The 72,089-nt window shown below is 42.5% G+C and overlaps 1 protein-coding gene across 1 annotated transcript; it reads right to left on the bottom strand.

Moving 5' to 3' along the window:
• Positions 1 to 32,004: 32,004 nt before the first annotated feature.
• On the bottom strand, positions 32,005 to 44,284 carry TYRP1 (tyrosinase related protein 1). Its single transcript, XM_077816431.1, has 7 exons — positions 43,903 to 44,284; positions 41,542 to 41,864; positions 39,039 to 39,243; positions 37,816 to 37,983; positions 34,521 to 34,700; positions 32,789 to 32,935; positions 32,005 to 32,210 (listed from the first exon to the last, which is right to left on the bottom strand). Exons 1-7 carry the CDS (start codon positions 44,282 to 44,284, stop codon positions 32,005 to 32,007), a joined length of 1,611 nt encoding a protein of 536 aa, XP_077672557.1.
• Between the last annotated feature and the right edge of the window lie 27,805 nt (positions 44,285 to 72,089).

Raw genomic sequence — 72,089 nt, 5'->3', positions numbered from 1 at the left:
CTGAATTCACGAAAGAGCTGAACTGACTAAGAGCTGAAATCACTGAGTGTTGTGTTAAGTAGTGGGGGAGCCTGAAGATATACTGTGGAGCAGTTTGCGGGACAGCTGGAGTGCCTTGTGGACAGGCTGGTGGAGCAGTTCATAGGACGGCGGGAGCTACTTGTGGGACGCGGAGCGGAGCAGTTCGTGGGACGGCGGGAGCTGCTTATGGGCTGCGGAGTGGAGCCGAGCAAAGCAGTTCGTGGGGTGGCTGGTGGAGCGGAGTGGAGCGAAGGCCTATGGAGCTGTGGGGCGGCCAGTTTCAGATCATGTAAGGTGCCCCTTACCTCTCTTCCCCCCCTCCACACCCATCTCCACCCAGGTTGGGAGGTAAAGCTCTGCAGATAAACTTTCGAACTCTGGGGCTGCCCTGACCAGGGACAGAGACTTTTGGGTCATTGGACTTTTGGGACTTTGGGTGATTTGGGGTTGCTGGACTCAAGAACCAAAGGGAAAGGGCATGCCCCAAATTTGCTTGGGGTGGGTTTTTGCTCATGGGTTGTGTTATGAATCCTGTTGGTGGTGTTTCCCCAACATAATGCCACATTGTTTCTCTCTGTTATTAAAAGGCTTTTTACTACACTCAGACTATGTGCTTGCGAGAGGGGAAGTATTGCCTCTTGGAGGCGCCCAGCGGGGGTGGTATATATTTGTCCCAGGTCACTGGGTGGGGGCTTGAGCCAGTTTGTATTGTGTTATTGGAAAGGATCCCCTAGATATTGAACTCGGCCTTGTTGCTGCCAACTCTGATGGGCAGAAGGGTTACAAATGAATGAAGATACTCTAGGAATAAGAGACTACTGAACCTGAGTAAGGTGAGTTGGGTAGAATCAAGCCATTAGTAATTACGTGATCAAGACAATCATATTACTCTCTCGAGCTCTTTCATATGACAAAAATCCTGCTTGCCCAAGGGGTTTTTGTTGTTCTGTTCTCCTCTATATTGGGTCAGAGACACTCGTATTAGGGACAGGAAGAGATAATTCACCAGACAGTAGGCTCTCTTTCATCCACACAGTAAAGAGAACTGCAAAGTTTTGCACAACCCAGTCATGAAATGCACCTAGCGCTCAAGCATAACTGCTGTCATCATAGCAGTTGAAATACTGGTCCACTGTATTTTTCCATGCCCACAGCTCTATACACTGTGAAGCATGTGTAGGCAGAGAGAGTATCGTATTTCTGTCAATTGTGACACATGGCATCAGAAGTGCTTTCTGAAAGTGCTTGATGGCATCATTTCCCTAGCTCACTGCCACAGGCTAGATGAAGAGGAACGTATTCAAACAGAGTTTTATTTTGTTAAGTTAGTTTGTTAGGGGAGAAGGTGAGAATGGCAGACAATAGATGCTGGCAATATTTTACAACAATCAGAATCTACACTTATGTAGAAGAGGCCCAGTGGTGCAGAGTATTCCCAGTGAGTAATACTAGCTCACATCAGTAGTCCCCCTGACTTCAGGGAGACTACACATATGAATAAATATTACTCACTGTAAGTAAGGACTGCAGTACTCTCCCTAACATGTTAGTCTTTTTTTCCAGATACCCAGCCACTGCTGGTGTGCAGCTGCCCCTGTTGCTGCTGCCTGCTCTTCTGGTTTATTCAGTACTTATAGCCCAACCCAAAAATCAGGGACACTGCTTATGTAAACTGGGCTTTGGCCCTACCTCTGTAATACAAGGACACAACAAGTATTTGCAATGGAAATACACTGAACAAAAGAACCTGCAGATGAACTTTAATATAAACAGCTGGAAGGCTATGAACAAGTGTGTATGAGTCTCCCAGGACACCCTGCGTCAGTCAGTGATGGTGTACAGACTGAGGCCTGGCCTATACTCACAAGGGGTGGGGCAGCAAACCTTCTGAGTGGAGGCACATTTATACTGACAAGAGTTCTTTTGCTGGTATCACTCATACCAGTTTCCCCAAAACAAGATAGATTATATTGGCAAAAGGACTCTTTACTGTACACACATTTATACTGTTGAAGTGTTTGCAGCCACAGCTATGTCAGTCAGGCAATGATTTTTTTCACACTGCTCACTGACATAGCTGTGCCAGCCACATTTTTTAAGCGTAGAGCAGGCCGGAGGCTGGGATCTAGCACTTTCAGTATAAAAATAGAGGAAGTCCTGGTGGAGGTTAGGTGGTAAGGGAGCAGCAGCTGCTAATGGGATAACTATTAATTATCCATTGCTGGTCAAATGGGTTCTCACAGGAAGGGTGAGATTTACCTGGGGAAGTTCAACTCCTTCAGTCCTCCTCCTCTGCCACAACAAGGAGGTTTTCTTCTTGATTCCCCCTCCCTATGAGGCCACTGCTTCTCTCACGTTCCTCCCGCGCCTTCCTTTTTAAAATAAATATTTTTTGTCATGCCACTCATGCTTTGGCTCCTAAAGAGACCTCATGTTATTCACTCCTCATGAGGACTGGCTGTGGAATTAAGAGTCAAGCATCATCACTTTTTTTAGTGTCCATAAGCACCCCACCGATCTGAATTTTACTCAGCATTGTACTCCCAATGGCACCACAGGATGCAACATTTCTAGTGTGCTAGTTTTTCTACATCAATAGAAGAAAATCCATACAAAGGCAATTTTCACTGGGTGCCACACAAATGTCAGGCTGAAATCGGAGAGATGCCAGTAGACATTCTCCTGAAGTGGAACAGGAAGTGAAGAAATAAGATGAACTAGTCGAAAAAGTATAATGGGAAAGTAAGGGAGCAATGATGGTCTTGTGGTTAAAGTACTGAACTGGGCTTCAGAAAACCCAGGTTCAATTTATGGCTCTGCCATAGACTCTTTGTATGGCCTCTGGCAAATTACTTTACCCCCTGTGCCTCAGTTCCCCATCTGTGAAATGGGAAGAATAGCACTTCTTTTGTCTATTTAGATTGCAAGAGCTTGAGACTGGGGACTGTCTTTCACTGCTTCTATAGCGTCTAACACACTGGTGCCCCAATCTTGGTTGTGGCCTCTAGGCATGACCGTAACAATAAAAATAATGGTGAGGCATAGTAGTGCCCCAAAATCTGAGCCTGACAATAAGGAGTAGGAGTACAGGATGAAGCCAAAATGCCTTTTTTTATTAAGGCGTGGGAGGAAGGGAGGGGGAGCTACACAATTTGGGATCCTATGGGTCACTCCCATGTAAACTCATTCACTTTTTAAACTGTTGTCATCATGAATAGGTCGGAATATGAACAAGAGGCTGCTCGGCAGCTCTCCAACACGAGTTTCTACAAGCCATTACCCTATGATCCCACTGAGAGTTACCAAAAACAACTACAGCATTTGCTCAAGAAACTTCCTGAAAAAGCACAAGATCAAATCCGCACAGACACACCCCTGGAACCGCGACCTGGGATATTCTATCTACTACCCAAGATCCATAAACCTGGAAATCCTGGGCGCCCCATCATTTCAGGCATTGGCACCCTGACAGCAGGATTGTCTGGCTATGTAGACTCCCTCCTCAGGCCCTACGCTACCAGCACTCCCAGCTACCTTCGAGACACCACTGACTTCCTGAGGAAACTTCAATCCATCGGTGATCTTCCTGATAACACCATCCTGGCCACTATGGATGTAGAAGCCCTCTACACCAACATTCCACACAAAGATGGACTACAAGCCGTCAGGAACACTATCCCCGATAATGTCACGGCTAACCTGGTGGCTGAACTTTGTGACTTTGTCCTTACCCATAACTATTTCACATTTGGGGACAATGTATACCTTCAGATCAGCGGCACTGCTATGAGTACCCGCACGGCCCCACAGTATGCCAACATTTTTATGGCTGATTTAGAACAACGCTTCCTCAGCTCTCGTCCCCTAAAGCCCCTACTCTACTTGCACTATATTGATGACATCTTCATCATCTGGACCCATGGAAAAGAAGCCCTTGAGGAATTCCACCATGTTTTCAACAATTTCCATCCCACCACCAACCTCAGCCTGGTCCAGTCCACACAAGAGATCCACTTCCTGGACACTACAGTGCTAATAAACAATGGTCACATAAACACCACCCTATACCGGAAACCTACTGACCGCTATTCCTACCTGCATGCCTCCAGCTTTCACCCTGACCACACCACACGATCCATCGTCTACAGCCAAGCTCTGCGATACAACCGCATTTGCTCCAACCCCTCAGACAGAGACAAACACCTACAAGATCTCTGTCAAGCTTTCTTACAACTACAATACCCACCTGCGGAAGTAAAGAAACAGATTGATAGAGCCAGAAGAGTTCCCAGAAGTTACCTACTACAGGACAGGCCTAACAAAGAAAATAACAGAACGCCACTAGCCGTCACCTTCAGCCCCCAACTAAAACCCCTCCAACGCATTATTAAGGATCTACAACCTATCCTAAAGGATGACCCAACACTCTCACAAATCTTGGGAGACAGGCCAGTCCTTGCCTACAGACAGCCCCGCAACCTGAAGCAAATACTCACCAACAACCACATACCACACAACAGAACCACTAACCCAGGAACTTATCCTTGCAACAAAGCCCGTTGCCAATTGTGCCCACATATCTATTCAGGGGACACCATCACAGGGCCTAATAACATCAGCCACACTATCAGAGGCTCGTTCACCTGCACATCCACCAATGTGATTTATGCCATCATGTGCCAGCAATGCCCCTCTGCCATGTACATTGGTCAAACTGGACAGTCTCTACGTAAAAGAATAAATGGACACAAATCAGATGTCAAGAATTATAACATTCATAAACCAGTCAGAGAACACTTCAATCTCTCTGGTCACGCAATCACAGACATGAAGGTCGCTATCTTAAAACAAAAAAACTTCAAATCCAGACTCCAGCGAGAAACTGCTGAATTGGAATTCATTTGCAAATTGGATACTATTAATTTAGGCTTAAATAGAGACTGGGAGTGGCTAAGTCATTATGCAAGGTAGCCTATTTCCTCTTGTTTTTTCCTACCCCCCCCCCCAGATGTTCTGGTTTAACTTGGATTTAAACTTGGAGAGTGGTCAGTTTGGATGAGCTATTACCAGCAGGAGAGTGAGTTTGTGTGTGTATGGGGGTGGGTTTTTGGAGGGGGGTGAGGGAGTGAGAGAACCTGGATTTGTGCAGGAAATGGCCTAACTTGATTATCATGCACATTGTGTAAAGAGTTGTCACTTTGGATGGGCTATCACCAGCAGGAGAGTGAATTTGTGTGGGGGGGTGGAGGGTGAGAAAACCTGGATTTGTGCTGGAAATGGCCTAACCTGATGATTACTTTAGATAAGCTATTACCAGCAGGACAGTGGGGTGGGAGGAGATATTGTTTCATATTCTCTGTGTATATATAAAGTCTGCTGCAGTTTCCACGGTATGCATCTGATGAAGTGAGCTGTAGCTCACGAAAGCTCATGCTCAAATAAATTGGTTAGTCTCTAAGGTGCCACAAGTACTCCTTTTCTTTTTGCGAATACAGACTAACATGGCTGTTACTCTGAAACCTGTCACTTTTTAAACTGTTATTCAGCTACCAATCTAGCTGCACTTTATTGAGGACTTGTACCTTTACCTTCTGTGAATAAACTTGCTTTTGAAATAAAGCTATGGACATTTAAAAAGGCTGTTGTGAGCACATTTCAGAGAGGTCTGAGCACAGCCCTAGGAGCTAGGAAACCCTGTCTTGTAATCCCACTTTTTACACTGACTCCCTAATGGCAAAGTGAGTCACACTAGTACCTTCCTGCCAGCTTTCCTCTCTGCAGAAGAGGGGATAGTAGTACTCTGGGCCAGTGGATTCCTCAGTTCCATGGCTATGGAGCTTGTTAGAAAAAAAAAATATCCAGCCCTTGCTGTGGAATTAAGAACATAGGAATTGACATATCGGATTGGGACAGTGATCAACCTAGTCCCATATCCCATCTGACAGTGGCCAGTAGCACCTTCCCTTGAAGCAGCTGCAAGAAACCCTGCCGTAGGCAGTCATGGGATGATTTTCATCAAGGGTAAGTTTCTGCTTAACTTCCTTAGTTAGAATTTGCAATATACCCTGAAGCATGAAGGCTTCTCTCTCTTCAAAAACTCTTATTTATAATCTTTACTGTAACTCTGGATATTCTTGTCATCCATAAAAATGTGTAATCCTTTTTTGAATCCTGATTGATAAGCTTTTGGCATCGATTGAATACCTTATGTCAATGAGTTCCACAGGCTATTATGCATTACTTTAAGAAGGTATTTCTTTATATTAACTTTAGGTTCAAGTATTGATCAAAATGTAAGCTTTCATTTAATATTGCAGCTCTCATGATAGGCCATACTTGGAAAGTTATTGTCAAAGTGTAACCTAACAAAGTGTCATCATCTAGAAACAATAGCTCTAAGGAGGGTTAAATACATATTCCTCTTAATTGGATGTTTATTCAAACTTATGGATGACAACACACATTTTAACATTAACTATTTCTCTAGTTATCACATTAGTAAAGACATCCATCTAAAGTTCTTATCTATATGGGCAGCATAACATGGTGGATATGGGATGGAGGCAGGGAAGCAGCTGATTGCTGTCAAAATTTACTGTGGGAGAAGAGAAGAGCATACCCCTAAAAGATATTAAGTAACCTTACCTCTTTCCATAATGGAGATAGATGTAGGAGATATTTCCCCTTTACATTGCTAGAAGGCTCAACCACCTTCTGGGAGCCAAAAAACACAGTTTCCTTGGTATCAAAAGCCCCAAATGCACCCTACTCAGGTGCCAAGACCACTCCTTCTCCAGCATGTACAGTACAACTCTTGCTTTCAATATAAAATTGTATGGCAAGTCGGGAGTATGGTATGCAAAGCAGGAAATGGAAGTACCACTGCTTATTCTCTATAAGAAGTATTTTATTGCAGTGATTATCAATGAATATGCGGAGGCTTCTCTTAACATTGTAACAGGGCACACTCACCATCTCTCACAGGGCTGCAGACTCATTACTCCCACTCTGCAGTTTGGTTTCCTAGTGTGGATTCTTCTCAGGTGGCTACTGAGGAGCTTCCTCTCACTCAGTCCTCTCTGACAGCTGGGTTATGCTTCAGGCCGTTTCTTTAGCTCTCCATAAGGCAGGCATCCTTAGCCCCCTTTCCAGGAGCGGGGCTCTACTTCAGAAAGTTATTAGCTCTCTCCTTAGATCAGACGTCTCCTCAGCTCCCCTCTTAGAACTGGGTTCTAATTCAGGCCAACTACAGGCCCTCAGCCAGCCTCTCTTCCAGCTGGGCCTTTCCCCAAAATCAGCCCTCTCACTTTCAGGTGTGGAAAGTTCAGCAGGCAGATTTTCTCCTGATAGTATATCCCTTACAATGAGGTCAGAGGTAGTATATATGCTGGTCCCCTTCCCAAAGCTTATTCTAATTAGCTGGGAGAGCGGGGAGTATTGCCCCACCATTCTGAAAGGCTTCTGGTTCCAGATCCCCCTCAACCCTCCCAACACTACTTATTCCTAGGACCACTTCCTCTCTACCAAAAAGAAAAGGAGTCCTTGTGGCACCTTAGAGACTAACCAATTTATTTGAGCATGAGCTTTCGTGAGCTACAGCTCACTTCATCAGATGCATACCGTGGAAACTGCAGCAGACTTTATATATACACAGAGAATATGAAACAATACCTCCTCCCACCCCACTGTCCTGCTGGTAATAGCTTATCTAAAGTGAGCAACAGGTTAGGCCATTTCCAGCACAAATCCAGGTTTTCTCACCCTCCACCCCCCCACACAAATTCACTCTCCTGCTGGTGATAGCCCATCCAAAGTGACAACTCTTTACACAATGTGCATGATAATCAAGTTAGGCCATTTCCTGCACAAATCCAGGTTCTCTCACTCCCTCACCCCCCTCCAAAAACCCACCCCCATACACACACAGACTCACTCTCCTGCTGGTAATAGCTCATCCAAACTGACCACTCTCCAAGTTTAAAACCAAGTTAAACCAGAACATCTAGGGGGGGGTAGGAAAAAACAAGAGGAAATAGGCTACCTTGCATAATGACTTAGCCACTCCCAGTCTCTATTTAAGCCTAAATTAATAGTATCCAATTTGCAAATGAATTCCAATTCAGCAGTTTCTCGCTGGAGTCTGGATTTGAAGTTTCTTTGTTTTAAGATAGCGACCTTCATGTCTGTGATTGCGTGACCAGAGAGATTGAAGTGTTCTCCGACTGGTTTATGAATGTTATAATTCTTGACATCTGATTTGTGTCCATTTATTCTTTTACGTAGAGACTGTCCAGTTTGACCAATGTACATGGCAGAGGGGCATTGCTGGCACATGATGGCATAAATCACATTGGTGGATGTGCAGGTGAACGAGCCTCTGATAGTGTGGCTGATGTTATTAGGCCCTGTGATGGTGTCCCCTGAATAGATATGTGGGCACAATTGGCAACGGGCTTTGTTGCAAGGATAAGTTCCTGGGTTAGTGGTTCTGTTGTGTGGTATGTGGTTGTTGGTGAGTATTTGCTTCAGGTTGCGGGGCTGTCTGTAGGCAAGGACTGGCCTGTCTCCCAAGATTTGTGAGAGTGTTGGGTCATCCTTTAGGATAGGTTGTAGATCCTTAATAATGCGTTGGAGGGGTTTTAGTTGGGGGCTGAAGGTGACGGCTAGTGGCGTTCTGTTATTTTCTTTGTTAGGCCTGTCCTGTAGTAGGTAACTTCTGGGAACTCTTCTGGCTCTATCAATCTGTTTCTTTACTTCCGCAGGTGGGTATTGTAGTTGTAAGAAAGCTTGACAGAGATCTTGTAGGTGTTTGTCTCTGTCTGAGGGGTTGGAGCAAATGCGGTTGTATCGCAGAGCTTGGCTGTAGACGATGGATCGTGTGGTGTGGTCAGGGTGAAAGCTGGAGGCATGCAGGTAGGAATAGCGGTCAGTAGGTTTCCGGTATAGGGTGGTGTTTATGTGACCATTGTTTATTAGCACTGTAGTGTCCAGGAAGTGGATCTCTTGTGTGGACTGGACCAGGCTGAGGTTGGTGGTGGGATGGAAATTGTTGAAATCATGGTGGAATTCTTCAAGGGCTTCTTTTCCATGGGTCCAGATGATGAAGATGTCATCAATGTAGCGCAAGTAGAGTAAGCGCTTTAGGGGACGAGAGCTGAGGAAGCGTTGTTCTAAATCAGCCATAAAAATGTTGGCATACTGTGGGGCCATGCGGGTACCCATAGCAGTGCCGCTGATCTGAAGGTATACATTATCCCCAAATGTGAAATAGTTATGGGTAAGGACAAAGTCACAAAGTTCAGCCACCAGGTTAGCCGTGACATTATCGGGGATAGTGTTCCTGACGGCTTGTAGTCCATCTTTGTGTGGAATGTTGGTGTAGAGGGCTTCTACATCCATAGTGGCCAGGATGGTGTTATCAGGAAGATCACCGATGGATTGAAGTTTCCTCAGGAAGTCAGTGGTGTCTCGAAGGTAGCTGGGAGTGCTGGTAGCATAGGGCCTGAGGAGGGAGTCTACATAGCCAGACAATCCTGCTGTCAGGGTGCCAATGCCTGAGATGATGGGGCGCCCAGGATTTCCAGGTTTTCCTCTCTACCAGTATCTCCTAGGTACTTTTATACATCCAACCTATACACAAAATCTTAAAGGGCCACACTATCGGACGGGGTGGGCTGACCCCTAGGCTGTACTACCCATAAGGGGACTGACTAACCCGGTCACAGACATGCTGGGGGAAGTGGGGACTACTGAGAAAGAATCAGTTAGAAAGTAATTAAATGATGCCATTTAATTACTTTCCAACTGATTCTTTGTCTGGGCAAGTCCACACAATTTTTATGTTATTGTTGCTTTCTTTCTTCTCTTTCCCCCACATGGGCAGCATAGCAAAGATCTCTGTTCTGTATCTCCGTTGTCCAGTTTCCTCTGTGAACCACATCACACTTTTATGGGGTGGGGGAAAGAGAACAAAGAAAGCAACAATAAAGTAACAGTTGTGTGGACTTGCCCTGAATTCTTTATTGTTATTCCCTCTTGAGGTGGTGCATGCTTATTTCCTCTTTCTCTTGTCGTGAGACTGTAGTTTAGCCTGCAGTGCAGCAACATGGAACGTAGTGTAAGGCTTCTCTATGCATGAAGTTACTCAGGAATAGTTATTCCAGAATACCTCCATGGATGGATACTCAAACAGCATTAAGAGAGCTTTATTCTATGGAAGTGGATTACACTAAATCAGGAAAAAAGCATTTTTATTCCAGGATAAAAGGGTCCACACAAAGTTATTCTGCAGTAGCTATTACACTTTAAATTTACACCCTGCCTTATTAGAATCATAGCATATTAGGGTTGGAAGAGACCTCAGGAGGTCATCTAGTCCAACCCCCTGCTCAAAGCAGGACCAACACCAACTAAATCATCCCAGCCAAGGCTTTGTCAAGTGGGGCCTTAAAAACCTCTAAGGATGGAGATTCCACCACCTTCCTAGGTAACCCATTCCAGTGCTTCACCTCCTTCCTAGTGAAATAGTGTTTCCTAATATCCAACCTAGACCTCCCCCACTGCAACTTGAGACCATTTCTTCTTGTTCTGTCATCTACCACCACTGAGAACAGCTGAGCTCCATCCTCTTTGGAACCCCCCTTCAGGTAGTTGAAGGGTGCTATCAAATCCCCCCTCACTCTTCTCTTCTGCAGACTAAATAACCCCAGTTCCCTCAGCCTCTCCTCGTAAGTCATGTGCCCCAGCCCCCTAATCATTTTTGTTGCCCTCTGCTGGACTCTGTCCAATTTGTCCGCATCCTTTCTGTAGTGCGGGGACCAAAACTGGATGCAATACTCCAGTTGTGGCCTCACCAGTGCTGAATAGAGGGGAAAAATCACTTCCCTCAATCTGCTGGCAATGCTCCTACTAATACAGCCCCATATGCCGTTGGCCTTCTTGGCAACGAGGGCACACTGCTGACTTATATCCAGCTTCTCATCCACTGTAATCCCCACATCCTTTTCTGCAGAGTTATTCCTATTCTGGAATAATTTCCATATGTAAACAGGCCCTAAATCAGATTTGAAAAACATTCCACCGGTGGCTTGTGGCCTGCAAAACAATGCATTATCCCTAGCCAGCATCTTTGTTGTGTAGTGTTGTGTGGGAGTAGTGCTCTGTCATTCACATGGCAGAAATATTTACAGTATATGTATTTGGCTAAGAAGGATCTGGTATGACCATGTTTGTGATTGTCCAGAACACAGGCTGCAAGAGAATGAATTTTTCAAGCTGTACAGTTAACCAACAATTCATGATAAAACTTCAAAGGGTAACTGTGTATATCAGAACAATAAAAACCCTATACTGTATCATTGACTCTCAACCTCATTTCAAATCTTAACTCAAAACATATCTTTTCTCATTTTGCCTATTACTTTTTAATTGTAGTCCCTGGGATTCCATGAAGTGTAAGTGCAGAATTTAGTCCTATAAGTCTTACTGCATATGATTTATTTTTGTAGGAGATATATGTTCTGATCATATTACACACACAAAAACCTCTTATAAGTACATTATTAAGGTTGCAAAGTCAAGCACTCAAAAATTAGGACATTCCAAAATTAACATACTCTGTATAACTTTAATTTGACCCCCCTTTGCATATATGTAATGATCATGATCACATATTATTTGTTTCCACCCAAGTTTGATCCCATCTGCCTCATCTCTTCCAACCTAGCCACATCCCAGTCCTGTGTCTTCTCCAACCTTCGCTCCTTATCCCAATCCCTTTTTCCTTGTGTACCTCATTCCAGTCTCCATTCCTCAGGTTTCTCATCCCAGGTCTCCTCATCTGAACTGTCTATCTCTTCCACTGGCTCCCAATCCTAATCTTCCTCTCCAGGTTCCTCATCCAATTTCAGTCTCCACCAACCCTCTCCCTGGCTCCTTGTCCCAGTCTCTTTGCCCAGCCAGTTCACGTTCTCCTCCCTTTCCCCAGCTCCTGATCTGATCTCAGTGTTTTTTCTCCCTTAGCTGCCTGGTTACTAATCCTTCCTCCGTTTTGCTCACCAGCTCCCAGTCTTATTTTCCAACCAGTTAAATCCTTCCCTGCCCCATAGCTCCTTGTCTCAGTCTCCTTACTAAGCCAGTCCCAATTTCCTCTCTTCCTCCCCTTCCTAACCCCCAAATCCTCCATGCTATCTCAGTGCCAGTAGGAGATCATTAAGAGCACAGGAAATGCAGACTCCCTGTTCTCAGTTCCAGTACCCAGCCCTGGCACAGAGCAACTGGGAGGGGCCATTAAGGAAAAAGTCTGGCTTTGTCTCAATAGCTCTCGGCTGGAGCATGATCATTTGTTCTATAGGGATGGCACATGCACAGTCCAATCACTGGTTGGATCTGTGAGGGCATGGAGTATGCTCAGTTGCCCTATGGGATGGTGCATGCACTGTCTAGTCTCCAGGGGGAGAGGCTTGAGCATGCTCAGTGAAGATAGAATTTTTGGAGATTTTAGTTGCTAAAAATCAAAGAAGTTTTATTAAACATATGAGCTACACTTTTTACAGAGGCTTAGAACTTGGCCAAACTTGGGCAGGTTTTCATAGGGACAGCAAAAAGCACATCCCTAGAACAAAAAACCATCCCTTCCCAAATTTTGAGTGCCTCCTCCAAAGCATAAGAGCACTAAAGAATTTCAAAGAAAAGGTCTCCACTTTTTTTTTTTTTTTAAACATGGGCAAAATAATGTATTTTCTTCTAGCCTCTCCTGGAAATGACTTACCATTTTGGCTGAAATTTTCCAGAAAATTCAATCTGAGGCAGACACCCGATCTGGAAAATATCAGTCCAAAGGATTAAAGTATCACAAAGTTATAAGCAACTGAAAACAGCGTTTTGTAATGGGAAGTGTCAGTCAACTTTAATAATAGGCGTTGATTCCAGCTCCAACAATAATAAAGCCACAGAACAGAAAGAAGCTGAAAAGCCACAACCTGAGCTTAAGGCTAAATAACAAACATGCCAACAACAGAACACTACATTCAAACTCCTTGACAATGGGGATGTTCTGATCTGGATCCCAGACTCCACAGTTCAAGCCCATCTTTAGATAATGGATCTGAACCAGAACATTGGCTTCAAAGTCTTTGAAGTCTAACGTAGTCCAGATCTATATCTAAATTTCATGGCTTGGCCTTACTTCTGGTATAAATTAATGAGAACTAAGATCGACTGATGAGCTTAATTAAAAAATTCCAAAGTGCTGCACATTTGAGTTTCATAACTATTAGGCTATAGTCTTCTTGTAAAGTTGTTTTTGTAAGTGGGGAAGAACTTGTTGATATACTACAAACTATAGTGCACCATAACAAAAAGGGAACTGCCTTCTAGTCACCAGCATTTGAACAAAGAACCTGTTTACTTTCACCTGTGCAAAAATATATGTATTAAATAGAGAAGCAAAATCATAACTACACTAAAGATTAGGTGTCAATTAATTGTAGCTAGTAAAACGTGCATTACATATAGGTCCATAATGTTGATGTTAAGCAACAGAATTGCATGCTAAGTGTATGTATTGTACATGGCAGCAGATATACTATAACTCATAAGTCTAACATATCTCAGTCACCACCTCTGTTTGCTCCTTTCTCGTTTGGATGAGCACCCAAAACTTCACATGCATATTCAAGCTCTCCAAATCTACTGAGTCAAATTCACCTCTGGTCTCAATGCCATCAGCTGCAGTATAGTTATGCCAGGGATGAATTTATTCCATAGGTTCTGCAGAATTAGAGCAACGAGAACATGACAAAATGAGAATTAACTGCCATGTAAGACTTCCTACTTTTGATTGGGCTGCAAATACTGATGCTGTTTGTTATCTCTGCTTCCAAAAGTGGCTGAAATATAAAAGTGCAGCAGTGTGAAAAAACGAAAAACAACAAGGAACAGAAAAAGCTAACATACGTTTTCCAAACTCCAATAAAAGATTTTTCCCCCACAAGTTTGTGGTGAAGTCTTGGGTTGGTTCTTATTTCATCAGGCCCAGTTTACTCATCTCTAGGAATTTAATGCTCTATTCCCTTACTTAATTCAGTGGCTGCTCCATCATTCTATCTTGCCATGAAGCAGTTTCCATCTCTAACTGGATGATGAGCTGCACAGTTTTGGCTGAAGATGCTGTCATTGGAATGTGCTAAGTGGGCCAAAAGACTGTTTTAATGCTATGACTGATACTTCTCCTGGCTTCCTTGTGAGCCCAATTATATTATGCCTTTGGAGCATGGATTACTCTTGTATAGATCCCAATATTATTCCAGATCCCAGGCCTGCTTTTAGAAATTTCCAGGCCATCTGGTTGACTTATTGTTCCTCATGTTTGGAAGCAGTTTATATATGCAATATATATTTATGCAAATAAAAACCCCATGGCACTTTATCATTCACAGCTTAATAAGTTTATGTATTTCTGTGGCCAAATTGTGCCAGTTAGGCACCAGCTCACATTGTAGACAAAACTTCCAGAGCTTCTCAGCATTCAGAGGTCCTGGCACTATGCCCACTGCACTACACTTTTGGAGGCTAGAGAGTGTGCTCCCACCAATGTCTAGCCAGCTTCTTTGGCTAGAGTAGAAGAGACTGAGACCATAGGAACCTCATGTATTGGCCAGGCAGAATCTGCCTATTGGGTTACAGAAGTGTATGGATATGCACAGTGGGCTAGATTCACAAGAGAATTTATGTACCTAACTGCTACTGTAGGCACCTAAATCCCAAACTCAGACCCCACTGGGATTCACAAAATCCCCACTCAACCACTATCAAACTCTATAGTTGCCTAAGGTCATTCAGTGCCTTAAATTTTGCAGTAAAAATTCTTTAGGATCCTATTTTTCTTCCTCTGTGCATGTGCGCTCTAGCCATATGCCAGCCATCCAGACACCTACCCGATCAGGCCCCTATAGGCAAGTTTCCACAAAAGAGCTGGGGTGGGTGGTTGGGGGGAGGAGGACAGCCTCTCTCATAAATTATAACGTAAGTAGTTAGGGTATGCACCTGGGGTGTGGGAGACCCCTGGTTCAAGTCCCCTCACCATTTAACAGGGAGAAGGGATTTGAACAGTGATCTGCCACCTGGAGGGCGGCTCTGGAGGGTGCTCTAACTGAGCTATGGGGCTCCATCAATCTCTCCTGTTGAGTGTGTTTTACTGTGCATAAATAATGAAAAGAATCATTGGGCCAGAGAGAGAGAACAAGAATGACTGTAGCTTCTTGCTTAGGGCACACAGCTGGAAGTGGCAAATCCTAGTTTGAATCCCTTCTCCCCTATGATTTGGACTGGGGACCTGAACCATGATCTTTCACATTCCAGGCAAGTATTTTAACTACAAGGCTAAAATTTTGAGGACATCTCCCCCGCCCCCAGCTTCTTGCTAAAACAGCATAGGCACCTAATTCCAAGAGAGCGATTTCAGATGAGAATCCCACACACAGGGAGGGACCTCCATCCATCCCAGACTTAGACACTCATCCAGTTAGAAATGGAAACTGCTTTATGGCAAGGCAGAATGATGGTACAGCCTCCAAATTAAGTAAGGGAAGAGAGGATTAAATTCTTAGCAATGAGTGAACTGGGCCTGAGAAGCAAATTGATGGTCTCTATTTTTCACCTCGACAATAGAATTGCACAAAACATTGTCGAGTTTTGTGGTGAAACTATGCTTGATGACCCAAGGCCAACATACCTGTCATTCTTGACTTCACATTGACCTTTTGTGACCACCTCAAGAAAGTAGCCTCTAAAGTGAAGACTCATGTCAACATTGTTCAATAGTTAGTGGGAATAAGTTGGGGATCAACTGTCCCGGTGCTACGACCATCTGCCTTGGCCCTGGTGTACTCAGTTACAGAGTACTGTGCACAAGTGTGGACAAGAAGCTCCCATAGCCAGCACATGGGTAGGCAGCTGAATCAGACCATATGAATCATCATGGGAACTTTAAAATCAGTACCTCTATAGTGTCTTTCTGTATTAGTAAACATCGAACCTTCAGCAATCCATCAAGATATAGCCACAGCACGAGAACTTAAATGCACCAAGGACTAACCAGAACATCCCATTTGGAAGGTTATGGACAACATACCCCAACAATACCTGACATTGAGAAAACCACTATGGACCACACGTGACCACCCCATGTCCCTGGATCTGGCCAGGGAATGGCAAAGTGTCTGGATCTCATCTACCGTTCCAAACAAGCACATTCTTTCTGACCCAACAAGCCACTCTCCTGGTTTCGACCTCCCACACAGACCTTGGGCCACACTGGAAGATGTGGCTACTTGACGCACAAGTGGAAAATCAAAGAATCCCCTTTGTGCAACTGTGGTGAGAACAGCCAAACCATCAAACATCATAACTCAGTGCCCCAAGTATGGATTCAAAAATGAATTGGATGATATCCACAACATCACAGAGGAGGCCTGGAAATGGCTTATAGACCTACAACTGCATCTCTAGAATGTTGACATACACACAAGACAGGGAGACCTATCTCCATGGGAAGAGTGAGGCGTAGCACACATCCCTTAGCTTGGCACCTGCCATTGGCCAGTTTAGGTGAGGAGCAACCTAATGTGCTGTCCTTTGTGAATCCATCTCATAGGTGCCTATCTCTCCTCCTTCAATGGGTAGGGAGCCCAGGTACTGAACTCAGGTTTTGTGAATCCTGGTGATTTTCTAGGCACCTAAAATATTGTCGTGGTGATACTGAGTATTGCCACTCCTAAGTTCCTTTGTGAATCTAGTGCTATATGCCTTTAGCCTCTGTTTAAGGGCTGGATGGAAATGCCTTGCTAGGACTGTCTCTGGGAATGCAATATGTGTATTTAGGAGTGGGTAGCAAACTAGTTAAATTCACTCTGGAGTAAGAGATGAAAGAGATGGCATGGGAAGTGAGATCATTAATGCACAGAATGATCACAATAATAGCACATACAGCTGTGCCAGTCTAGAGTAGTGTATGATTCCATTTATTGCACTGATTCATAATGAACACATGATTTACTAGTAAAGTCATTCAAGTTTCTTCTGGTCAAGCTTGGCTGGACAGAGGACACAATTGGCTTACAAAGCCAGAAAGTCTTGATTCACTACTCACTGGCACCATAAAAGGCAGTCAGCGTGCCTGAAAATGTTGCATCACGTGAAAGTGAGGAACGCGAAAGGGTATATTTTTAGTTACAGTTACAGCACAGGAATCAAACTGCACATTCTCATTTTTTTGCTATCCCAGCCGTGTGGGTGTGATGTTTATTTCACGCTAGTATCACATTCAGAAAAATGCTAAGGAAGAGGATACATTCTGCTGAAAGATAGCCCTAGCTCCACAATACATCAAAGTGCTTGTAGTCATCAACACTGAAGAATATTAGGATCAATGTGCTTTAGATTTCAAAATAAAACCCAGTTTGGCTACATTGCTATTTGTAGTTATCTTCAAGGCATGTCATTTGCCGTTCTCAAAAAGATAGCCCAGAGTTAGTTGATGGTTCCCTTTACATGTAGTAGTTATTGAGGGCCAAGTCCTCTGGTTTATGCAAAGACCATGGAAAGTTCTGAGTATAGCAGAACAGTCATGACTCCTCTTTGCATGGAAGGTCAGGGTTCAAAGAAGTTGTACATGGGGGCTCTGGACTAGGTGCCACAGGCCAAGCTTTGGCAGTAGTATGGGAGGTATGAGCTAGCAGAGGGGAATGGCATGGCAAATGGGATCAATAATTTCATGGAACTACCTGGTGGCGATAGAGAGATGTGGGGATGGTGATGAGCGGGACACAGAGACCACAAAAGACACAAACTACAGTGTCTCCTCTGCCATGCTGCAGCCTGCGGCCGGGGCAGGCTTTGGCCCCTACCATCCATGACAAAGCACCCATGTTGCAAAATGCAGTTTTACTTGGTCTTGGCTTTGGGGACAGTATTTGTCCCTTAACAATGCAGAGCTGTTTAGACTTATCAAAATCCGTATGTTTGTGCGTTGAGCCAATCGTGTCTTGTTATAGGTATTAATGGGGAAATAATTTATACAGTTATCTTTGTTCCTTTTAGATTTAATTTCAGGAACCTGAACACAGCTACACAGGCAAGAAACAGCTTTGAAGATCTGACCTGAAAAAGAGTAGCATTTATCTCCTTATACATCTATGTTACACCATAATTCCACAGGGCAAAGCTTAAAGAATGCTTTCATATTAACTAACAGTAGAGCTTAAAACACTTCAGAAGGTAGTTGTATATCCTTTTTCAAATGTCTTCCTAAATCTAAAAATAACCCCCATATTTTATTCACTTGCATTATAAATGCAAATGAATGAAGGGAGCTGCTGTTTTTTCTTTATGAGAGTGGGTCAGGTTCATCCTTGGTTAACTCCAGTGAATTCAGCCACCAGAGAGCAACATAGCTACATACACTAGAGCAGTTGTGGTGCTCGGTCCAGTCAAGGGCAGAAATACACATATGAGCAATGACCACTACATTGCAATAGTCTTTTGAGAAGCAGGATTTCATTCAAAGATTTGTGTTACAGGTTTTCCCTACATTAACAGCAGCATGTTATGTGGACAGTACAGCCAAGAATTTTCAATTTGCTAGCAGGAAAAGAGTTTTGTTTTCAAAGATGGGAAAGCAATGCTCGCACCTAACATAGGCTACTAGCTCTTAAACCAGCCCTGAAGAGTGTGCTGATAATAAACTTGTATGAAAGTCAAAGACACAGGTGGGCATCATTGGCACTGGCCTTTACTGAGTGTAGGACAGACTAACACCACCAGCAGGCTCTCCAAAATTCAAGGCACAAAACTTCTGGGATCCCCTGACAGGGAGAATACATTCACGGCTACAACTCTTGAGAGGATATAGTGCTTCTCTCCATGGACCTCCATTTCTGCTGCCTGGGGGAGGAAAGGGAAGTGTCTGTATGTGTGGAGGTCATGATGTTGCTCTGCTTTTTGTCCTGCTGTTGAAAGGTTTGACTAGCTCTTACAGAAAGTGGTGCCTTGCAACCCTCTCACCTCTTTCCCCTTGCCCACCAGCTAAATCTTCAATAGCTTTTGTTCATTCAGCAAAGGGTACAAAGTAGAATGTTTACTCACTACAGTAGCAGAATTGCACAGGCAGGCCTAACCATGTCACAGTTGAGGTATACACACATCCCACCTCTTTACTGATGTAAAGTGTTGACATCTATCTTGTGGTACTGTGAGAGTGGTGTTGAAGGCTGTTCCTATTCATTATGGAAGCTGAACTGTGTTATCAGAGCTGCCAGGTGTGGAAGGCTCATTTATTAAGGACAGCTTTGATATTTTTGAAAGGAATACAAAAAGAAAATGTTTAATTATTGCCAGAAATGCCTCCCCTCCCCAGCATAATTATTTTTAGTGCTGAGAAGAACGGAAATACCTTCGCATTTTAAATATCTCTTCGTCCTTCAGGCCATTAAAATGGATTTTAATTAGAAAATATTACAGATGGAACAAGACTGTGGAATGGATCATCCTTTAAAAAAACAAACTACAACCCCAAAAACAAATGCATGCTCACTAACAAATTTATAAGCCAGGGTGCAGGAGAATCACTAGGCACTCCAGTAGGTTTTCTCACTAATTGAGGAAAGTACAGCATTTGAATTTGGCAGAGGTAATGTGTGTTTTTAGCCTAGTTGCAGAACATTTTACAAAGCAGTAAAGTTAGATTAGTATGGATAAATAAAATAAGGGCACAATCCAGAGCCCATAAAAGTCAATAGAAATATGCTCAAAAACAAAGGATGCTCAATTTGGTCCTAAATGTGGATCTAATTCTGAATATTATTACTCTGTAAACACAAATAGCAAAAACAATATCACTGTTTGGACACCTCCCATGAAACTAATGCCTGTCAGCCACAGGCTACACTAAGGGCTGTAGCTTCTGAGGAATAATGTTAAGATAGGGTTTGGCCCTAATCCTCAAGCCTCCCTGGGTGGTCCCAACCCTAACCACCTCAATCCTAATCTTTGCCCAAGGCCCTCTGCAAACATCACCCCAAATTGTAGCCTGGGGCCTTCTGCTGGTGCAAACCCTACCCCTGGGTAAGAAAGCTAAAGTTATACCTATATTGAAAAAAGGGCATATCACCTCGCTAATGTCAGGCCTGTCAGCCTGACATCGATCCTGAGCAAAATAATGGAACAGCTGGTACAGGACTTGACTAATAAAGAATTAAAGGAGGATAATGTAAATGATACCTATCAACATGTGTTTATGGAAACTAGAGCCTGTCAAAGGATCTTTTTGTTGATATTCCAAATTTGATAAAGGCAATATTGTTGATTAAAACAAGAGAAAAGATATTATCAATCACCAAATAACAGGAATTTTAAAGGAGGTATCATCTGAACTTAAACTTTTTGACAATATCCCCCTACTTGAGAACCCCAGAGAAGTCCCTCTATGGATTCTGGAAGGCATTTGACTTGGTTCCACTCAACCGTTTGATTAAAAGTATACAAAATTAACATGGCATACCTTAAATGGATTAAAAATTAGTTGGCTAACTGACAAAAATGTAATTATAAATTGGGAACAGTCACTGAAATGCAATAGCTCTAATTGGGTCCCGCAGGGTTTGGTTCTGGCTCGGTTATTGAACATTTTTATCAATGAGCTGGAATAAAACAAAATCACTATTGATAAAGTTCACAGATGACAAAGATTGGGATAGTGTAAATAATGAAGAGGACAGGCTACTGATACAGAGTGATCAGGATCACTCAATAAGTTGGATGCAAACAAAAAATACGTGGTTTTAATACTGCTAAATGTAAATATATATACCTAGGGAAAAATGTAGACCACAGTTACAGGATGGGATACTTTGTCCTGGGAAACTGATTCGCAAAAAGACTTGTGGTCATGGTGGATAAACAGCTGAACATGAACTCCCCAGTGCAATGCTGTGGCCAAAAGGGCTAATGCTATCACTGGATATATATAGGGGAATATCAGTTAGGAGCAGAGAAATTATATTACCTCTGCATTTGGAAATTGTTCTCTTTAACCTCTGAGGATAGGACAAGAAGCAATGGGCTTAAATTGCGGCAAGGAAGGTGTAGGCTGGATATTAGGAAAAGCTTCCTAACTGTCAAGGGAGTTAAGCACAGGAACAGAATCCCTAAGGAAGATGTGGAATCTCAGTCACTGGTGTTTTTTAAGAACTGGTTAGACAAACACCTGCCAGGAATGGTCTAGTCATTATTTAGTCCTGCTTTGAGTGCAGGAGACTGGACTAATGACCTATTGAGGTCCCTTCCAGTCCTATACTTCTATGATAATGTGTTACATACCTCAGGCACATGTGTAACCCATTATCCAGTATATGTCCCTTTTGACCAGTATAGTCCTGTTCTTTCAGATGTTTTTAGTGTCCTGGGAACTTCCTTCAAAACACCTGGAAAAAAATCTGTTTTTCATGTCATTATTCAAAACTTTTTTTTTTGTTGGTAGTAACTACAAATGGTTCTGTGGAAGGAAGGACTAGCACACACCCTTATAGCGGACTATGGCATAGCAGGCTCTTTTACTCTAGTACCCCCAGCTCTCAGTTACTCTTGTCCTGCAGTGCGGTGCCTCTTTATGCCTGTCAGCCCGCCGGCCAGGTCATGTTTTAGTTCTACCTCTTCCAGGGTAAGAATTACAACCAAAAATCCCTATTCTTACATTCAGTCTTTGGCCATCAACTCTGGGTTCTATGGTCCTTACACTCCTTTGCTCTTGGCTTTCAGTTATCCCTGTCCCCTTCTGAGAAGCCTCACACTACCTTCCTCGGTAGCTAGTAGTGGAACTCCAGCCCTCTCATTGCACTAGGTTCCACTCCAGTCCAGGGATACAGTAACCAACAGCCAAGGTCTCCTCCCTCAGACGTCTGGCTGCCAGCTCCCTAGACTTCTTCCTACTAGAGCCTTTTTTCAAACCTCACCCACCCCACACATTTTCCCAGGTTCCTGTAATAAGCAACACTACACAGAGCTTCTCCCTAGAGCTCCACTGCCTGCTTTCGGATGTTCAGTCATCATAACTCTCTCTATACTAACTCCTACCAGTTCCTTCACTCCCTACTACTAAGAGAGTAACTAATAATTTTTTCCTTCTCTCCCTAGAGCTCTCTCTGCTCCACACTTCCTGCACCATCTATTCATCTCCATCTGCACTTAATATTTAATTAGGCCTGGATCACCCTCCAGGTGCAACAGTTATTGGACTCTCAAGGACCAGACCACATTAATCCTGTCAGAGCCAGGAGGGGGTGCAGACCTTATCACAGTTTGTTTAAAATGTACTGCTACACTGAATAGAATTAACCAGGAACAAATAGTGCTGATGCTGCAGTGGAATGAATATATTTCGTCTGATGAACCATGTTTGGAGCGACGAGAAACAAGGAATGAGTGTAGACTCTATCAAAGCTGTTCTTTTGCTCAAGGTGAACACAACTGTACTTAGTGTTTCATGAGAATTTCATTCAGGGCAATAAATTATTGGGAAAAAGCCCCCACTCAGACTGACTCTGTTCTGTTGAGTCAGAAGCTGGCAACAATGACTTTTTTAAAAACATGCACCCTTGTCTGTCCTATGACTATTTTGTGGCTCTTAAGAAAGTGACACCGTATTTGAAAATATGTTCATCTTAGAAGGACAAAATCTTCCTCTCAAAAAAAGGTGAAGGTTCAGAAGCAGATTTAATGTGGATTCAAAATATATTAACTTACGCATAGAGACTCATTCAAATATCTGCATCTGTGGAGGGAAAGATGCTCAGTACAGTAGCTCCTCCTTCTGCCTCCCCCTAGTTCCACTCCCCCCCAAATGCATCCCTACAATGAATCCATAGAGGGACTTCTATAGAGTTCTCAAGAAGGGGGATGCTGTCAAAAAGTTTAGGTTCAGATGATGCCTCCTTTAAAACTCCTGTTATTTGGTGATAATATCTTTTCTCTTGTTTTCTTGGCCATGCTACCTGTACCTGGGAAATTAAGACAGCAACAAAGCAATAACATATCTTTACATAGGACCTGAAGTATTTGTGCTCTGCTTCTGTGGAGGCAGCACAAATTAGTTGAGAAAACAAATCTCTTAATGTTTGCCAGTGTTTCCCCTGCTTAACTCCCCTGACAGTCAGGAAAATATGGCTGCAGAAAAAAAAATTGTAAGCCTAAAAGGGGGTTTCAAACACTGGCATTTACAAAATGCAATAAGTACATAAAATAAATACACACAACAAGTGTTGTAAAATAGTATAATCCTGTGCATTGGGTGCTTGTTCAGATAGAGGAGTAATGCTCTGAAATACTGCCATCATGTGGCAGTTGGGGTTATGACACCTATCTGAACAGGCATCAGAATAATAAAGGACTTGAGTCTTCATGGTCCATTGGTATCACAAGGAGTTAAGGGCACTCAGACCCTCTCATGAGAGCTCAGTCCCTTACAGAATGAAGACCCAAAAGCAGATGCAGACTTAGAATGATGTGGGTGTCATCTTGAGTTCTCTGGACTTTCTTCAGCAGTTATAGCTCAAAGAGGACTCACATCACCTTGCCCTCTTGTTTTCATAGCTTTTCCTTGAGATTTTAGAAAAGGGAGGGAAGAGGTCATTAAATCTTCCCTCTGCGTGTGAACATTTATTTTATATTTGAAAACCTTTCAGAAAAACAGCAATATTCTTTCTCTGCAGGCGGGGATGCTGTCAAGACATTGAATGTGTAGGGCTCGGACAATTAAAGCAGGTTTGCCATGGTAGGGATATCTTGGAGAGAAACTCTTTTATGAAATACTACCTCCTAAAAGAAACAAAACAAATGAATGTAGAGATATGGAGGAGTGGGTAGTTTGAATCAGAGAGCCAGCAAAACATGGAATTGCGTAAGGGCCACATTACAGCTGGGTAACATCTGGTATTTCCCAAATTTTCTGCAAAAGAAAAAAAAATAGTTTGGAGGTTTCCATCTTTCCCATTTTTGCTTCGCTTCCCCCTTTTCCTTTTCTAACCTCCACTAACAAAAATCAAGTTTTAATTTTTTAATGAAAACTAGAAAAATTCTGTGAAATGAAAATTTTCATGGAAAATGTTTGTTATGATGAAAGACCATTTTTGTCAGAAAAAAAGTTTTATAAAAACTTTCCACAAAGTATAGGTGAAATTCACCCGTGCGGAGGGCATGCATGAAGCCCTTGCACTCAATATGTAAGGCCTTTTCAAATTATTTTTTGAGTACTCAAGTGGAGATAAATCTTTGTGCTTTCCTTCTGCATAGGGGTGAATTTTGCCCTGAGTGAAGAACTAGTAATAATTAACTTAATGATTTTACCTCCTTTTCTGGATTGTAGGGGATCTGTAAGCATATCCTTATTTCTCAGAATTTATTTATTATTCAAATTTATTTGGCTAATATTCTTTATCAGAGTTTTCAGTGTATAGACTGGTCACATGTATTTTAAATTCAAGCAGTGTTTCATGCTTCTGGTTGATCAGATCAGTTACGTGGCATTGCTCCTATGTTCCCTTATCTGGCAAGATTATGGCCAGGTGCTACATGCATACTTAAACGTGTCTTCTCTTCTTACACCCCTATGGAGGGCTCCAGCCAAGACTCCATAAAAGTCATTGCACTCCCCCAAAGACAGCTTGTGGTTGTGCCCTCACACCTGCTACTCTTTCCGAAAGGGTCTGGGAAGAAGTTGTACCATGGTCCTATCTCCTCTCACCACTGGCTAGCACAGCTTACTGGCCTCAGAAAGGACCACGTGCTTTGCTTTCTTAAGTAGTATCTGTGGTCCACAGGAGCTCTGGGATGCAGAATGTAGCCAGGAAAGCACAGCTCAGCCCATTGAAACCGGACTTCCTTGTAGTCATTCCATATAGCCAGTGGTGTAACTGAGAACAAATTTTGGACCTACCTTTACATATGTTCATAAGTGACTTCACTCCTTAACATTCATTTTAATTCAATCTCAACTTTCATGACTGATATGACCTGGGCTTAAACCTTCTACTACTGCACTGGCATCTAGAGAGTAAAAGCCACAGTGAACATTTATGCCTACTGATTTCCTCTCTATTTTTTCATAGTGGTTCTCAGTCATTAACATTTTCTTCCAGAAGGACATCTTAATGTCCATGAAAATGTAAATGAATAAAGCTAAGAAAGCAAATAATCCCCATGAAAGTAAATATTTGTAGAACGAGTTAAAGAGATAGCTCTGCAACACTCATTGGATTGATGATAAGATGTGTGAATAAAAATCTTTATTCAGAAAATATGAATGAATCAAACATGGTTAAGTCTGTTTTCTGAATTTCTTCTTGTAATTTTAGCCTGCAGTTAGCATCTACTCTACAGATGATGGTATCCACAGCGGCAACGGCTGGGGCTGGAGTCTCTCGCTCTTCCTCTCAATTAAATCCAATTAATCCATGCTAAGGAGTGAGACGGGACGCCAGTTTTGTAAATCGTGGAGGTCCCCCTTCTTCGGCAGCAAGGCGAGCACCGCTCGCCTGCACGACAGAGGGAGGACCCCGCTCTGCAAGGACTCAGCCCAGACAGTGACTAGGTCTGGGCCGAGGATGTCCCAGAACGCGCAGTAAAACTCCACAGTCAGCCCGTCCATGCCTGGAGATTTATTGGTGGGCATGCGACGGAGGGCTTCTGAGAACTCGGCCAGGTGAGAGGCAGCTCTAGTCGGTCTCGGTCGCCCACGCTGACCATGGGGAGTTCCTCCCAGAGCACCCCGCAAGCGCCAGGATTGGTCGGATCCGGGGAGAAAAGGCTTGTGTAGAAGTCACGGGCCCTCCCACACATCTCCTCCGGATCCGTGAGGGGGGTGCCGTCTTCCGCAAGAAGGCAGGTGACGTGTTTCTTGGCCCCCCTCGTTTTCTCCAGGGCATAGAAGAAGTGGGAGCCGCGGTCCATCTCCCGAAGGAGGCAGATGCGGGACCGAACGAAGGCACCTCGGGCCCGGTGGTCCTCGAGGGCCCGGAGCTCCTCCCACTTCTCCCGGCACACTCCTCAGAGGGACAGGTCCTCGGGGTTGGCGGCCAGGCACCTCTCCATCTCTAAGACCTCCTGTTCCAACTGCTCTTTCGCTGCATTTCTCCGTCGGCTGGTGCCCCGAGTGTAGTCACGGCAGAAGAGCTTGGCGCGCACCTTCCTGAGATCCCACCATCGCCGCACCAAGGGAAAGGCACGCCACTGCTCTCGCCAGGCCAGCCAAAACTCCCGGAAGGACGTCACAAAGCTCTCGTCCTCCAACAGGCTGTTGTTAAAGTGCCAATAGGCTGGCCCCGGCCCCGGTCTCTCTGCACGGAGGGAGACCGTTATGGTGACTAAATGATGGTTGGAGAATGGGGCCAGCCGAATGGCGGAGGAGTGGGCCTGTGAAAGATGGAAACGGGATAAGTAAATACGGTCCAACCGAGAGTGGTGTGACCGATGGGCCTCCACCCGGACAAAAGTGAACGTGGAATCTGGGTGATGGTCACGCCAGATGTCCACGAGGGAGTGATGTTCGACTATTCCTCGGAGAATGTTCACGGCGGCCGGGCCCGGCTCGGCCCCTGAGCGGTCCTGTTCTTCGAGGGTGGTGTTAAAGTCCCCTCCCAGGACCAGGCACTCGTGCGAATCTAGGGTGCCGAGAAAGTCAGACACCCACTGATAGAATTGTGGCAGCTTTGGGCTCGTTTGCAGGGCATAGATGTTAACAAGGTTGACCACAAGCCCCTCCAGATGGACTCGAAGGTGCAGCAGGTGGCCTGGCACGGCCTCAGTGACCCCTAGCACCTCGGGCCATAGGTTGGGGGAGAACAGGGTCGCCACTCCAGCTTGCCAAGTCGTGAAGTGGCTAAAGTATACCCCGTCCCCCCACTCCAGCCGCCACCTGTCCTCGGCGGTCGGGTCCGTATGGGTCTCCTGCAGGAAAACTACAGAGTACCCCCCTTCCCGAAGGTAAGAGAGCACCTGGGACCTGCGGAGAGCCATCCTACAGCCCCTGGTATTCAGGGTTGCAATAATAAGAGGCGTCATGCGGAGGGCTGGGGGGGTGGTGGTTTCTTGTTGGTGGGGGTGTTCGTGGCCCCCAGCGGGTTGCGCAGCAACCCGTGACCCATCCCGTGGATGAGTAGATCATTTTGGAAGCCGCAGGCCCGCTCGTAGGCTGCAGCACCGCGCTTTCCTTGCCCCCTGCCCTCCTGTATAAGGGCCCTTGTGGCCTGGAGGATTTGGTCAAAGTCCCCCCATAGCTGAAGAGCCAGCTGTACCCTATTGCGGGCGCCACGGGTGTGTTCTAGGAACTTCCGTAGTGCATGCCGCAGCTCATGGGGGGTGGGGTTACGATTTCCGGGGTATTCCCTGGTGGGGCTCTTAATGCAGCCTCGTGGTCCGCTAAGGCGGGTAGACAGGGTGCGGACCACCGACGGGGCGTCTGACAGGCTGGGGTTATTAAATCCATTTCACGCCTTGGGGTGGAAGGGGATGGCAGGGAAAAAATTGCAACTCCTAATGGGTCGCGACTAGAAAGTGCAAAGACTGCTCCCTGGGGGGAATCTGCAAAAGGCGGGAAAGAAATAACCCCGGGGCGGCATTAGCATTGCAGGAGGAGGGGAATTGGGCAGGGACAGGGGTGGGGGCGGGGGCAGAGGTAAGGCTCTGGACTTCATGAGACGAGCAGCTAAAAGAAGGTGCCTCCTGAGCAGAGTCGAGGGTTAAGGGGTAAGGGAGGGGGCTCCCAGTGACGCTAGGCGCTGGCTCCGTGGTGGTCTTGGTGGCCATGGCATCAGGTGGTGGACCACCTTCTGCGGTGTGCTCGCCCGGGAAGGCAATTAGCGGGAGGGAGCATGGGGAAAGGGGGGCTGGGGTGAGGCTACGCAGATCGAGGCCAGCCAGCAGTAGATCATCTTCTCCCTGGGTGACCGGGGTCAAATCTAGGGCCTCAATCTCCGCATACACGGAGGAGAGGCCAAATCCTGCTATGCCGGGGGCCTCTCCTCTAGGGCCCACCTCAACCGTCGCCTCGGGGTTCGCGGGGGGTTCGGGTGGTATCCGGGCAGAAGGGGCGTCCTCAGGAGTCTCGGAGGGGAGGGTCTCCCGTGGAAGGGGGATTCTGCCCTCCAATGCCAGTCCATCTTCCCCTCCCGACACCAGCGGATGGATCTCACTCATGGCCGTAGCGGAAGGCTCGATAGCAGTGCCTCCCTTCCTAGTGTTCCGGGGGGCTTCCGCATCGGATGGGTGCAGCGGAACTCGAGCCTTCCGCTTGCCTCGCTTCCCCTGGACTAGGGTCCAGCCATCCATAGCGTCGTCTGCGGGTTGGTTAGCAGGGGTCGTGTCGGGAGGCGGAGGCGATGGTTCAGGGGTTCGGGGGGGTAACGGTGAGGCAGCATGAGGGGAGGGGGTTCTCCTTGGGGCAGGCCCTCTCCTATACCTGGTAATATCTTTGCCACACCCTTCTCCATAGGCTCTACCAGATTGGTAATAGCAAGGGTGGGACTCCCTTGTTCGCCTGGGCGTTGTAGGGAAGGTATCTCTTGGGCCTGGACGGGAGCAGCGGTGGATCGAGTAGGAGGAGGGTTGGTTTCAGGTGCCGGGCGGCCAGGGGCGTCGGCAACAATGGGGCCGATGTCCTGCCGGGTCTCGGGGGTCTCGAGTGCCCCTCCCCCCTGGGCCAAAGGGCAGTCTCTGCGGACATGCCCCACTGAGGGGCAGAGGTAGCACCGGGCCTCTCCGGTGGAGTAAAAGACCCGATAGCGGGCTCCTTGGTAGTGGACTAGGAAGGACCCCTCGAGCGCCTCTCCATCACGCACTGCTGCCAGCGGTAGAAGCTGCACTTGCCGGTGGAACGAAAGGATGTGACGGAGGGTTGGGGTCCTTGCAGCCCAACAGGAGAGGGCTGATGACAGAGACAAGTTTCCCCAAGGTGGAGAGAGCGGGTAACAGGGCAGCATTGGGTAAAAAGGGAGGAACGGAGGTGAGGACGAGGCGAACGCACAGGTCTTCCAGCAGCTCTAGGGGGACAAACACCCCCCCAGTGCCAGGCCCCTCTCCACCGCTTCCTGGGCAGTGGCCTACAAAGCTAAGAAAAAAACGACCTTCCCATACGTTTTGGAGGCCGCCACAATAGCCGTGGGTCCTACCACCTTCGCCAACGCCTGCACATATGTCTCCACGTGGGGCGAGGCAGGCACCAGGAGGCAATGGACACCGTGCCTCCTGGTCAAGGTGGGGAAAGGGCCCCGGCCGCTGGTGATGGTAGCGGAGGCGGAGAGGGGGGGCGAGATGACGAGGCGGCAGGCAGGGGGGAGCCCGTCACCACCTGGGCACACGTCCTGGGGGCCGGGAGAGGGACATTCGCAGAGCTGGTGGAGGGAAACGCAGGGAGGGGCGCCACGGTTGATGACGGGGCCACAGCTGTGGAGGCAGCCCCTGCCATGGAGGGCCTAGTGGTTTCAGCGGGGCCCTTTCCTTTCTTCCTGCCTTGGCCTTTCTGGCTAGCTGTGGGGGATTCCTAGAATCTGGGGGGGTGATGGGCGCAGCAGCAGCAATCACCCCGGTGCCTCCTGCTGCCGGTGCCCCAGCGGGGGGGTGGCAAATATTTTGACAATAGTGGTGGGGGTGAGCCTTGGGGGTCGGGCGGGGTGAGATGGGGGAGGGACAGCCTATATTGTTAGAGGGGCCTCGCCCCTCTCATTCCCCACCATTGTGAGCAGGGAGAGATGGGGAGACACCAGAAGGAGGAGGGGGAAGCAAATTAACCGCTCCTCCCTGCTAGGCTGCAGGCGGGGTGGGGGGGAAATGCCAAATGGGTTGGACTGGGAGGGGGGGAATAACAGAAATCGGGGTCCGGTGATAGGGGCAAGCTGTGGGATAAGCAGTCCGAGGGGGTGTGTGTGTAGACCCACGCACGTTTGTCCAAAGAGTCTCGTTTGGTCGGCTGTTAAGTCCGGTCCGAAAGGCAAAGTTCAAAGCAAACAGCTGGATCCGAAGGCAGATGGCAGGTTGCCAGCAGGGACGGACAGCGGGGGGGCCGTGTCAGTTGTAGTAATGGTGGGGGCGGTTAGGGGCACCGATGGATCGGGGGGCAGCTCCGTGCCACACCCCCTGTGCCACCACAGACACAATTAAAACACAGTCAAACTCCCCCCCACGAGAGTATAATTCAAAAAATTACTCAGTCTTACGGCCCCCTTCACGATGATTTGTAGTTTCCCTGGGTGATTTCTTCTCCGGCTTGCTGGCTGTGTACCAAGGCTTCTGGCGGGCTGAGATAAGAAAGGAATTCCAAAGAGACAGCAAAACAGCTGGGTCTGGGGGTTTCCACTCCCCCCTCTGGATAGCAAAATCGGCAATCTTCCCCCCCCCTGCTCCGGGGGGTTCAGCTGAGGCAAATAGCTGCGCCCGAAAGCAGGTGTGTGGGGGGGCGGGTGCTGGTGGCAAGCTGGAAGCCAACCAGCACGTAAACGGCAAGAAAAAAAAATAACAAAAAATCAAAACAAAGCAAAAAAGCGTCTGGCCCGGTCGTGGGGGGGGACGACTAAGGCAGAGTCCAAAAGTAAGAAAAATCCAGGCCAGGGGACTTTAGGAAAGAATAGAAAGCAGATAGCTGAAGAGCAAGCAAAGGACGTTCCGTTTCCCAACAGGGAAGGTTTCAGAACAATCAGGAACCTTTTGGAGACAATTAAGACAGACAGGCTGATTAGAATGCCTGCAGCCAATCAAGAAGCTGCTAGAATCAATTAAGGCAGGCTAATCAGGGCACCTGGATTTAAAAAGGAGCTCACTTCAGTTTGTGGTGTGCATGTAAGGAGCTGGGAGCAAGAGGCGCTAGGAGCTGAGAGTGAGAACGCATACTGTTGGAAGACTGAGGAGTAGAAGCATTATCAGACACCAGGAGGAAGGTCCTATGGCGAGGATAAAGAAGGTGTTGGGAGGAGGCCATGGGGAAGTAGCCCAGGGAGTTGTAGCTGTCACACAGCTGTTCCAGGAGGCACTCTAGACAGCCTCATTCCACAGGGTCCTGGGCTGGAACCCGGAGTAGAGGGCGGGCCTGGGTTTCCCCAAACCTCCCAACTCCTGGTCAGACACAGGAGGAGTTGACCTGGACTGTGGGTTCACGAAAATGGCCAAAGTGAGGGCTGCCGTGAAGCTCCAAGGCGAGCAAATCCGCCAATAAGTGCAAGACCCACCGAAGTAAAGGAGGAACTTTGTCACACCCTATTCAATTAATTTTCTTTACATTGGTGGACTGGTGATTACAGATGAAACAGGGACTAAAAGGAATATTTACTGAACATTTTAAAAATATTTATTACTGTTTTAAGGAATTCTAGTTTTAATAAAGAAAGAACATATGAAGCAGAACAAACAATTTATCGTACAAACAGTGCCCCCAGAAAGTAAAGAGAGTCACTGTACAATAGGAATTGGAAATCCAGCAATGCAAATTAAAAAGCCCTTTTCCTCTTCTCAGAATGAAAAATTTATATTCCCTCTATTTGAAAGTTGAAAAAACTTCAGTAGATAATTAAAGAGGAAATAAACTGCACACCACCTGAATACCTTCAGTGATTCATTGTGTTACAAGAAAACAAGCTGAAATGTGCTCAAAAATGCCATCTTGTACATCTTGATGGTACAAAGTGGTTGCATAATATACCACAACATCTTGTAGCAAGGTGAGGGTTGGGAAATTAGTGAAAGTCTATCAAGATAAGCACACGCTTGGTATTTCAGAGGTGATATACTGGTCCTGGAGTGTGATGAAAGAGGAGATTGGAGTTGAAGCAAATATATCAAAACAATTGACACTTTTTGTCCTTTATTTTAGGGCAGATCAGTTATTGGAATTTATAAAATACAGCAGAAGGAATAGATTCTATTGGATGTAGGTAAAAAAAACCCACCTCTTCAAACCACAGACTGGCCTGGGGTTGGTATACTATCATAATCATCTGAATACCGGTCATACTGGTCAGTGAGAAGAGGCTGATGCAATTCATCCTTGTTTTTCCTAGCATGCACAATACATGTAGCACCAGCAAAAATAATTGCAACCAGAACCAATGCAGTCACTATTGCAATAGTTATGATCTCTGTGACCTGCAGAGCCCGGCCTAGTGGAAAGGAAGCAGGAAGAGAGAGAGAGAAAAAAGTTAAGCCTCAAGAGATACAGCTGAAAATTAGACCAAATCTCAATATCCATCATTATTTAACAAAATGCTTTAGGTCAGGTCCGCTTCAGTGCCTGTCATTATAGACTTAAGATGGGCCCGAGCTACAAAGACATTTTTCTTGCAATCTGATTTATATAGGCAGACTCCTGGGCCCATGCAGAACCAACTGACCTTACTGGAATTCCATACAGGCAGAAACGTTTACTTGTGTGTGGATCAGGGCTAAAGTTTGACTCTAGATCAGAACTTCTTCAAAGCTTGGGGATGTCCAAATTTAGATGCTTGGTTCAGGCCCATCTCTGGTTATGATTAATTACATGCACAGGGTATAATAGTATGGTACAATGGTCCAAATATGAGTCCTTTAAAAGCCAGCTTTGGACAGGTAAACAACCTTTTGGATCAGTGTCAAATTAAAATTTCTGAAATTTGAAACCAACTTTGCTAAATGACCCACATACACCCAGACATACACAAAATGAAGAGAGGACGACATAATGAAGCTTTTAACTACTTACTTGGCCATTGAACATCATAACTGTAGCCCAGATTTTCTGGAGCAGGAACAAACATGTCATTATTGGTAACTGGGGGCCAGAAAGGCACCATGTTATACTGCCGATTATGTCCAATAGGGGCATTCTCCAGTGGGTATATTGAAATATCTAAATTGGAAAACAAGGTTTCATTTTAATAAAGAAATAAAAATGAAAGTGATTGAAATTCTATTCAGGGCATTCTGAGAACACTTGTCTAAAACAGGCAGAAAGGACAATATATTGAAGGCACGCTTCCTTTATTTCACAGTGGCACCAGAGATCAAAAAGGTATGTTTCAAGTGACTGAAGAACTGCATGAAACAAAGTATTATTCAAATGTACATTTTCAGAAGTGACTAGTGATTTTAGGGCCCAACTTTAGACAGGGCCTGATTTTGAGAAGGTGGCTGCTCAGCTCTGGCTTTAAAATCAGACCCTTTAAAATGTCTCAAGTTGGTACCCCAAGTTGCTAATCTCTTTGGAAAATGTAGGCCTATGTTTACAGAACTAATGATTGATTTCTTCCTGTGTACAAGAAGAGAGATGTGCATATAGATGGATCTCTGGGGCCATGATCTGGTCCTTTTACTACAGTAATGAAAAGTTCTGTTATGCCGTTTGATGTTACTATGAACGTTGAATGTTACTGTACAAGTTTGAAAGGCTAGCTGTTATAGCACAGTAACTGCAAAATCTTGCGCTGAATTTAAGTGGCTGGGGCTTTGAATTTGTCACTTGCTGCAATAGGATAGCAGTGCGTGATTGACATAGTCAAATTAAAAAAGGGTCAGTTGGAGTCAGTTTTTATAATTGGAGCAGGTTTTATTTTTCTCATTAGAGATGTCATGGGAAATGCTACAAGATCTTGTGGTAAATTATGTAACCACTCTGTACCATCAAGATGTAGAATAGCTTCCCTCAAAATATGTATGGAAAATTCTTTCTCCTTTCTTGGGAAGCAGCACAAAAAGGGCTCTGTTGTGTGGTTGCAACAGATCCCTGTGTAAGGAGTTGTGGAGGGTTGCATTGCCCCAAGTGAAGCACAATTTCCAATTTTGTGTAGACAAGGGTGAATGCACTCTGCACTGACCATTCGGGTGGCACAGATTTGTCTCTTGGTGCACTGGCCCCAGTCTTGTCTACTTTATTCTTACCCTTTCTGGCTCATTTGCTCCCTGAAGGGAGCAGGAGCAGCGATTGTAAATTGGCCCTTGCGTGAATCATGGAGGGTGGATGGGTTGTCTTTGCATGTCTTTCCTGAACATCCATGAAACAGCAGATCACAATGTAACTCCAAATGAGTAGCGGGGGTGTGCACTGAGGTATTCTTTGGGCAGACAAGAAGAAATTCTCCCTCCCAGGCCACAGAGTGACTGTGGAACCCCGAGGCTTCAATAGATTACGTGATTCATCTGCCTGAATTTTCTGAGATACAATGTATTTGCAAAGGTTTCTTTCCTGACCTGTGCCTGACTTACACCAACCACATTCTTTCACACACATAAAGGGTGGAGGCTCAATGTGTGGTAGGATTCCCTCCTTAATGAGCAGCTTTTACTAAAAAGATCCCAATGTTGTTGAAAGTGATTGACATTTATTCCACCTTCACATCCGAATTGCGGAGGGTACTCACTGTCCACCAAGAGCCAGCTGAGCTATTCTGAATCGGTAGCAACTTTGCTAAGATCAGAAAATAACAAACGCATCTCACCAGGATTATGTCTCCTTAGCCATTCATCAAAAACAGCATCAGTAAACGTGTGCAAGAAGACAAAAATAGGGTCGTTGGGAGATAAATGAGTTTGTCCCCCTGTTCCATTCAAAAACAGATGAGCCAAATTATGAAGGCTCCGAACTGCCGGATCATACTTCCCTGAAGGATCGCTGTATCCTGTGTATACAAATAAAGAGGAACACAGTGAAAATCCTAGTGAAAAGCTTGTTCAGAAGCAGCAATCTAGGCTGGATGCTATTTTCTCTGTTGCCTTGTTTAATATAATTGACTTGCTCCTTCTCTACCTATTGATATTTTAAATAGGTGGCTGCTCCACCCCCAAAAGTATGTCATTTTCAGATCAAAGTAATCTTCGCAAAAGAATGCTGTGAGTATGGAATGAGCTTGCTTCTGTGTCTCATGGGAGCAAAGTGGAATCTAGCACAACAGTGGCAAAAATAAAACATTTTCTAGCATGCCACTGAAACTATAGTTTTCAGCTCTAAATGGCTCCGGACATAATTGAAACCATCAATGCAGCCACTATCTGACACAAGTGTGACGATGCTACCATGTATCCTAATGGGCCAGCTGTTACTTCAGCTTTCCACATGTCTTTTACACATTGACTGCCAACACACTGACTTTGGAAAACTACCTTCTGGAGTAGTAGTCTCAGATTTCCCAGTGTAGATACCCTAGCACCATTAGCACTTAACATCTGAAAAATGTCATGTCAGAGGGTTTAAAATAAATCATAATGAAAATTCTTCCAACTTATAAATCTGGGGCAAATTTTTCAAACTTGGATGTATAAAAATCTGTCTTCAAATCCATCAGGTACTAGATAGTGGTGGCCAGTTTTTCCAGAGATGCTGAGCATCCACAGCTCTCAATCACTTCACATGTTCACCCAGATTCCAATGATGTATTCTTCAAGATAAACACAATGAGCCAGATCCTCAGCTATTGTAAAATGGCATAGCTTCACTGGAGTTAATGGAGCTAAAATGATTCATCCCAGCTGAGGATCTGGCCCATTATTTGGAAGTTAACTGTTCGGTAACCTATCATGGTTACTAGCCTTGTCTGAAACTAATTCTTTGGCATTTTACAAAGAAGAAGAGTTAAGTTGAGCAGAGACTGAAGCACATGGGGCCAATTTTCAGATGTACATGCCCAAATTCTTTTTTGTTTCATGCAATTTAGGTGCTTATGATTGAAAATTTCACTCTGAATTTGATTTATAGAGTTAAGATAGAAAGTGGTTTATATGGCCCAGTTGGGGTAACGATTGATAGAGCTCTGCAAATCTGTGGATATCCACTTTATATCCACAGATATCCACATCCACGGATGTAGGTGCGTATACAGATAACTGCAGACCATGTTTGTTGATCAGATGTGGATACAAATTTTGTATCCGTGCAGATCTCTAATGATTGATCTGTTCACTTGTTTATCCTGTGCATCAAGTTTGTTTGTTTACATTTATGGGAGATACTGCTGCCTGCTTCTTATTTACAATGTCCCCTGAAAGTAAGAACAGGCATTTGCATGGGACTTTTGTAGCTGGCATTGCAAGGCATTTATATGCCAGATAGGCTAAACATTCGTATGCCCCTTCATGCTTTGGCCACCATTCCAGAGGACATGCTTCCATGCTGATGATGCTTGTTAAAAATTAATGCTTTAATTCAATTTGTGACTGAACCCCTTGGAGGAAAATTGTATGTCTCCTGCTCCATGGTTTTACTAGCATTCTGCCATATATTTTGTGTTATGGTCATCTCAGATGACAACCCAGCATATGTTGTTTGATTTAAGAACACTTTCACTGCAGATTTGACAAAACAGAAAGAAGGCTCCAATATCAGATTTCTAAAGATAGCTAAAGCACTTGACACAAGGTTTAAGAATCTGAAGTTCCTTCCAAAATCTGAGAGGTATGAGTTGTGTCGCTTGATGTAAGAAGTCTTAAAAGAACAACATTAAAATGCAGAAACCACAGAACTCGAACCACCAAAAAAGAAAATCAACCTTTTGCTGGTTGCATCTGACTCAGATAATGAAAATGAACACGTGTTGGTTCACACTGTTTTGGATGGTTATCTAGCACAACCCATCATCAGCATGGACACATGTCCTATGGAATGGTGGTTGAAGCATGAAGGGACATATTAATCTTTAATGCATCTGACATGTAAATATCTTGCAATGCCGGCACCAACAGTGTCATGAGAATGCCTGTTCTCACTTTTAGGTGAAATTGGAAACAAGAAAGTGGGCAGCATTATCTCCTGGAAATGTAAACAAATTTATTTGTCTGACTGACCGACTGATCAAGAAGTAGGACTGAGTGGACTTGTAGGCTCTAAAGTTTTACGTTGTTTTATTTATGAATGTAGTTATTCTTTTGTACATAATTCTACACTTGTAAGTTCAACTTTCATGATAGAGATTGTATTACATACTTGTTTCAGGTGAATTGAAAAATATTATTTCTTTTTTATAGCACAAATATTTGTAATAAAAATAAATATAAAGTGAGCACTGTACACTTTGTGTTCTATGTTGTAATTGAAATCAATATATTTGAAAATGTAGGAAACATGCAAAAATATTTAAATAAATGGTATTCAACTATTTAACAGTGTGATTAATCATGTGACTAATCACAATTATTTTTTTTAATCGCGTGATTAATCACAATTAATGTTTTTGATTGTTTGACAACCCTAGTACTTTCTCAGGTCTCACGCTACCCTGATTTCCACCCAGGCCCACTGGGAACGCTGGGAGTCTTCCGGGGCAAAATGCCTCCTGGAGTTTCCAAGGAGTGAAACCTGTAGCAACTGTGTCAACCTTGAAGAGGGAGCTATTACAATCAGTGGGACCTGGACCCTGGATCATGACCCTGGATCCTCCCCATTGATTGACCAGCTTATATCACAAAGGCCAGCACCATCAGCAGCTCCACAGAGCTTTTGTGCCTCCTGTGCAAGGACTCTCTTTGTATCTGTGCAGGGGCTCAAAGGAAAGGTGAGGCTTCCCTGCACACACATACGGGTGGGTGTCAGACAGAGTCTGGTATTCTTCAGGGATCAGCCCCAAAGTTGTAACAGTTATTCACTACACTAAGCTAACAAAAGTAAAACAATTTAAATGGCCCATGTCCCATCACAGAGCCAATACTGCTGTTTAACACTGCAGGGAAAACTGGTGAGTGTAATGGGCTAGTCCCCTCACCCGTTTTGTTTTGGTTCCAGGCACTTTTAGTTGTGGTACTTGCCTTCTACTGTATTACGGAAACTGTCTGTTGAATTGGAATAGAAAGGAGGAGTGTCAAACAAACCAACTTCTAAACAAAGAGCAACATCCTGTGGTTCTGGGAGACGCTGAACCAGGGGCCGGGCAACATTTCCAGCAGGATTCCTTCGAATTGGACCACCTTCTGTGCCTGGGGGTTTGGGAGAAGAAAGAAAGGCATGATGAAGCAACATTCTGACAGAACAGTGGGCCAGATCCTTGGGATGGGCTAAACTTGACTTGATTCAGGATCCAATTTGGGGAGAGGGCAAAGACTATTCAAAGCCATCGATGTGCCCCCTAGGCCTGTGGGAAGTCGAGGGCCAGTGTATGTTAGAGTATTCAGTGTTGCTGTCACCTATACAAGCTGCAATGGCTCTTTAGGGCTGGGGATAGCTGGAGTGTAACACATTTTGTTCACACCCTCTTCCTGCTCCTGAAATCCCCCTTGCTTCATCAGGTCTGAGAGTTGGTTGGGAATCTTCAGCAGCCTAATAGAGTAGATTTCTGATTCCTTTGAACAAAGGGGCTGGGCCAGGAGTCAAGGATCTTGCTCAGTGTGCTTGTAAACCACTCAGTGTGGTGCTCTGTCCCCCTCTAGTGGTAGCTGGACCACAAAGGCTACAGTCTTGGCTAAGCAAATGCCTTTCTTTTTAATCTCAGGCAGTAGAAGCTCATGTATTAAGATCCAGGGATCTGAGGTTCAGTCCCTGCTATTGCCTACCCACCCTTGGGTACGGTTTGTTATGTGTTCTCCCCTTTAAACGTAGGTGTTATGAGCGTGGTTATCTGAGTGAGTTGGAAGATATCCAAAGCTAAGGAATGACTAGGTGGACACTACCACATTCAGGCACCAAAGGTAACAAAATGTATAAAACAGTATTAATTGTTCTTCCAGGAAGGATATACTTGTGGCTAACACATAAGAAAGGGAGGAAGAGTTCAGAATGAATTCTTCTGTTTCCCCTGGTCTGAACAAGCTTCCAAAGCAACTGCTTAACCCCTTTGTGCCTCAGTTTGCTTGTCTGTGAAACTGGGAGACAAACCCTTTCCTACCTCAGAAGGGTGTTGAGAGACTTCATTCATTAATGTTTGCAAAACACTCTGTCATCCTCTGATGGAAAGTGCATTTGAAAGCAAAGGATTGTGATTATTTACTATTATAGGACCGTTCACTCAAAAAAATCTGTCAGCAGACAAACTTACTGTTACAAATGGTTCCCAAGTTATCATAGTCTTCTAGGTTTTCACAGAGCACACGCCACTGGGAGAAGATGGAATTCTGACTTATAAGAGAGATGTCAAAATTGCTTCGAGCGCCCATCAAGTCATCTGTGCAAATATCGCAGGTGTTTCCACCAGTAGCAAAATTCCAATAGGGAAGTGCAAAAGAGGGATCCTGTAGCATCTCCTAACCAAGAGAACACTATGTTAATGTGTGCCTTCACTGGAACAATGTAACATTCATCATGAGAGGGATTTTCCAAAATGAGTTACGAGCAGTGGCATCAGTGACTCTCAATGAGACTTGTGATCCAAACTGATATAGGTACTTTGGGGAATCTCATCCTACATGTCCCCATTAACAAAATCAAAGTGCTATGTTCGATCAATTTAAAAAAACGCAGCCCCCCAACAGTCGTGTCCAAAAAATGTTTACCTGCTGTTGTTACAGGTAACCCCCTAGGATTACCATAACTGAAAGAGAATAAAGACAAATATTTCCCTTAATTTCTCAGTTTATGAACTTTGGGCCTTTGACAGCACTCAGAGTCAAATTGTTACATTGAGTCACTGAATTTTCTCATTAATAGCACTGCATATGTTATCTAATTTGATCCGTAGCTTGATGCTTTCCTGAAGTATTTTAGAAAGCAGCCCGATTATCTGTACTAAGAACCATAAGACATTACCGCTGTCCTATTTTTTCCAAATAATTCTATTTTAATATTAAATATACTTAAGGCTAATCAAACATGATAGCACTGGCTTTTGACAAGCAAAGCAAACATAAAAGCAAATTACCTTCAGTGAACTACAGGACTACAGAGTAGTGGGAAAGACGATAAGAGGTTTGCTCTTTCAGTGTTTGGGATTCAGTTCCATTTCTGATTAGAGATGGGCAACTGTGAAATTCACTAGGACACAATGACCATCAAATTAACTTCACTAATGACGTACTTTACTAACCTATACTAGATTAGTCTATTAACCCATTAAGGGCTAGGATTTTTCAAGGATTCCATATGCAGGAATCTTATTGACTTCAGGGGAATTTCTGGTTTCAAAGTGCGTTTAGCCTTTCTGGGGGTTTAACTTATTTTAATTTATTCTATCTTCCCCTTTACCTTTATTTTTTAAAAATAGGTGGTCTTTACTAATGAGATGTTCTATTCCACTTCAGGTAGGAATTGCCAGTAGACAGTCAGTCATTACCTAACTAGTAATGACCTCCAAGTTAGTCATTAATGCTTAGTTTGTGGATTGATAGTTAAATTACTTCAAACACCTGTCTATTTTGGCAACATTTCTCTCTCTCCTTAAATTAAGATATTTAATTTATCACATGTATTATAAATCCCTCTTACTGATACATAACACATAGGATTGGAGGATTGGAATGTACACAAGGAATGTTGAAGCTTTTAGTCTATTTCCTTCTGTCCTTCCATTCTAATGAACCCAAGAACATTATGTGAAGGCTTCAGAGATCTGCAATTAACTACACAAGACAGAATTACCTACAGCTAATCGACCAAATATTTTGCTAGAAATCAAAGACAAAATATAAATCACATACTGTCATGTGCATTCATTTAATCGTCTGTGAACTGCTCACAGAAAACTCAATTTGATTATTTCCCCCCTAGATTTTAAGAAATTATGTTTTTTCCACATGTGTATTTTTTTCACTCAGGAATTTTAATAAGACAGGCAACCATAAATTAAAAACCTGAAAAGAACTGGGAGGTGAAACATCTACGTACTCCTTATATTCTTAATGTGATTCTGTATATCTATGGTGCTCATATTCTGTTCCATGGACAAACAGTGAACCATGGATTTTCTTCCTCATATTGAAACATTTTGAGAATTAAGCACTGGGGAACTGAGTCACTGGGACGAGCGTTTGTCCATAAGCAGATCTTTCTTGCGCTTATGAAGTGGTCCACAGAATGAGGAAGATGGAGAACCACTGATTTATGTAATAGGATTTCCTGATTTGCTCTTTTCTCTAGCTGTTTGAGCTAATCACATGCCTAGGATTTGATTCTGATCTCACACTGCAAATCCATTGATTTTGTTGGAATTATTCCTGCTTTCGACTAGTGTGAGTCAAGAATCAGCCCCCACAATTTAGAAGTATCATTAACAATTGTGTTTATTGCATAAATTACAGAATTTAAAAGGAAATATATAGGGAATACTGCTGTTTTTTAAAGGAAGCTTTGAGAGAAATTTTATAGTTGTTAGACTGCTATAGTTGAAATAGTGTTTCTACTTTTTATATGCTCCTAGCAACCTAAAAACACCCTCAAATGATGTAATATGTCTGATAATACTGGAATTGAAATTGAGTAATGGAAACCATCTAGAAAGATCTGCAATGTATCTCTCTGCACTGGAATGTGCGGGAAGTCAGTCTGCTCTTTAACTGGGCAGCATGGAACATGAACAAAAACAATTTCAATATTAGTGCAAACTTCACCTGCATGTCTCTCTCCAGCTGCAGTAGATGATACCTATGCCAAGTGAGAAATGCTGGTCCTTCATGAGAGAAATCCACTCCTCCAAAACTTTGCTGCCCTGCACCAAGGAAAGTCTTTCTGACAGAGTAATAATGGGACCACACAAAGTAGTTATAAATGGACACATTTTCAAATTGTGGTGTGTTGCCATCAGGTCCCAGTATCTCCTCATGTCTCCTGGTGGCTATGACAATATCAGGATGTATTGTAGTCTTGGCTTGGTGTAGGGCATTGACAAAATTATTCCTTTCCTCCGCACTCAGGTCCAGAAGGTTCCTCCTGACTTTAAGGGATTAAACAGAAGTCAGTTATAAAGGTAGTGAATACCCACATCTCATTTCACAAGTTCAGAGTCTATTAGCCTTACTCATTATAAGTACCTCCTTTTTCCTCAAGCAGCCCGGTTGTTTTCATTGGGGCCACTGTGGAGGTAGGGTGCTACTCAACATGAGTAAGGGCAGGAGAATCTGACCCATGACTAGGATGAATGGACATGGTGGAAAAAGGATTTAGTGCTTTTGGAAGAGTTATCGCATACTTACTTATTAATTATTATTAATTATTATTATTTGTTTTTAGATTTGATAGCAGCTAGATATTTAAGGGTGAGTTCTTTGTCAGACACACTTCAAAGGTAAATCCAGTACACATTTTTTCATGGTATCACTTTAACATAAATAAGAGAGTGCTATATACCGGCCTTTACATTATAAAGTTTTGCCTCCTCATGTTGTATTATAACATTTTTAAAAGCCCATCATTTTGATTGAATCTGTGAGGCAGAACGAGGGAGCTTGAGAAGCAAAAGCCTGGATTATATCGCTGCTGAGAAGAATTTCACTATCTACTAGTGGGACAGAGTTCAAGTTACCTCTTGCGCCAGAGATAAAAGTTCCTCTATTTTCCAGCAAGCAGCCACCCATTTTAGTTATCACAACTATCCTGAATTCTAAAACAACTACATTTCTATACACAGTCAGTTGTGGACACAGTGGATGAAATCCTGTGCCCACTGAAGTCAATGGGAGTTTTCTCTTAGTCTTCAGTGGACTTCTGCCAGTAACTTCATATACAGAAAAGTGTGCTTTTGATTCTTATGAGTTTAACTGAAAACCTAAACACTTACACACACATCTCTATATATAAAATACCACACATACACACTAACACAGAGAAATAGGCTCTTTAGAAATGTTTAGACGTGGTACTGTATTGAGTTACATACATTACATTATTTGCACTTCAAAATGTTTGATCCAACAAACTATAATAGATATTTTGGAGCCAACAAAAATATATAATTCAAAATATATTATTCTATCAACCCATAATTTAAAATTATTTGTGGTATCGATGATGGATATGCAAACTATAACCAATAACTGTTTTAAAACTGATCATACAGCAGTTAATTTTACAATTCTAAACTCATGTTTATTTCATCAGGGCTGTGTGGGCCTGTTAAAAGTTTCTTTTTCTGTTACTTGTCACTTTCAGTAGTTGGTACAGGGCTAGAGCCAGATCAGCTGGCAAAAGCTGATATAACTCCCTTGTCTTCAGCAAGCCCTGATTAATGAGCATTAACTTTTGCTTTCCCGTTGCCTGTTCAGGCATAGAGTTTGAATAAGATTTTTGGGTCTCTTGTCCTTTAGTTAAGCTTGCTTTCAGGAATTCAACTGTAAAGATTTTTAATTTATAATCCTTATTTTAACCTTTGTTTTGGAGTGTACAGAGCACTTACCGTTACTTTCATGGTGAAAATAAAGAGAGTGGATTTTTTTTTGCAGTAGCCACTGCTCACTTATATTACAGATCTATCACATCTCACCCACTCTAGATAGAGTCCTTCATGGTGCCTAGGTAGAAACGCTTGTTTATGGTTCCTCACACATATATATTTTTACAGAATCCAACAATTTAAACATTAAAAAAATCCCATGACTAATAATTTTAAACCCGAAAAGTATTTACATAGTTCAGAAAGTTAAATAAGAGAAAATATTACTAAATTCTCTCTCCATTCTTACTCACCTATGCATTTCAAACCGACTGTTATTGACTATCAATATATTTAGGGCCTGATTGTCAGAAGTGCTGAGCACCTGCTTCTTCCTTTGGGGTTTGTGGGTGTTCAGCACTTCTGAAAATCCAAGGCATTATTGGCTCAATTGACAGCCCAGTTTAACAGTCCTGTTGCAATACAGATTTCTAAATAGGGTGTCAGGGATAGTTTACTCTGTAAAGGCGATAGGAAGCCAAATACACTTTACACTTAGCATTGGTGACCAGCAGAGTCTCTTCTCTATTTTCGATGCCCTTACCTGTGCGGATCTGCTGGTTACAGGCAGCTCCACTCCAGCCAGGTTGGCAAGACCCACAGTCATAACCGGAGAAGTTACCATTGCAGCTGCAGGTTCGATTGAAGAAGCGTAAGGGCCACTGCTCACGGTCATCTTGGCCATCATGCATGTACTGTGGGCCATGGGGCCGTGAGTCTGCTATCACTGGTACACACTGACCCCTTCCTGAAGATGAACCACAGCGATCTGTACCGGGCCCGAACTCCGGAGACAAATCCGGACAACACTCGCCACTTCTCAAGGAATCAACCGTAGCACATTGGCGCGGGAACTGAGCTCTAGCTTGGCTGAGCAGGGTAAGGAGTGGTGGCAAGAAGAAGCACAGCAGCATGGAGTGCTGCATAATAATAATCCAGGAGAGGTGGCAAGAAGAAGCCAGCAGCCAGCACACTCTGTTCTCTTCTGTCTTGTAAAGCACAAGCTACACTGAAGAAAAGAGAGAGAGGGAGGAGATAAGGTGATACAAAACTCCACACTGTCCCCTCAGTCTCAGATCCTCCACTCACAGACTTGAAGGTGCTTCCCAAACCTTAATTCTCATTGCATTCCTTCCAGACAGATATTCTTTCACTGTCACTAAATAATGTTAGGGACTAGCATCTTCAATCCAAGTATTTCTAATGGTCTTTGATTTACCTTCACCTTTTCTGAATTAATCTGATCTACCTCTCTTGTTCTGTATTTAGTATTTCCCTGCTCTTACTGTCTGCTCCATTGAAAAGTCTGTGATTAATAAGCTACGAAACCCATGGCCTCTGCCTTGTACCTTTTTGTTGTCTCTCTGAACTCCTCTTTGCTGAGCTTCTGTTTTGTCTCAATGTGTTCTACAGTTGCTCTTACCCTGAACTAAACAGCGGTAACTTCTTTCCTGTTTCTATCTGCTTTTTAATCCTGGCTCTGCCAACAGAGTTTGGCTTGGCCTTTCCAGCTCTCTTGTTCTAATCTGTTTCTACTTCAGTGAGTTTCCCCAGGCTTTAAGTATTTCAACAGCATATGATTTCTTTCATGCGGATATCCTTGTGATTTTACATGGTTTAGCAAAGGTCAGAGGCAAGTAATTGAAATCAAAACAGAGCACTAGTAGAGGCTTTTATTTTTAAGGAAGGTTCTTTGAAAACAGACTATTCTTTAGACAAAGAAAATGAGAAAGCTTGTGTTTAATGGTATTCCTTTAAATGCTAAGAATGACATTTTAAAGGGCAGGCCACAACAAAGGACACAGACATGTTACTTACACAGCAAAAGGCTGTAATTTCACACAATGAATAGCAAGCAAATAGTTCATGTTCAGCTAATCGTTAAACCTGCTGAGCCACCCTGGTCCCACTGTAGGGAAGACAGAGCCACTTTTTCTAGGTAATACTCCTCTCCCTGTGAAATCCAATCACTGTCATTCAATGCAGCACCAAGGCCTCATCCTCAGGTTAGGTTCAGTCAAGTAGCAAGAAGTGACCCATAACTCATCCTAGCATGTCTCTGATTGTTGATGGATAGAGAACTCTCATAGCTCAACTTTATGCAATTTTGAGCAATCAGTCATGGTGTATCTCATTTGTTGAAAATTAGTTTTATGCTAAAGTTGCTTCAAGATCAGTCCTGCCAGCATGGGACATATCCTGAGATCCTTCCATAATATTTACTCAGTACTTCTCAGGTAAATTTCCCTTTGACCAAAACTGACTTTACTCAGTCATCCCCTCTCTTCCGAATCCCCTCCTCACCCACCCCTGTTGTCAGGAAGAGGACAGCCTGCGGCAAGATGGGAAGTTCTGACAGGAAATGGCATCAAGATAACATGTAACATTTTCTGGGAAACATTTCAAAGGTGGTGTACCTGATAGATAGCAGAAACTGCTGCCCCATCCCTTCTTCCCTCCTGTGGATATGCAAGCCTCAGGATGAGAGCTCATTTACTGAAACTATTGTTCCTATCACTGCCAGGTAAGTGTGGATATTCCCAATAAGCCTTAAGCCTATGAGTCATATGACCCAGTCAAGACCCATGAACTCTTACTCAATTAACTGTGACCCTCAAGTGCTCCTCTGCATTCTGCCATTTGCAGCAGACCAGTGCCAATTACTAACATTACAAGGGCTTCCATTATGTTCTCTCCTTTTCCACCTTGCTCACTCCCTATCTTCTCCCTTCTAATCTATCTGCTTTTTTTTAAATCAATCCTGCAACCCTAACTCCTGAAATCCTAAATCTTGCTCCCTCAAAACAGTGCACAGAAGTACTACTTTATGTATTTTGGCTGAAGGTGTCTTCCCCCTATGCTGGCAGGCACAGGGTAGAACTTTTCTACAGCCGCTCCACGTGTGGATTTTGGTCAGCGGATTTATGTGCATTTCATGTTCCCAAATCTCCCCTCTGCAGACCTGATACAGAGATTGTAGCAGAGCTGCATTCTGTGGTACACCCAAAACACACACAGTTACCTTTCATAAACATAAATTGGTTAGTCTCTAAGGTGCCACAAGTACTCCTTTTCTTTTTGCGAATACAGACTAACACGGCTGCTACTCTGAAACCTCTGGTACTGTTGCTCTTGGATCCTCCTACTGCCCTTCTGGGTTTGGAGGATTTGGCCCTAGAGATTATACTAACGCACTACCTTTGAGTTTCACATGTAGTTTTACTAGAACAATTTTTATATTGTAACGTCATTCAAGTGTAGGAATACACTTGGGGCATGCACTTGTGCGTGTATTTTCACATATGGATTTTGGGTCTCAATTCAAAAGTAGCTGACTCACTGATTAAATCGATCTTCCTCTTCTACAGGCGTATTGTCATTGGATTCATCATTGATTGTTTCTTCTGTTTCGCTGTCTTCGCTGCTCTCAGTTGCGATAGTGGGGAAAAAGGGTAGAGGAGGTGATCCAAGTTGTTTAGCTGGAGTTTTATGTGTGGTCCTTAATGAACACGTTAATCAAATTTTTCCTCATAAAGTTAACATACAAAGTGTCACCCATATTCAAACCCTGGACATATTTTTTTATCATTTTCTTCATTAATCAGAACCCCATGGGTAAGTTGCTGGGAGCATGAGCATCCTCGGCTGATTCAGAGGCTGCTACTGTGTTAGATAAGAAAGGAGGAGGAAGAGGTGGAATGGCGCATGACTTCGCCCTGTGGTTACATGGCAATTCACCCCAGAAAAAAAGTAGATGGCATTGGTGTTGCCTTGCCACCCTATCTTAGGGTTTCTGCTGGTAAGAGGGCAACACTGGTTTATGCCAGTCCAGATTGGCATAGAAACCTTCTGGTTGCATGCCTATTGCTCTTGTATGGCTGTGATGCATCCTCCCAAACCGCCAGCTATGGTGCCTTCACAGCCAGTGCTGCTCATTCTTTGGTATATAGAGTTTCTGGCTTGGGGCATCTGGTATGAAGTTTGGGCAATTTGGGGCCCTTTTTCTTTTTATGCTTTTTATTTTTCTTTTAAAAGCATTTTAAAGGAAATCTTGGTGATTATGAAGTTTAAAAAACACTAAGCTAGAATAATGTCTCTGATTGTAACAACTTTAGTTTTGATCAAATATTTGGATGTAAATAACTTGAAAATGGTTTCCTTCAGTATTAAAAGTACAGTACGTATTACTGGAGGCCAAGGAGCTTTACTTTCAGGAAGTAGTATAATATTCTTACGAAGGTTGAACAAACTATGTCTCATATGTCTGGAGAGGCCAAGGTGGCAGCAAGGGTGCCATTCAGTATGTTTCCCAGTACCTTTTTGGTTTAAAAACACGTTGTTGGTTCTGCATATTTTTATTTTTTTTAATTGTTGCTTACCTGCTTTCTTGCCTGCCTGGAACTGAAAGTGATGAAATATCATGAGCAAGGCTGTGTCCCCAAGAAATCAAGCCTATTTTTTTCAGACTAAATATATATACAGGAGGATGGAAAAAAACTTCTGGGTGTTTGTGAAATGAACCAAACTTCAGACCCATTTGATAATCTCCTGTTACCAAAGCTTACCATGATTAATGACCCATCTGTTCCTGAAGCAATGTGAGGCCATTTCCAGAAACAGCATTGCTTTTGAGTTTCAAATGGAGCACAGTTTCCTGAAATGCTGACACAGGGATTTAAGGCACAGACAAGCCAGTGACAGCCATAAGAGTTTTCAAATGACTTTAATGTGTCATATGCATTTACAAATATGTTTCAGGCTCCCATCTTGACAGCCCCAATATTTTAAAAGCTCATCACGCTCTTTTATTCTCTCAGTTTCCACGTTTTTCTTTAGCTACTTTTGAAGGCATTTCACATGAACTGTGGAAGTCAAGAAAAAAAATGTGACACCTCTGGCTATTCACAACACAGAAGGAGTTTTTCGCATGCAACACAATGGCTAGTATTCATCGATGCCAGTACTTGACAGCATAATTATATAATCTCCTGTCACATGCTTCTACGCCATTAGGGAAATACGCTTGTCACTGAGGTCATGGATCCTGTGATTTTGTTGTTGTTGTCTTATTTTATAAAAATTGGCACTTCTTCCCTGATGTGAAGCTATTTGCCAGAGGAGTGCTGCTTCTGCTTCACTTTTCTTCATCTCTGCCTTTTTTCTGTTTGTTTACGTCCATATTTCTTTTTCTGATTCTTTTGACCTCATTCCTCCTTCTGCTTGTACTTTTAGTACTCCATCTTCGTATTCTAAAGTCATTTTCTGCGTTCCTCAAGATCATAAGACCTTTCTTTTGAACCCAGGTTGTTTCTCCACGTTCTCTCTGAAAGGCTCCAGAAACTCTTCTTTCTGCTTCCAAACCATATTGGGTGTGTGTTTAACTGGCCATTCTGAATCTTTATCCCATCTTTCACTCCTGTAGATCTGGGACCTAAGGTCCCTCCTTCCCTAAACAGGGCCTGATTCTCATCTCATTAACACCATAGTTAAGAGTGACAGCTGAAATAAGAGTTGCAGGACCAGATCCTCAGCTCATGTCCACTGAAATCAATGGACCTATACCAATTTATATCAGCTGAGGATTTGGCCCGTGGTGTATAAAACCAATATAAATTAGATCATTAAGGGGTTGTAATGGGGTCTAAAACCTGCATACTGAGCATAGACAGAGGAGGCAAAAAGAGCCTCTCCTGTTTACAAGCAAGCAGCTTGATAACACCCCATACAAATGCCAGAGCTGCCAATCTTGGAGGCAGGCACCCATAGCTGCAAACAATAGAGAAAACAAGACCTGCTATACAGGAGAAAGTACAGAGATGGAAGAGGGGGTAGAAAGGCCTGAGATAGCAAAGTGGTGAGAGCCCTTGCACCAGTCAGCCTCCATGATATTACTTCATACACCTTGTCTTTTTAATATCCTGGGACCAGCATGGCTACAACAACTCTGCATCCAAGAAAACAGCAAGCCCTAAAATTGAACTGCTGATAGATTTAATTGGAAGTGAAGGTCCAGGAACTGACCTGTGAGCAAACAAAGTAGGACTAGTCAGGAGAAGCAGAGACCCCTTGCAAGACCGTATCAGGAGACAGTGACTCTGTTGGAGCCCCTTGTTAACTTGGTTGTGCCTCTTCAGCAGCTTTTCCCTCCCAACCTCTTTCTCTCAGCTCCAGGATCATCCTCCACTACCAGCCTAAACCTTGCTGTTCTTCTTCTTGTCAGCAACATGTACCTGTGCTAACATACCGCACCATGCCACTGCCACCCATTCATAAACAGTCAGTTCTTGAAGAATCAGGATGCAGCTACAGAGTGTGAAATTCCATCATATAATGTCACTGCTCAATGACATAAACTTGATGTGCCTAGAATTTGGGAATTGAAGCTAGGATTTTCAAAGAGCCCTAAGAGAGTTGGGTATCCAATTCCCTTTGACTTTCAGTGGATACTTGGCTCCTGACTCCTTTGAAAATCCCTGCCTCCCAGAAACCTTTGCACAAGCTTCAGTTCTTAGTTTATAATCTATAAACTAGTCAGTTTATAATCTATATAATCTGAACGGAGATGTAATTCACAAAGCTATTAATTTAGAATATGAGAACATCCATCCCAGAACACATGAAAAGGCATATAATTGTAAGGATATATTCCCATGTCTTTCTTGTTGCTGTAAAGATCGTCATTAGGAAAGAGATCTTTATTAGCTCTACTTGTGCTGAGTAGTTAGTGAAACAAATTTGTCCCTGCAGGTAGATCATCTTTTTAGACTTCACTAATTCTAGTGGGCTGGGGCTTAATTATACATATGTATCCCTATTTACTTTACACTGCTGTATATTTTTAACTTCGTTGGCATTTCTTGTTCACTTTATTTGGTACATTGATTTTGCAAACCAAGGCAGTGAACAAGAAATACAGAACTGTGTGCATCTCCTTTTACTGTAAAATGTGCAAGCATATGTAGAAAGTGCATACAAAGTATATAGTTTACTTCATTTTTCTTTTTCTAGCACATACTAAGCAATACATAGTTAAAACAACAGTCTTTAGGACTAGAAAGACAGCTGCAGAGATCGCTTTTGAAACATGGACAGCTGGTGTAAACACTGGAGTCTCATTAGCAGACTCTGTGAATGTAGAAACACTCCAAGTAGTTATAACAAGTGATGAAATGGCATAGAAATAAAAACACTAACTTTAATAAGAGTTACAGAACTAAAACCCTGTTCCTCGCTTTGAAAATATAACACATGGAGAAGTCACTGTCAGAAACCAGTTACTCAGTTCAGCACACATAATGGTGTTGACACATGGTGTTTCAGACCTTATCAATGTTAAATACCCAAAACACAAAGCTGTGTACTCACAACTGGGCTATAAAAGTCTCATTTCTCCATAGTGCACACATCCAAACCCCATGCTCTTGGCAAACCTACTTCCTACTAAATTGGTGGGTGCAGCTGCACCCTTTCCACTATTGTGAGCCATAAAATATTTACAAAAATAAAAGGAGGACTTGTGGCACCTTAGAGACTAACAAATTTATTTGAGCATAAGCTTTTGTGAGCTACAGCTCACTTCATCAGATGCATTCAGTGGAAAATACAGTGGGGAGATTTATATACACAGAGAACATGAAACAATGGGTGTTACCATACACACTATAAGGAGAAAAGGAGTACTTGTGGCACCTTAGAGACTAACAAATTTATTGGTTCCTTCCCCACTCTGAACTCTAAGGTACAGATGTGGGGACCTGCATGAAAGGCTCCCTAAGCTTATTCTTACCAACTTAGGTTAAAACTTCCCCAAGGTACAAACTTTTACCTTTTGTCCTTGGACCTTATGCTGGCACCACCAAGCGTGTTAAACAAAGAACAGGGAAAGAGCCCACTTGGAGAGTGATCAGGTAAGGTGAGCTACTACCAGCAGGAGAGCGGAGGGTAGGGGGGTGGGAGGGGGCAGGGAAACCTTTTGTAGTGATAATCAAGGTGGGCCATTTCCAGCAGTTGACAAGAATGTCTGAGGAACAGCAGGGGGTGCGGGGGGAATAAACATGGGGAAATAGTTTTACTTTGTGTAATGACGCATCCACTCCCAGTCTTTATTCAAGCCTAAGTTAATTGTATCCAGTTTGCAAATTAATTCCAATTCAGCAGTCTCTCATTGGAGTCTGTTTTTGAAGTTTTTTGTTGAAGAATTGCCACTTTTAGGCTGTAATCGAGTGACCAAAGAGATACAGTGTGACCCATTGTTACCTGTTCTCTGTGTATATAAATCTCCCCACTGTATTTTCTACTGAATACATCCGATGAAGTGAGCTGTAGCTCACGAAAGCTTATGCTCAAATAAATGTTTGAGTCTCTAAGATGCCACAAGTCCTCCTTTTCTTTTTGCGGATACAGACTAACACGGCTGCTACTCTGAAACCTGTCATAAAATATCTAATTTGCTTTCACTTTAAAGTGAGGGGGCCAGTCTCAAATAATGCAAATTGGCAAAGATCCATTGACTTCAATAAGAGATGGAGTTAATGGTCCCACTGGAGCTATGGTGCTTTACACCTTATGAAGATCTGGGTTATTAAAATCTAGCTTAATCTTTTGAGTTGTTCTGATTTAAACAATAGGTTTATTTATTCTGCTGAAAAAAGTAATATATAAAAATAGCTTCTTTTCCAGAAATTTCAATAATTTCCAACTTTATTCTTTATTATGTATTATTATACATCATCATTGTTTTTTCCCTTTTATTCTGGGGGGGAAGGCTAAATAAAGAACTCCAACTCTCAGGGATACCATACAGAATCAGAAATACCAATCCCAAGTATAAGAACAAAAAGGCTCTTCTGTCCACAATTCTTTTTCTCAATTTCTAGTTTGAATCTTTTTTTTAAGGTTTTTATATTGCTTGGAGAGGTTCACACAGCGCCATGTTTACCCCTCTTCTTTTGTTGGTATTCTCACTTAGTAGCTGGTGGCTCCATAAGGCTTCAGTGGGACTACTTAGATATGGTACTATTAAACATGAATAAGAGGATCTGAATCTGGCCTAGTGTAAATTTAAACTAGCACTGGTCAGTCACTTCTGTATTAAATGAAATCTCCTTCCGCACATACAGCAGCATTGATTGTTGGCTTTTTCCCATCAAACTGATTTTAAACTGTTACCTCATAAAGGGCCTGCTTTCTGCCTACACTGAAGGCAATGACAAAACTCCTGTTAACTTCAGTGGGAGCAGAAATGCCTCCTCAAATAATAAAAAACTAAGAAAAAGATAAAAATGTCTTACTTTTGTATACTCCAGTAGAAGAGGTACTAAATTAAATGGACTTCAGTTTTTAAACTATAGCTAATTAATAATCTGATTTTATTTTATTTACAGCACTGAACTAACAGAAGTCAACTGCAAAGGATGCAAATATAACAGTACAAAACAAGCAATTTTCAGTTAATCTTTATACTAAGTGTCTGATACTGCTTCCATTGAAAGCATTGGGAGTTTTCATCTCTTGTATTTAAATTTGTATAATATTGATGATGTCTTGTCAGTAAATAATTACCTGAAGTTTCTCATGTTTCTGAAGAATTATTATTATCAGACCATTCAAACTGTATGTTATGAGGTTTAGTATGATCTAGAGAAAACATTGTTCCCAGGACAACTTCTGCAAAGTTAAGTGCAGGAACTTTGGTTAAAGAGTTCACCTTCTTGGCAGATAAACTTGTTTAAATGATTGCAGTCTTTATTACTTTCACCAGGTGCTGTGTTAGTGCCTTGAGATAGAGCTGGATCTTCAGAATGATGCAATATAGGTGACAAATGGTTGTTTACTGAGGCCTGAGTGAGACCTAGAAGAATGTAGCAAATAGGTGTAAATTAAAATTAAGTGGCTCTTGTCTAGAAGTTTGAAATGGCTCCAAAATAACAGATGTCACCATTGCCTCTGGATGCTATTTGCACACTGTGAGAGAGCAGTGTTTTACACTAATGCTTAACTTACATAAGCACAAACATTGGCGAGAGCTTCCACAACATAAAAAGGTGACTTTTCTTATGAACTGACAGAAAGTTTCAGACAATGTGCATGGAGTCAAAAATTTCAATTGTAAGTGACCGTTGATGGAATGTTTCAGAGTAGCAGCCATGTTAGTCTGTATCCGCAAAAAGAAATGGAGTACTTGTGGTACCTTAGAGACTAACAAATTTATTTGAGCATGTCAAGGTTCCTTCCCCACTCTGAACTCTAGGGTACAGATGTGGGGACCTGCATGAAAACCTCATAAGCTTACTTTTACCAGCTTAGGTTAAAACTTCCCCAAGGTACAAACTATTTTACCCTTTGCCCTTGGACTTCCACTGCCACCACCAAATGTTTATCTGGGTTTATTTGTATTAGGAAAGCGTTGTTTGGAAACGTTTTTCCCCCCCAAAATCCTCCCAACCCTTGCACCCCACTTCCTGGGGAAGGTTTGATAAAAATCCTCACCATTTTGCATAGGCGACCACAGACCCAAACCCTTGGATCTTAAGAACAATGAAAAAAGCATTCAGGTCCTACAAGAAAAATTTTAATAGAAGTAAAAAGAATCACCTCTGTAAAATCAGGATGGTAATACCTTACAGGATAATTAGATTCAAAACATAGAGAATACTTCTAGGCAAAACCTTAAGTTACAAAAAGACACACAGACAGGAATATCCATTCTATTCAGCACAACTTAATTTCTCAGCCATTTAAAGAAATCATAATCTAACGCATATCTAGCTAGGTTACTTACTAAGTTCTAAGACTCCATTCCTGTTCTGTCCCTGGCAAAAGCATCACACAGACAGAGACAGACCTTTTGTTTTTCTCCCTCCCCCCAGCTTTTGAAAGTATCTTGTCTCCTCATTGGTCATTTTGGTCAGGTGCCAGAGATGTTATCCTAGCTTCTTAACCCTTTACAGGTGAAAGGATTTTTCCTCTGGCCAGGAGGGATTTTAAAGGTGTTTACCCTTCCCTTTATATTTATGACAGAGCATTTGGAATGTGACTTCATTTGCAGCACATGACAAAGGAAGCCAAAACTGCCATAGACCAACTAGACACACCTATAGTAAATCTGGCTCTTTGTTGTGTGCATGTACGGCAGGGGAGAGAAGGTGAACGGCACTTCTCCAGGACACGGCAAAGACAGCAGGGCAGCATACACTTCTTACACTTTCTGGAGTGCTGAGAGGAAGGGCTTGGCTAACTCACCACATGCTCATTGGTCTGAAAGCAGCAATTCACATGGACACAAGGGACCCTGCACATGTGGGGTGGAACAACAGGGAATACAGGAAACTCCTATTAGAAGATGCATCACAGAGCACAATGTGCCATACTCTAACCTACAGTGTCCTAGGGATCCTACTTTCAGCAAATTTCTTTGCACTCCACCCACAACGAGGCATATATCAAAAGGCCAGACTTTTTATATAGATTTGTGTGTGTATTAGTGCCTTTTGGGTTTGATCCTGCACTACTGAAATCAGCTTTCCCAATTTGTTTTGAGGTGTTGCTATTAAGCTATTCATTCTTATACAGGTACAGTGTTTCAAACTCTAATTGAAGTCAGGGGGAATTGTTGTGCTCAGCAACTCTGAAAATTTCACCAGTCTGTCATCACATAGAGGTTAGATACCATGTTTAAAACCCTGGAGCATACCTAGAGAAATTACCTTCCAAATGATATCTGGTGTGTATCCATATCTTCAACTCATATATTAGTAATATTCTAACAAATCTACAAACAAAAAAAGTCTGTTTCCCTTATAAAACTAATAATAATATCCTAGTGTCATATTTAAAACTAAAGGTATTAAATCAAACAAAGTAAGCATATATATTTCAGTTTTTCCACTTACTGAATTTTCCAGTTGCTGGCTATGTGTTTTTACTATTTGGTCATCTTTAAAAACAATATATATATATATAATTCTCCTACCATTCAGTTCACTGTGGGTTTTATAATTTACTTTGATAGGAGCAGGATAAGCCATGAGAAGCTACTTTTATTTAATTCATTTAAATGTTATTTAATTAATAGTAGTTAACAAAATTTTCAGAACTAAGTGTTTTTGATTCTCTTTAATTTTGAAGTTCCTTGGAACTTTTCATTACTTCTTGAAAAAAGTCAGTGAACTTGGATGCATTTCTTATTTCATTTTAAAGTTTATTTTTCCTCATTATATACACTTTGCTTAAGTAAACGCCTTTGCTGTCTGCCATGGGATTGCCAATTGATTTTGAACATGTAATATATTGGTTTTCTTTCAGGATTGTGCTGAGATCAGCCATCCTCCACAGGAAAATATACATGCTGAAATTCAAATGTATAATCAGTCTTCATGCAACAACCTAGGAAATATGTACTGGTGAAGTAGTGATGGCAAACAGAGAAGAGAAAATGTTCACATGCAACACAAAATAGTTGGTCCTCAATCAAAATTAAAAATTATCCTTTATTTTCCAAAATATTAACAATAGTAATAAATTTGAGTCACCTTAAAGGTACAAAGAAAATGAATCATGTCTTACTGTCCTAAAGATATCAGCATCTATAAGAGAATAAGTAAATGGTATTTCCTCATGTGCATGACTAGAGAGAACTACACACCAAATTAAAGAAAATATGGTCAATGACCAAGATATTCTTACCCATTGACTATAATATACTATGAACAAACTGTACTATTAAAAGAATATTTAATAGAGTGAGGGCTTAAGGGTTCATTGACCTTCTGCTCATGCTTTGTACAGGGGTGAATTTCACCCATTGTGGATTTGAAAGAATGAGATAACAGAAAACTAGATATGTGTTTGTTTCCTTGTTTGTTCTGCTATCAAGTCTTATCCTGTATAGGAATTATTGACATGGAAAGTGTAGTGCAGTTAGATGTTGTTTAACTTGTTTCTTTAAAAGGAAACATAAATAACTCATTTTACCAAAATGTCCGTGTAATCTTGCCACTTTTTCAGGGTGTCACAGAAACAAAAAATGAAAGCTCTCATTGAGAAGGACAGACAGGTAAAACAAGCTGTAAATAAATCATTTATCCAAGCTTTCAAATTTTTCACCTAGTCAGTTTCTTTTAAAGCGCAAAATAAAAACCCTGATCTTGCATATCCTTCCAATTAATGTCTGTCATGGCAAAATACAGTACTTAGAGAAAGAAAAGCATTACTTAAGCACAAAAATGACAGCAATATCAGTTGTCTTTTGGCTGATATTCACACAGGAGAAAGTTCTCCTTAACTTCTATGACTATAGAATTCCCTAAATACAATGAAGCCAATGCAGTTCTGCTGCAAGTGAGGTGAACAGCATTTAAGGCCTAGGGGGTTAGTCCTCAGCTCATGTGCAACAGCTGAGCATCTGGTCTAGTTTTTTTATTCCAAAAGTGATAAAAGAGCAAAAATTGTTTCATTAACCTAAACTGTTTGCTAAAACAGCACTATGGATTGGATTAGCAGAAGGACCTCTGCAAGGCTCTGGGCACAATGTTTTACATGGGCACATAATAGCCACATCTGACCTTCTAAAGAAACACAGCTAGAAACTGTACAACCAAAACATCATGTAGGATCTCAGCAAGTAGCTTAGAGAGGTAAAACATATGGGGGCTGTCCTTTACCAGTCCCAACACTAGAACTTGTTTCTATACTTAGTCTGAAAGAGACACAGGGTACATCTACACCCAAGCTGTACATGTAATTTCCAGATCAGGTAGATACACATGCACTAGCTTTGATTGAGCTAGCACACTAAAAATAGAGTAGCCATAGCAGCATGATGGGCTAGCTTGTCTTGCCACACAGGCCACTGCAGCTAAATTGCTATTTTTAGCACACTAGCTCGAACCAAGATAGTGCATGTACGTCTATCCAAACTGGAAATTATACCTCCAGCTCAAGCATAGACATACCCTAAATCTGTCAACCTTCTATGCATATTGCTAAGAGCATCTATGTCTTCAGGTTTTTACTGCTTTCTTGCCTTTTTTTTTTTCTTCTTCTTCTTCCTGGAAGTGGCTTGAGGGGGAATCACACATACTACAGAGGAAGAAAGAGAGAGACACAGAAAATTAATTGACTTGTTCAAGTTCACATAGCTGGTCAGTACCAGAGGAAAGAATAGGAACCAGATCTCCTGACTCCTGTTCTAGCCTCATCGAATAGATGCTGTTGTCCATTATTTGACTATTAAAAAACATTTATGTAATTCAACCCAGAAGCAAATTCCTTTGGACAATTCTTAGTTTTGTTCTGAGTCATATGCAACATATTAACCATTAAAAAGGATCCAATTGAAAAGTGGTGACCCTTTGGGCCTTATCTCCTAATTCTAATGCAAACAAAACACGCATTGACTTCATTGCATAGTATTAAAGTAAGGCAGAAGCAAAAATGAGACAATTTCAATGGATTTATTATATCATTTACAAAAAAATTTTAAGGTTGTCTTTTCACCATTTCTAACTCCTCAGGCAGGGACATTAAGACTTAGGCCTTGTCTACAAGGACAAGTTTCTGCGCAGTAAAGCAGCTTTCTGCATTGTAACTCCCAAGGTTCACACACTGCCAAGCCACTTAGTGTGCAGAAACTGTACAGTTGCAGCACTGTAAAAAAACCACCCCGATGAGAGTCGTACAGCTTTCTGCACCAGGGGTACAGCGTCGCGGTGCCAGTGTAGACACCCTGGCCAATTACAGCGCTGCAATTGGCCTCTGGGAGGTGTCCCACCCACAATGCCTGTTCTTGCCTCTCTGGTCATTGGTTTGAACTCTATTGCCCTGCCCTCAGGTGACCACCGTCATCCTGATCCCGTAAATTCCCTTGGAATTTTGAAAGTCCCCTTCCTGTTTGCTTGGTGAAGCGTGAGTGGTCTCAGTGCATCTTTTCAGGTGTCATGCATGCTCCATGCACCAGGCAATCCCCTGTTTGGAGCAATGCCGAGCTGCTCGGCCTCATCAGCATTTGGAGAGAGGAGGCTGTCCAGTCCCAGCTGTGCTCCAGTCATAGGAATAATGATACCTATGGTCAGATTTCATGATGCATGACAGAAAGGGGCCATGACTGGGACACACTGCAGTGCAGCGCCAAAGTGAAGGAGCTGCAGAACACCTACCACAAGGTGCAGGAGGCAAACCGCTGTGCTGGTGCTGCGCCCACGAGCTGTCGGCTCTACAAAGAGCTAGACACAATACTTGGTGGTGACCCCACCTCCACTGCAAAGGCCATTGTGGATACTTTGTGGCTCTCATGCCAGTCGAAAGTGGACCGAGCCAGGAGGAGGAAATCTTGGATGAGGATGTGGAGGGGGGAGGGGGACCCAGAGGCAGAGGATGACTTGGAGGTCAGAGATGCATACAGCCAGGATCTCTTTTCTACCCCAGCGGAGGCTAGCCAGTCACAGCTGTCGGATCTCGGTGAAGTGCAAACAGGAGAGGAAGCCTCTGGTAAGTGGCTTTGATTTTGGGAATCGCTGAAGCAAGTTGTTGGGGGCAGGAGTGTTGCAGAAAACAGGCTTGTGTCTGTATGATGCACGTACCACCACATGCCTAGTCTGAGCAGCAGAACAGGGCGTTGATTAACTCCCTCACTTCACAGGAATCTGCCTGAGATCTCCAGGAAACTCTCATGGAGTTACTGGTCAATTTGCTGTCACAGGTTCTTTGGCAGAGCTACTTTGTTTCTTGCCCCATTAAGGGTAACTTTCCTGTGCCACTCTGCCATCACTGGGGAGTGGGGACCATTGCTGCACACTGGTGAGCCGCATAAAGGCCTGGGTGGAAGACGCAGTCTTGGAGAAGACCCTCCCTTGATTCCCTGATCACCCTCAGCAGCGAGATATCTTCCATGATGAACACAGCCTGTGGAAAATGTGGGGACAGGAATGACCATCAGGTCCCTGCTATAGTGCTGACTCTCCCCAGGAGTCATGTGCCCAGTGTACAACAGAGTCCGGGAACACTGATTTCCCCTGCCCCTGTGGCTACTCACCATTTTGGGGTCTTGTGGCTCATGTGGGCTTGCCTGGGGTCAGCCAGTTAGTGACAGGTATGGGAATAGTGGCTGTGTTTTAAATCACTGAATCAGTGGTCTGTGTGTTGCAAACAATATTCCTTCCATAAAATGTTGCGTTTTGGCTTCACAGAGATGACCTTGGGAGCCCAGCCTCCCTCTTTGTTATCGCCAGCTGAACGGCTGCACAGAATTAGAAAATGGCCACGAAGAACTAAGAAGGACTTTCTGCGTGAGGTGATGGTGCGCTCCACGGCCGAAAAACAGGGATTGAAGGAGTGGCGGGACATCAAGAAGAGATGATCAGAAGGAGAATGCGATGCGCCAGAATGAAGCCATGGAGCGACTCTTAAACATTATGGAGCACCAAGTGGACCAGGCGCTACTAGCACTGCAAACTGAGCAGCTCCGCACTCCCCCTCCCCTGCAGCCACTGTGACAAAACTCTTTCCCTTGTGCCCCCCCCCAAGACACCGCCAACACACGCTTATCAACCTCCTGGCACCAGTCTGTACCCGTTGCATTCCACTCCTGCCTCATCACAGTGCAGCCCTGCGGACTGCCAGTACCCACTGCGCTCGGCTTTCCTCATCCAAAAGTTCTGCAGCCACTGCTCGTCATCCCAGATGTGCATGTCAATGTGATCCCATCACTCAGTGCTTGTTTCCTGAGCCCCCAAGTGGCATTCCACTGTAGTCAGCACCTCCATCAATGCCAGAAGCAATCTCGTGTCATAGCTACTAAGCGTGATGAGATCAATGTTGCACTCCTCTTGCCTTTATAGTTTAAGGAATAATTCTACTGTCTCTCATGATGTGTTGGTCAGAGAGAGCAGCATGCTGGTCAACAGTTCGGGATCCATTCCTGCAAACCAAAGAGGCGGGACGTGCAGTACACAAACCATTGAGAGATGGTGCCAAATGCAGATGGAAGCACAGGATTGCTGGGATGCGAAGCAATGCATCACGGGGCATTGGGACAGGACCCAGGATGCCCCGCGACCCCCTCCGCCTTCCTACAACTCTTAGTGGCAGAAGAGGAAGAGATGCTCTGAGGGATAGCGGCCCAGAGGCCCAGAGTGCACCGTTCCGAATACCGCTGCAAGTGCTGCAAGTGTGAACACACTATTGCACAGGCAGCTGACAGGGTGAACACACAACAGCGGTTTCCCTTCAGCGCTCTCTGAGGGGTGCTGTAACTGCCAGTGCTCTAACTCTGCCAGTGTAAAGATACCCTTATTCTGATTTCACCAACACCAGGTTTACACTGGTATAATCCCAGTGAAGTTATTCCTGATTTACTAGTGTGAGATCAGAATCTGACCTCTTGTCTGCAAAATATGTTTGCAAACTGCCATGTGCAAAATAAATAAATAGTGATGTACTGGTGCTCCTAGGCTGGGAAATCACCACTGTATTTAAATGCATGCTTTACAGTATTTAATATAATTTACCTTATAGTTAAATTTCTTCCACATACAATGTAAGGCCCCAATCCTGTAAAATATTCCATGTGGATAGACTTCTGCATCCTTGCAAAGCCCTACTGAAGTCAACGGGGCTCTACACAGATAGTGTTCTGCCTAGGTGCAGGGATTACCTGCATCGAGTCAGTTGGAGTATCAGGGCTTTTTACTCTAAACTTGGCAGGGAACTTGTGTCTTTGTGTCTTTGTAAGATCTATAAAGCAGCTAGTTTACTTTAGCAACTGAAATGTGCTATCATAACTTTTTTATCAAAACTTATCTGAAACTGAGCTAGAAATCTCATCTCAAAGCTTATGTTTAGGAGAGTTCTTGTTCTTATTTGGTCTAGAATATCAGAGAATGGCCTGATTTGCAACACTACATTTTGTTACTTCAAATTTCATTCATGGCCAAATCCAGAAAATGCAGACGTGCGTGAAAATGAAAACAACACCCAAAAGTTAATACATTTCTTTGAATATCAAAGAGGTTCATATTAGGTTCATTTTAAGATTTTGATAAATATTTGAGTCAGTTCTTATTTTATTTGTAACTGCTCCTTTTCTCCCACTTTAGTACCTTTATTTCTGCAGTATCTTTACTGAAATCCATCTTACAGTATCAGCAGTTATGGAAGTCCCTGCTGAGACAGCTGTTGGTGTCAGGATCTATCAGATTCCAGTTCTACCCTGGTATTAGATATGTTTCAAAACATATTGCTGTGTACATCATCCTAGAAATCTCACAGTATTCAAGATCTGAACAGAGTGCCCATCTATAACCCAATGAACCTTTCAGACTTTAAAACAATCTGATGGAATCTCAGCAATACCTACTGAGGGTAGGGGAAGTGGTCTAAAGAATGGATTGGAGAGAGGGTGGGGATGCCTCCTGGCATTCTTGGGGGACAGAATAGTTAAATTAGGGGTCAGGAAGGGAAGGATGGGACTGGGGAAAGAAAAAAGTCTGGTTGAGCTGGGAGGAAGAGGGGAGAAGTATAGAAGGTACGGAAGGGAAAAAGAAAGTTCATCTGTTTGGATAAGGATCTCACCTTTTCAGGGTTTATCTGAACAAAATCTCTACACCTTTTAAGGATCACCCATCACTTAATATAAAGCATATCTTTCCAGGCAAAACATTTGCCTGGCATGTGTAATCAATTGGGTAAAGTGTGTTCTCACTTTCAGATGTATTATTTCGGGCCACTGGTACCCAAAGCAAAAAAGCAGAAATATTCATTCCTGGAATGGCTGTGGTGTGGGTGATAAGTACTTTTTGAAAGCCAACAGCTTGTTATAGTAATCCATATCCCCTAATCCATGAAGGTTTATTTTAAAGGACTTTGCAAAATTAGTGGGCCAGATTCATCAGTGTGCTCTGGGTCCTTTGCACTGCTCTAGCAATGTAAGGCCTCCATAAACCTTATGTAACTGGCTGCTTAAACTTGATTTATTGTTGCATTGTGCCACTGGAGCACACTGGTGAATCTGGCCCAATATCTTCTTTATCCTGAAAAATAATTGATAAAGGCAATTCTTGCTCCAACCATGATTAATCTCATATTATCTTTGTATGAAAAAATGCTGGATTGTGCTTCACTCTCAACACGTAGCTACAGGAATGATGTTTATATATGGGGAAGTAAAGGAAATTCTAGATCTGTTTCTGTTCTTAGTCACAAACACATGACTTGAAAGCTGGAAACTGGAGAAGTAAGAGACAAAAACAGCTGGTTGGAGGAAGTTTGATACAGATAATAGATTCTAGGAATGTTGATTGAGATGCAGTAAATGCTACATAACGACTAAGAGATTTTTAATTTCAGGAAGGCTAGCCTCATCGAAATCTACTGCGGACATTTAAAGTAAATGCTGGGACTATGCCTGGGCAGAGTGGGCTATACTGCTGCACTCCTTTACTGGTGAAATGGCCGCCGAGGGGATATCACTGCTGGTGCAATTTAGAGAGCCTTGAGGCTGCACTAATTTGTGCTGGAGGCCAAAATGGCGCTCAGCTAGGAGTCAGAAAGATGACACAACACCACTTTTCCTTCCCTCTCCTGTCCATAACGTTCTGTGCCAAGTGTAGCTTAGCTAGACCCAAAGATCTGGTTCAATGTATGGAAAAACATCTGACTATCAAATCAAAATCAATATACCCAATTAATCTACAATCATCCTTGGAGTAGACGTTCGGCAGAAGCAAGCACACAATTGCAATATACCCATTCCCTGTAGATAAGGAGCAGGGAATAGTGGGGGAAACGGTGTGGAGCCTGACTATTATATTGCCTATTACAGTCAGGCTCTGGATGCGTCAATTGTTTCCATCCAAAAGAAGAGAGAGAACTTCATTTTTTTAATTTCAGGGAATCAATTAGACTTGGCTTTCTCAACCATCAAACCAGGATAATGTTTGTTTATTCTCTAAATACACTGTACAAAATCTATATTAATTAAATTAGCATACTATAAAATAGTAATAATATAATTTGATAATCTAAAATAACTAGTAAATGCTTATCTTTTTTTCTTTACAGCCTTAAGAATATGTAGCGCTTTAGCTTGATTTGGAAAAAACAAAGGGAACTTTGTTTTCTTTCTGTAAGTATTTCAGGGCTCTTTTTTCTTAAATATTTAAGACGGCTTTAGAATTCAAACTGCTGTTTCCCCACCCTGCACTCCTGGCCCTCTGTATGAATACTACCATCACTTGCTTTTATGTAGTGATCACTGGCAGCAAGTGAGATGTACTCACTGTAAAAATCAGATGTTTGAATTCTTTCTAGTCATGTGATGGGTAGATTAGGAGATCAAAATTCCTGTAGGTATTAAAATAACTAAGAGCAGGCTGTGACACCAGTCATGAGTTTACCTCATGGAGGAGTTTACATACAGTACAGAAAATAGGAAAAATGTGAAATATTCTTTTGTCACTGAAAATAAATGCAATAAAGCCACAAATTTATTTTGATGACAAAGCGGCTTGAAATCAAAATCATTATTGCATTTCTTATGATAAGATCTCACATTATTTTCATAAGTGAGTTTATTAAACTAAGCAGCAGCTACTAATATAATAACTGGGGAACTGAAAACATTGATTCTGAGCCATCAAACTCCCTGTTGCTACATTAAGCTTACAGGCTGCTTATTATTTGAGACTGCTTTAATTGGCATTTCAATCTATAAAGTGTGCTATTTTGTTTTCCCTAAAGGACACTGATGGTCTGGTTTTCAGAGATGCTGAAGGTAATGGTCTAATAAATATGTATTGCATAGAAAGGCTAGAAAGTAGCCTTTATTTTAAAAAAAGAGATAAGTCTGAACCAAACTAATGGATGCAAATACTCCCAAACTGGAAAGACTCAGATCTGGATCTCATTTGGAATGGTGCTTCTCTGGTCTGTGTTTACAATGTGGTCTGGAAATAAATATTCTGTTTATAAGATGTCAAACATGTGACTGTTACAATCAGTTTATAAATATACTCATTCTTCACAGAAACAAGAAAAAAAAGATTTTACTTGGTAGTTCCAGTGTACAATTTTTAATGCAACTTTATACAAAGAGGCAATACTGATCAATTAAAAATGTTTGGTTTTCAAAGAGCTGCCATTGAATATATATATATTATTCTACAGAAGCAAAAATTGGGCCAATGTGGTGGATTAACATCAATACCGTGATCTTACTACAGAGGATTTTCTGTACATCAAGACCATGAGTTCAATAGGAAACATTGATCATACTACTTAAGCACATAATCCCTCCCAGAAGCAAAAAGATGGATTTCTTGTTAAGAATACAAGAAGAAAAAATACTTTTAATTTCTGATCCTCAGATGAGGTAAAACAGTATAACTCCATTTAATTCAATGAAGTTATGCAGTTTTACACTAGCTAAGAGTCTGGTCCCAGGAGTCTTATACTTTACTTATACACAGATGTACTGTACTGGGAAGGACTTTAGCATGAGAATTTCATGGCATTTAGAAATAGGCAATTTGTTGACAACTGAATTTCAATGTGATTTAGGCACCTAAGCAGTGATGTCACTCTTAAAAATGGGATTTATGCTTCTAAATCACTTAGGATTAAATTTGTGGAAGATATTTAGGTGCCTAACTCCCACTGAAACCATTTTTAAAAAAAATCTGTTCCTTAGGCACTTTAGAAAATATTACCTCACAGACTTAACTGTCCTTCCTGACTAGGGATGTTTTCCTGAGTGAGGACCCCCATTTCTTCCAGTGACCTGAAAAAAATTGTAAAAACAATTAAATTTTTATTTTTCATTTCCCAGCATATTTTGAGCTCAAATCTGTATCTCTAACTTAATGTGTAGCATGTGTAATTCAATGCAGACCATCTGATGATGATGTGTGTTTTGTATGACATTTTTACAAACAATTTCTAAAATGTCCATATTACCTACCAGTGTAGAATCACCCCCTGGCTCCTCATTGTCTGAACTTGTTTAGAGAGAGTTTCATCCTTTTATTGTTCTCAGTAGCCATTTTATAATTTCGGCAGTCTTCATGTCCTGTGCTTGTGAGCTATTTATGTCCCTCTTGGCAATTTTCTGGCACAGAATAATGTAGGTCAGTCACATTCTCACTGAGATGCCAAACAACATATTTATTTTGGCTTCACTGCTGTACAAACAATTTTTTTTAATGAAACAGGTCTCTAATTAAAAAGCAAAGTAAAATGTAAACACGAAAGACCAAACAGGAAGAAAAGATTTTCACTTTCAGTTCAAAACTTTGGTAATGTAATAGCCATATACTGCAGTCCTTACAGAGTACAGTGCCTTATCCACATTGACTTAAGGGAAGTTTTTACCCCAAGCAAGAAATTGAATAAAGCCTTCAGGATTTGGACATATATGATTAACAGTCTGTTCACTGATGGTGGATCAGTAGTAAATGAGGACTTAATTAGCTCTAATGGGAGGAACGGTTATTGAAGATGCATTGTATTTACACTTGCTTCTCACACAAACATCATTTCACCTGCTTCCATGGGGCCTCTTCTGGTACATCTCCACGATAGCTGGAAGTGCACTTCCCACCACAGGTAGACAGATGCGCTAGCTCTGCTCAAGCTAGCACAGTAAAAATAGCAGTGTAGCCATAGCAGCATGCGAAGTGGCTTGGGCTAGCCACCTTAGTACATATCAGACAGGTAGCCCAAGCTGCCACAACTACACGGCTATTTCTAGCTTGCTAGCTTGAGCAGAAATAGCATCTGTTTGTCTTCCTGTGCTGAGAAGCACATTCTCAGTTGCACTTAAGACATACCCTTACACATGTATTACCCTTATACATGTACTGACCTCCCTCCTTGAGGACATCTGTAAGACTATCTCCTCCAGTACATTACCCCCTTCATATCTCTATTCAATTCTTAAGATACCTTAGAGAAACCAGAAAAGCTATTATGTCTATGTTGAGCAGCAGCTGTAAACTGGTTTTTGCTTTATTTGTAATAATATAATAATAATAATAATAATTAATAAAATACATTAAATATATGGTAGAGCTAGTTGAAGTTTTTATTATTTTTCACATGGAAAATTTAAACAAGAAATTGAAAAACTTTCGTGCAAGGTGCTATTTATAGTTTGTGTGTCTCACCTCCATTTTGCTTTCTGGGACTGGTCTTCCTAGTTGTACTACAGCTCCCATGATGCACCCTGGCTTCCCCTATTACTGAGAAACTGAAATGCATCATGGGAGTCAATGGCCATGATGCATCATAGGAGATCATAGAGGAACTAACCTATAAAGAGAATGGGGACATGAGGCACCTTACTACAATTTCCATGAGACATTTTCAAATAGAAATGTTTCAGTTTTTGGTAAAAAATAAATAGATCAGTTTTGGTCAATAAATCAGTTTTCAGCCAAAGAACAAATAATCAATAAACTGAGCATGTGAACATCAAAATATCAAAGTTTTTTTGTGGAAGGCAGATATTTTCTGGGAAAAAAAATTTACTCAAAAACTTTATTTTCTGTTGAAAAACAGTTTTGACAGAAAATGTTCCTGCTAGCCCTACTTACATATGACAGGCCATACTGCACCTCTAAGAGCTACTACCTACTGCAGCTCCACCCCATCACACTCCTTAACCAGGGGTTGGCGGAGGGGTCATCAGAGGCCAGCCTGCAGCAATCTTCTGCCATTTCTACACTGAGGAAATTTATACTGCAATATAAATAATAAAAACAAAATGGGCTTCATCATATGAAAGCTAAGTTCACAGACCTTTTCCAACCAGATAGACAGGGACGGGAGAAGTGAAAGTTAAATGGTAGAAGCCATCAGATTTTTTTACTTACATTTACCACAACTTAAGTGGAAAAAATGTCAGGTACTATATCCGCTGAATAGAAAAGATAGATTGTGCTTTCATCGTACAAGGAATGTTTAAGAAGTGCTTCTTTTCAAATGAAAATATGATGTTATATATATATTTTTATATATATATCAAAAATTGCACTGGCTACAGGAGTCCCATATGACTACTTCATTGGGTAGCGATTAGGGGAGGAACTGTGCACTGAAGCCCCACACCCTGCTGCCCCAACACACCGTTTTCCCCACCCAACATGTCTCCTATACTAGGAGGATCCTTCACTTCCGTTTCAAAGTGTCTTCACAGCTGGTTTATGCTGCTTGAGTGACTGGAAAAGGGACCAATAATCTGGTCCTTAGTCTCAGATTTCTGTGATATATATTTCAAAAATCTAGTTTCACTATTTATATCTCATATATAGCAATCAGCACTATGCATTTCATTAAAATAAATCACTGAGCTCTTAGGAGAAAAGAAAAATCCATATCATGCACTTCTGATATAATCATAAGGGTTAATCATTGCTGTTAAAATAATAATAACAATAAACTCAGGAAAGAAGTCTTGCAACAGTGTTCCCCCTCCCCGAATAGAATTTGTTATGTGCTGTTCACTCGCTCTCTCTCCCCAAACCTAAAGGTTATCTTGAGTCTCAGACTTTGGATTTGATCTATACCAAAAGAGTGAGGTATTTTGCTCTGGAGTTTTGGTTCAATACAATGTAGAGATAGGGGACAGCTACAAAGTTCAAATCTAGATTTCAAATTTTTCCAAAAGTCATAGGTGTATGGATCTGATATAGGATAGATCTCAACATGCAGGCAGTATGGGGAATTATCAATTAGTAAGTGTACTTTTCATGGAGTTCTGCAGGATTAGTTTAGGCCCAATGCTATCCAACATGTTCAAAAATGATCTGAAAAAATATCATTTCTGATAACAAAGATGGCACAAAAATTGGTGAAGTGATAATCAACAAAAAGGGCAGGTCACTGATACAGAGCAAACTGGTTCATTTGGTAATCTGGGAGCAATTGGACAATGTATATTTTAATATAGCCAAATGTAGAGTCAACATCTAGGAATAAAGAATGCAGGTCACACTTACAGGACAGGGGATCTGTATTCTGTAAAGCTGTCAGTCTGAAGAGGACTTCAGGGTCATTGAAGAAAACCAATTCAACAAGAGCACCGAGTGTTATACTGTGGTAAGAAGGGCTAACATGATATTTGAATATAATAACAGAGGAATATCAAGATGGAGTAGAGAGGTCATGTCTCTGTATATGATATTGGTGAGACCACAAATGGACTACTATGTCCAGTTCTGGTGTCCACATTTCAAAAAGGATATTTAAAAAATTGGAAAAAAATTATGAGAAAAGCTATGAGAATGATTTGTGATCTGGAAAAGAAAATATGGCTTACAATGAGAAATCAATTCTATTTTAAAATGCCTTTGAATATTTCAAATTTTGTTTTTTTCCTCAATGGAATGAAAAAAAACTTTGACATGAAAAATGGAAATATGTCAAAACATCAGATTTCAGACCAAGAAGGTCGGGCTTTTGATTTGGATCTCTCTCTCCGGGGATAGAAGTTACCAGAGAGCACCTGGATCCAATAAACCTTCCTTGTCAAAAACTTTGTTGAAACAGATATATTTCTGCAAAACATTTCAACTTTGGTGAAACAGCATGTTACAATGAAAACAAATTTCCCTAAAAGTTTCTGAGCAACTCTAGACAGAGGGGCACATCAACTCTGAAAATCAGGCCCCAAAAGTGCAATGATTTATTATTTGTTTTCTATATACTGTACTGCATGTGAAAAAATCTTAATTAAAACAATGAAATTTATCCAAATAATTCCTGTGTGCTGAACGAAAAATGTACTGATGAATGTCTGTAGCACTGAGGATACATAGGTTTCTGTCTTTTTTAAAAAAAATATTTTTCCACTTTAGGAAGCCTTATTCATGGCTAAAATATTTCCAATGGAACAGGGAAAAAAAATAACAAGTCTCCCAAATTAATTATGGGGGGAAAGGAAAAGACATAGGAAATTTTAACAATTGGATGCTGGTAGAGCATAAAGCACAATAGAAGGTCTCTCATGACTGTACTGAACATCTGATTTTGTTGGTTAACCATCAAGTGATGTACAGCAATACAATATACTATGTGAAAGTAAATCATGAGCTATAAGTGGATGAAAGCAATATTGTGTTTGGGTCATATGGCATGAAAGTCATCAGCTTAAACTTTTGAACATCCTGTTTTCTGAGCTTGGAAAAAATTTAAAAAATAAAAACCAAAGATAGCCTACAGCTGATAATATCTCTAGAGTATGGGCTCCATGTCTGGCATATGCAGAAGCAAAACTATGGTCAACTAATTTCTTTGTCTACCAGAAAAATCCCATGACTCAGCGTCTTAGGATAACTTGTCAGCAAACTGTATCAGGGGATAGGGAATAACTTTTTAGGAGTCTTTTTTTATTTGAGATTTAGTTGATATGAAAAACATTTGTTTTAAATTGTATAATGCGTCCAGGGCAGGGGATAGGTATAACTGTAATAATAATTGAAATAAGTTACATTTTTATTAACCATGTGTGGAAAAATCACCAGACTGCTGGAAACTGGAAATAATGATTTTGACTTATTCACTAACCTGAATATGTGATGGATTTTTGACAGCCTTTGGTAAAAATGAAGCTCTCAAACACACTCCCACACAAAGTCTGTGCTTTTTAAATAGGGTTATCTTACTAATGTTATGTAGATAAACTTCCATCACAGAACAAAGTGATTTATTCACAGTTCACTAATTTGTTCACTTTTCATTTCATACCTAAAGACCTGCAGTCTCTCCACAGTTCTCAAAAGAAAAAAATAACAGTAAGAGTGCTGTAGTGAGGTTTTCTATATTACCAAGACTACACTAATTTTAGAACATGTATTCTATGATGTATTATCTCGTCCTAAATAATTAAAACTAAATTAATTTACCAGCAAAATGAACAACATAGTTTGTTCCAGAAGAAGAGGATAGTACCTGTGTGTGTGTGTGTAAAATGGTGCAATTAAGGAAGAGGACATTGCTGATACTGAGGAGATTCCTACTCTTTTCTTGTAACCAAGATGAGGTACTGTCAGGGAGTGAGGGGTCAAAAGAAGAGATTCTGGAGCAAACTGATACATTAAAAAGAAAAACAACAACAACAACAACAACAAAAAACAGGCCCAGATGGTATATGGGCATTCACAATCAAACAGGGTTTGGTGTTGACCTATGAGGAAGAATCCTGTCCAACTTTTTGAAATAGGGACAGATAATTGGAATGCTGCCAGAGGTTTTATTTGCACCCTTTGCTTTTCTACAAGGCTGATGGAGCTCCTTGCCTTTGCTGTGGCACTGAGCAGCGTACCTGGAGTGACCCCCTCAGTCATTTGCTCAGAAATGTGTGTATTTACTTATCACAGTGGCTGATGTTAAAGCATGCCTGCAACATCTTTTCTCCCCAGATGGTGAGAAGTCTGTGACTTCTACATGGTTCCATTCAGATGCACAAGGCATGACTGCTATAACAGTGATATAATGCTGATATATGCAACTTCAGATATTCCCAATAGTAAATGGGAGAGATCCTGGCTGCAGGCCAACTTAAAATGAGGAGGACACATCCAGTCAAGATGACCTCAGAACACTAGAGGACACATGGGTAGACAAATAGGTCAGTCTTGGTGTGATGCAATGTAGCATGGGATAGCGGTTGGATTACTGTCAAGTCATTGCAAAATATAGATGCATCCACACCACTTATTCTGCATTAACTCACTCCAAAATTAACTTAATCCACTTTCAAAGTGGATTGTCCAATGTGCAATAACTGGCCATTTAATTCAACTCAATTTTTTAAAAATTGGTGTCATGTTAGCTAACCATCAGTTATTTGGTATAGAAGCTGATTTAATCAATAGGTCACATAACACAGTTAGCAGTTTTGTAATTTTATATTTGAGTTCCTTCAGAACTTTTGGGTGAATATCTTCTGGTTGTGGCACTTATTAGTTCTTAATTTATCAATTTGTTCCAAAATCTTCTTTATGGACATCTCAGTCTGGGACAGTTCCTAAGACTTGTTGCCTTTAAAAAAAGTGGCTCAGGGGTAGGAATCTCCCTCCCATCCTCTGCAGTGATGATCACTGCAAAGAATTCAATTAGCTTTTCTGCAATGGTCTTGTGTTCTTTAATTCATTTAGTTTCTCTTCAATGGCCTTGTCTCTCTTAATTAGAGGGATACACTGAACAGGCATAAGTCGGGGCAGGGCTTAGAGGGAGGCATGGACCAGGCACGAGCCAGGGGAGTGGCTTAGAGGGGGACATGGAAAAGGCACGAGCCAAGGGCAGGGCTTAGAAGGAAGCAGGAACATGAATGAGCTGGGGGTGGGTCTCAAAGGCAGGTGGCAGTAGCTGAGGGTGGGAAGCTCTGAGGCAGGGGATGAGAGATGGCAGCTGAGGTGGGGGATGAGAGAGATACTTGGTTCAGGCTAAGGCAGGAAGCGTTGAGGCACGGGGTGAGAGACAGGGGTTCAGGCTGAGGTGGGAAACACTGTGATAGGGGTGAGAGATGGAACGCTAAGGCTGAGGCAGGAAGCTCTGAAGGACAGCTGAGAGACGGGGGTAAGGTGGGCAGTAACAGAGATACCTGGCTCAGGCTGAAGCGGGAAGCACTGAGGCAGGGGGTGAGGTACAAGAGGTTCAGGCTGAGTCAGGAAGCATTGAAGTTGGGGGTGAGAGATGGGGGGGACACAGGCTGAGAAGGGGAATGTGAAAGGGCTTGGA

Source organism: Eretmochelys imbricata, chromosome 5 (genome assembly GCF_965152235.1).
Source record: "Eretmochelys imbricata isolate rEreImb1 chromosome 5, rEreImb1.hap1, whole genome shotgun sequence".
NCBI classification, from domain to species: domain Eukaryota; kingdom Metazoa; phylum Chordata; order Testudines; family Cheloniidae; genus Eretmochelys; species Eretmochelys imbricata.
Note: the sequence above shows the minus strand (reverse complement) of the source record. Positions and strands in the feature narration are given on the sequence as shown.

Excerpts from the sequence above, each read along its gene's own strand:
- TYRP1 (XM_077816431.1), bottom strand. The coding sequence starts at position 44,284 with ATGCAGCACTCCATGCTGCTGTGCTTCTTCTTGCCACCACTCCTTACC. Across the intron at positions 37,984-39,038 it reads CTTGGGAACCATTTGTAACA|GCACAGAAGGTGGTCCAATT; the intron begins GTAAGTTTGTCT and ends CCAAACCCCCAG. Across the intron at positions 32,936-34,520 it reads GCTAAGGAGACATAATCCTG|ATATTTCAATATACCCACTG; the intron begins GTGAGATGCGTT and ends TTTCCAATTTAG.